This window comes from Scleropages formosus, chromosome 4 (genome assembly GCF_900964775.1).
Source record: "Scleropages formosus chromosome 4, fSclFor1.1, whole genome shotgun sequence".
NCBI classification, from domain to species: domain Eukaryota; kingdom Metazoa; phylum Chordata; class Actinopteri; order Osteoglossiformes; family Osteoglossidae; genus Scleropages; species Scleropages formosus.
In genome coordinates, this window is record NC_041809.1 from 26,612,517 (window position 1) to 26,663,553 (window position 51,037).

The 51,037-nt window shown below is 45.5% G+C and overlaps 4 protein-coding genes across 4 annotated transcripts; 2 read left to right on the top strand and 2 right to left on the bottom strand.

Annotated features, from left to right (window-relative positions):
• Positions 1-728: 728 nt before the first annotated feature.
• Positions 729-8,750, top strand: smyd4 (SET and MYND domain containing 4). The gene is made up of 10 exons (XM_018730565.2): positions 729-938; positions 2,219-2,363; positions 3,237-3,326; positions 4,427-5,498; positions 6,655-6,894; positions 7,140-7,312; positions 7,459-7,594; positions 7,811-7,927; positions 8,294-8,417; positions 8,533-8,750. Exons 1-10 carry the CDS (start codon positions 805-807, stop codon positions 8,660-8,662), a joined length of 2,361 nt encoding a protein of 786 aa, XP_018586081.2. The 5' UTR covers positions 729-804; the 3' UTR covers positions 8,663-8,750.
• A 296-nt stretch (positions 8,751-9,046) lies between these two features.
• Positions 9,047-15,754, bottom strand: serpinf1 (serpin peptidase inhibitor, clade F (alpha-2 antiplasmin, pigment epithelium derived factor), member 1). The gene is made up of 8 exons (XM_018730508.2): positions 15,656-15,754; positions 13,102-13,172; positions 12,756-12,948; positions 12,308-12,463; positions 11,703-11,906; positions 11,336-11,475; positions 10,929-11,139; positions 9,047-10,612 (listed from the first exon to the last, which is right to left on the bottom strand). Exons 2-8 carry the CDS (start codon positions 13,162-13,164, stop codon positions 10,356-10,358), a joined length of 1,224 nt encoding a protein of 407 aa, XP_018586024.1. The 5' UTR covers positions 13,165-13,172; positions 15,656-15,754; the 3' UTR covers positions 9,047-10,355.
• Positions 15,755-17,818: 2,064 nt separating this feature from the next.
• LOC108921232 (alpha-2-antiplasmin-like) lies at positions 17,819-26,977 on the bottom strand. The gene is made up of 8 exons (XM_018730583.2): positions 26,892-26,977; positions 25,060-25,131; positions 24,657-24,906; positions 24,075-24,218; positions 20,244-20,432; positions 19,370-19,512; positions 18,998-19,202; positions 17,819-18,781 (listed from the first exon to the last, which is right to left on the bottom strand). Exons 2-8 carry the CDS (start codon positions 25,114-25,116, stop codon positions 18,438-18,440), a joined length of 1,332 nt encoding a protein of 443 aa, XP_018586099.1. The 5' UTR covers positions 25,117-25,131; positions 26,892-26,977; the 3' UTR covers positions 17,819-18,437.
• An 8,852-nt stretch (positions 26,978-35,829) lies between these two features.
• Positions 35,830-50,585, top strand: LOC108921307 (solute carrier family 13 member 5-like). The gene is made up of 12 exons (XM_018730742.1): positions 35,830-36,046; positions 40,849-40,977; positions 41,254-41,390; positions 41,786-41,985; positions 42,280-42,457; positions 43,861-43,983; positions 44,621-44,833; positions 45,330-45,436; positions 47,448-47,569; positions 47,678-47,839; positions 48,825-48,962; positions 49,578-50,585. Exons 1-12 carry the CDS (start codon positions 35,945-35,947, stop codon positions 49,701-49,703), a joined length of 1,737 nt encoding a protein of 578 aa, XP_018586258.1. The 5' UTR covers positions 35,830-35,944; the 3' UTR covers positions 49,704-50,585.
• Positions 50,586-51,037: the final 452 nt, after the last annotated feature.

Here is a 51,037-nt window from a genome sequence, read left to right on the forward strand (position 1 = left end):
GTAAAGGTGTCAACTCGCTTTGGCAGCTCCTTCGGAAATGACGTGATAAGCGAGGCAGCTGGTAACATCACGGTTACCGCTGCTACCTTTGCCTATATAAAGGTTGTTGGCTCGAACCTCAAATACTGCTGTACTACCCTTAAGCTATGTATTTATTCTAAAATTACCCAGCTGCATAAAATCATATATAGCTATAGGCCCATGTCATGTCCGTCAGGGAGAACTGCTTTTTACATTATTGTCAGGTATAGCAGTAAACACTAAAGGTGACACTGCGCACTGAGTGATGAAGAACTGATTGTGAACGTTCGTAGTGTGGAAATCATTTTCATTTAAAAAACGGTAACGCACAAAAATATAGCTCGACGCCGACACTTAAACCAAGTACGCAGCAAAAAAAAATCTACATAAATCATCCAATCTACAGTATGACGATATGCCTGGAAGAGTTTGCTTTAGGTTTAGGTTTTATTCATACTGTCGGCAGTTAGTACTATCCCTCCCTCTCCTCAGCGCTTAGATACAGCGTTTTCATCACCTTCCACAGTTCGCGCGAGTGGTCACGTAACTCTGACGTCAGAGCGTTCGTCTGCACGTGTCCAATCCGGAAACAGCGAACGCGGTCAAGAAGCTGTTTGGACACGGTGCGCCATTTTGGCTCAAGGGCTGTCGACTTTACTGTGTTTTCATGAGCCAAAATGGCCAACTCAAGGTCGCAGTTACACACCTAGCTGAAGCACAGTGTAGCTGAGCTTTGAACACTTCTAATTTGTATGGTGTCCGCAATACTTTAGTAAATCACAAATGGATCTGCCCTGTTTGATATGGCAGAGACGCGTGGAAGAGAAATGGAATCAACTTCCACCTTCAGCGAAGACGAGTTTTTCCTCCCTGACAGAGGTGGATGATATTTTCACTTCAGTTCAGTCCAGGATTGAGTGAGTACAGAATAATACAATTACACCACGTGCCACGGAACTCCTCCCGTTTCGCGTTCGGCCACCGGTGTGGTGGCGTCTCCCGAATCGCCTTAGTTACACAGCGCGCCGTAATAGCGAATCCACATCGCCGGGCCCGAAAATGGGGGTCTTGCAGAAGTAATTTCATTGGCAGGGTTTTGTGGGCGGTGCGGACGCACAGCGAGTAGTGCTGCTGTCTCCCAGCGCCTGGGTGGTACGAGAGGACATGGGTTCGATCCCTCAGTGTATGTGGAGTTTGCATGTTCTCTCCCATGTCTCTGCGTGGGTTTCCTCCAGCTGCTCCGGTTTCCTCCCACACTCCAAGACATGCTGTTCAGGTTCCCCCACAGTGTGTGTGTGACACAAAGAGAGTGTGTTCCACTGATGTATGGATGAGTGACCCAGTGTAAGTAGTGTATCTAGCAGTGTAAGTCACCACGGTGAATATGGTGTGTGGGCTGGTAACACTACGTAGTATCCATTGGAAGTCGCTTTGGAGAAAAGCATCTGCTAAATTAAATGTAAAAATGTAAAATACACACACACACACACTTTCAGAAGCGCTTGTCCCATACAGGGTCGCGGGGAACCGGAGCCTACCCGGCAACACAGGGCGTAAGGCCGGAGGGGGAGGGGACACACCCAGGACGGGACGCCAGTCCATCACAAGGCACCCCAAGCAGGACTTGAACCCCAGACCCACTGGAGAGCAGGACTGTGGTCCAACCCACTGCGCCACCGCACCCCCTCAAAATGTAAAATAAATAAATAATAAAAAATGTAAACCCACCTGGACCAGGTCCTGCTCTGTGGTGGGTCTGGGGTTCGAGTCCCGCTTGGGGTGCCTTGCAACGGACTGGCGTCCCATCCTGGGTGTGTTCCCTCCCCCTCCAGCCCTTCGCCCTGTGTTGCTGGGTTAGGCTCTGGTTCGCCGCAACCCCACTTGGGACAAGCGGCTTCAACCAATGTGTGTGTGTGTGTGTGTGTGTGTGTGTGTGTGTGTGTGTGTGTGTGTGTGTGTGTGTGTGTAAACCCACCGGACTATGAGGAAGGCAAGTAAATGTCTATCATACAAGTCCTTGGGGGGTGATCATGAGCAGAGGGAATAAACACCACCCCTTCTAATAAACAAGGTGCACAAAACGGAGACATCCTGAAAAGCACCGTTTTTACATGGCCCGGGGCATAAATCATCCATCTGTGTGAGCTACTTAAGAGCCTTCATTTCATGTATGTCTCTGTGTGTGACATCCCCACAGCTGCGATGATGTGGCCTTCTTGCCAAGTGTGTCCAAGGACTGCGAGCTGCGGAAGGACTCGGTACGGGCAGGTAGACTTCGAGAGCAGGGCAACGCCAGCTTCAGGGCGCGGGACTTCAGCACAGCCGCTCTGTATTACTCCCAGGTGCCTGCCTCTCTCCTCACCCTGCACGGTCACCCGGCCGTTGAAAGTTCTAGTAGGAAACTCAACGAGTGCGGTGGGCATGGTGTGTTTTCTCCACCGGAGCACTTAAGGGCTCTGTGCCTCCGATGAAGGTTTACTACGTTCAGTTACTCTGTGTGGGCTGGGAGCTTAGAACCCTCTGGACACTACAGTGGGCTGTCCGTGCTTCCAGCGATGGCACGGAGCTGCTGTGCGCAGCAGACTCAACGAATGCCACTCGCTGCTCGATTAGTTTGAATTTCCTCCGGAGTACGTTGGGGGTCTGTGTGTCCATGGGGTGGGTGGGCAGCAGTTGACCACAACGCCGAATATGTGTATTTCAACATCACGGGCAAACAAGCAGCTCCAGCTGGATGAAATTCGGAAATGTCACGCAGTGATATTGGACTTTCTGCTCCATTGCTGCCGAGCAGCCTTTATGTGCCATATTTCCATATTTATATTTAAGTGCAGCCTGTGAGGGACTTTATCGTGTGGAAAATCGAATGTAGCATCCGTACTTACTGACGGTGAACAGTCGCTAGGAGAAGAGTAGCGACAGCAACAGGTAAACCAATGGGGGCATCATGGTGAAAACGTAACTCCGGAGGTTACAAGTTCAGCTCCATGCTCACTTGTTCAGCGTAGCTGTGAAAACAGGAGGGCTAGCGCCGGCGGTCGAGTGTTTCCGTTTGGTCCCTTTTTATGCCACGTGCGGATACTGAGATGTGAGCGCAGCGTATCATGGTATAAGTTGATCGCCTAAGCGAACGGATACAGAAGGATTCTAATTTGAGCTGTTTTTGCAGTTTTGATGGCCTCGGTCCGACTCGCACCCCGTCTCTGTTTTTATAGGCTCTTTGCGGTGCGGCTCTCGGCTCTGATCAAATTGCCCTGTGTTACGCCAACCGCTCGGCAGCCTTGTTCCACCTTCACCTTCATCAGGTAGGCTCGTATATCTGTACTCGTAAAAAGAGCAATGCCAGATTGGGTACGTGGTCAGTATGAGAGGATCAGCAGTGTTACTGGTCATTTAACCTTTAATATTGGACTTCGCATATTTTTATCTTACTTATTTATTTTATTTTATTTATTCTGTCCTATTTTCATCATGATATATTCCTCATATTTCTGTAGTATGTTTCTAATTTCTGCTTTATTTGTATTGCTTTATTTATCTGTACTACGGACAGTCGGAAAAGCATTTCGCTGCACGTCGTGCTAAGTGTGGTTGTGTACGTGACAAATAAAACTTGTATTTGGTTTAAATGCCACAACAAGCGGCAGGAAATAACTTTCTCAGCCATCGCTGTGATAGGTGTAAAATGAAGTAATTTAACGGTGAACCATATTTGATTGTTCCCTTTTACCAAGCCGAAGCATGCGGCAAGGTAGTTCCGTACACAGTGGTTTTATACTTTTGTGTGTCACTTGTATCATTTACAGTAGCCGTATGTCACTGAGGCGCTTAATGTAGTGTAGTGGTAGCCTAGTGGTTAGAGCTGCTGCCTTTACACCCAAAGGTTGCAGGTTTGGATCAAACCTCTAGGTGTTGGAGCCATGAGCAAGGCACCTACCCCCCCCCCAAAAAAAAAAAAAAAAAAAAAATGCTTTAGTAAAGTTGCCCAGCTGTATGAATGGTTAAATAATTGTAGGTCGGTTAACATTTGAAGTTCCTTTGGAAAAAGGTGTCAGTGGGGGTAGCTGGTAGTGTAGTGGTTAGAACAACTGCCTTTGGACCAAAAGGTTGCAGGTTTGAGTCTCACTTCTGGCTGTAGTACCCTTGAGCATGGTACTTATCCTGAATTGCTCCTGTAAAAAATTACTGAGCTGTCTGAATGGGTAAATAATTGTAATCTTAACATTGTAAGTTGCCTTGGAGAAAAGTGTCAGCTAAATGAATAAATGTAAGAAATAAACAAATTAATGGCATAATTGTGAAGCCGTGCATTCTGTCTATTTTTAAGTTTCTTTGTAAGTATGCTCGTCTTCCAGGTTATGCACTTGGTCAGAATTCATTCTCCGTGACCTTTTTCATTCTGCAGGAATGCCTCGAGGATATCCGTAGGGCTCTGGATCACAACTACCCTACCCACCTCCAGCAGAAATTATTGGAGCGGAGGCAACAGTGTCTCATCCGTCTGCGTCAGCTGGCTACAGAGAAGGGAGGCAGTAAAGACAGTAAAGAAAATAGGGCTGGCACCACACTGGAGGATGAATGGACAGGAGCGCTCCCTCGCCTGTCACCCAGAGTCCTTTTTCGTTTTAGCCCTGAAAAGGGGCGACATCTGGTGGCTAGGGAGCGTATATCAGCCGGCGAGGTGGTCCTGGAGGAAAGGGCGTTTGGCAGCGTCCTGATCCCGGGAACAGCTTTCGGACCCGGAGCTGGGAAATGCGCAGGAACAGAGTTGCAGGAGAGGGCGTTTGGCACAGAGGATTTGCACTGCCACCACTGTCTGTACCAGACTAGGAACCCTGTGCCCTGTCCAGGCTGCAGCTATGCCCGCTACTGTGGGGAGGCATGCCAGCAGGAAGCATGGGAAGGCCACCACCGCTGGGAGTGCTCGGTGGCAGCAGAGCTACAGGCTATGGGCATATTGGCTCATCTGGCAGTAAGAATGGCGTTCAGGGCAGGATTTGAGGCAGCGCAGCAGGTAAGGGGTCATCTGGTAGGGCCAGCTACGAGTGGCTTAGAAATGCCCAACAAGACTGGGGGCTGTGTTACCATGGAGGGCAGTGATGGAAGGGAACAGATTAGCAGTCAGGGCTCTGCAGCCAGGAATGAAAATCCAGTCCATTGCTGCAGTACCATTTTGGACCCACCCCTGGATGGTTCTTACCTCTGTGTCCACCACCTTCTGCCTCATGTGTCAGGTCAGGCACCTAGCCTGCGTTTTCTGTGTGCTGTCACTGCAGCAGTGCTCTGCCAAAGGCTCAGACGAACAGGGTCGCTGCCTTTGTCGTGGAGGCGAGAGGCCCACGCAAGCGATGGACACAGCAGCCGAGACGAGAACGAGGACTGGTCGCCGGAGCTGAGCATGTTGGGAGCTGTGATTTTGAGGCATATTTTGCAGCTGCGGTGCAACACACAAGCAGTTACCATCCTAAGAGATTCTGGTAAGAGATAGAGGATTATAACTTTAAAGAAGATGAGGAACTAACACTGTATTTTTGCAGTTCTCTCTTGTCCAAATTCTTTGTTTACATTTATCTGACCCTATACTCCGAAACAACTTGCAGTGATTTGTCCATTTATAAAGTTGGGTAACTTTTTTTTTGCGCTACAGCAATTTTGGGGTAAGTACCTTGCTCATGGGTATTTACAGAATGTGGAGGGATTCAAACCTGTGACCTGTAAGTCCGGAAGCAGTAGCTCTAAACACCATAATACCTGCAGCATTATCTGTACAGACTTGTGTTCTTTAGCCACTATGCACACCTGTGGTCACACCTTCAGGGAATTTTTTTCCAAATTTTGTTTAATTATCATGTCCCACCCTTTCTGGATCAGGGCCTTGGCGTGGTGGAAGGGCTTGCGTGATCTAGGGATCTCCAGAGCTATATCGTCGGGAGCAGTATGCTTCTGGTAGGGTCTCCCAAGGTGAACAGGTCTAGAGCGAAGATCCAGACTAACACGATTCAAAAACCCCCATGGAAAAAGTAGACAGGAGAACGTTTACCCTGCCCGGAATAGGGTCACAGGGACCTACCCTTGGAACCAGGCCCGGGGGTAGTGTTCCTAGGCGAGTGCCTGGTGGCCAGGCAGCCCACGTAACCCAACCAGGCTCAGCCCAAAAAGGCAACATTGGGGGAGCCATGTGAGCCCACCACACGCAAGGTCCAACATGGGGGTTGGGTGCGATGCTTTTCAGGCGGCAGGAAGGGGCAGGGTGGAGTGTGGCATCGTGACCCCTCACGGCAGAAACTAGTTCTTGGCTCTGGGTGCCTCCCTTTGGAGGTATACCAGGAACGGCCAACTGGGACAAGGCCCTGAGGTCGGGCCAGGACCTGCTGGATGGATTATTTCTCCCAGTTGTCCTGGGAACGGCTGGGTATCCCCCAGATTTAGCTGGAGGAAGTTGCAGGGGACAGGGGCAGCTGGCCTCTCTGCTCTGGATGGATGGTTGGTTGGATGGATGGTTGATTGGTTGGATGGTTGGATGGATGGATGGATGTATGGGCAGGCGGGGATGTCCCAGATATGCACTTGGGCCTTAACATACCCTCAATGGGGAAAAAACCTAATTGTTCCCTCCCGCCCACACTCCTCCAGGTGTGACCAAATCTGCGGTGTCTTCAGTCCATGAGGTGCGAATTGCCACGGCTGTTTTCCCCACACTCAGCCTGCTGAACCACTCCTGCACCCCCAACACCAGCCTTGCTTTTGGCAAAGGAGTTCGTCATGACCGTGCTGCCACTGGCACTCGGCCCAACTCCGTTCCTGGTGTCGTCACCGTCACCGTTCGTGCGACACAGACAGCTGGGCCTGGCCAGGAGCTTCTGCACTGTTATGGTGAGCATATCTCCACACTCCTGTCTCCTCCTCTCTCTGCTAAGGAAGAGTCTTTACTGTCTTTTCTCCTTCATTATGAATAATATCAGAAGTGTTCAAATACAGACACATGTATATATTCATTTTCATTTCTTATTCCCTCCTGTTTCCTGTTTTCTCTCATTTGAGATGATATCAATATCACTGATCAGTAAAATGGATTTGAAATAGATGTACACCATATTGGCCCCCCATCCCAAATGTAGGCCCTCATTGCAGCCGAATGCCTGTGAAAGAGCGGCAGAAGCTCCTGCTGGACCAGTACTTCTTTCTGTGCCAATGTGAGGCCTGCAGCCAAGATCTGGCATCAAAGGGCGAAGGTCAAAGAACAGCTACTGCTTCAGGGCTGCAATGCACACGCTGCCAATCTCCCTTGCAGGTCAGCAGTTATTTATGAGGCTAGAAAAAATATGATTTTACTGCTAAGTGTAGATTACTGAGTATGGAACTGTCTTGATTTCTTCTGTGCTGTATGATACCCAGATGTTAAGATTGTCACCTGTGGTTGTGTGTGCTCGTGCGTAGTGCAGTGAGCAGGGATACCTGTGTTCGGGGCCAAATTGTGGCCACCCCATGTCCCACGCAGAACTGAACCACAGATTGCAGGAGCTACAGGAGCTGCTGGACAAGGCAACAAAGCTCATTCAGAATGACTGTCCAGGTGAAGATGCTTCTAGGGTTGGGTGTGTGATTGCACCTCCATTTATATATGTGTGTAAACTGTGTATCTGAAGTACAGCGTACTGTATGTGTGTGGTGTGGTGTAGACACAGCGTGCTCTATGTTTCTGTCTGACCCAAAAGTAAAATTACAATTAATGATGCCAGCAATGCTGACCTGCTTTTATCACTTCTTGCCCTTGACCTCCCCAACCAAGACAAAGCAGCGATACATCTTCAAGCAGCCTTTGACAGGGCTGAGCACTTCCTGTTGGAGACACACCCGTTGCTGGGACAGCTGGCTGACATGGCAGCCAGAGCGCAGGCTGCCATGGGTGAGAATGCAGCAGTCTACTCAGCACAGCTTTTTACCAGCAAATGCAAAACCAAAGCTAGCGTACTGTGTTCACCTCCGGGTCACACCCAGTGGAATAAAGTTCCGTTTCCTGCTCCACAATGTTGACATTTATCATTTGTAGACATACTTTAGAATGCCTTGTTAAAATAATTTGATAATATTTGAGAAAATTTGTTTCTCTATATTGCTGTGTGTATTTGCACATAGTACACTTTGTGTGTGTGTATACATGTATACACACGTGCACACACACACAAATAAATGTGTCTGCATGTGTACCTTCATCTATACATGTGTATACTGATGAATGTGTGTGTGGCTGGACTCTGTACGACCTATACAGGTGACTGGCGACAAGCTGCTGTCCACCTGAGCCGGAGCGTGGACGCCATACGGTGTCAGTATGGAGAAGACAGTGCAGAACTGGGACAACAGCTCTTCAAACTGGTCCAGCTGCACTTTAATGGGTGAGTGACTTGTCTGGGATAAATTTCCTTTGTTTTTTCTGAATGCTGATACCATAGTGTATACCACTGCTCCTTTATACCGTGTCTCCGTCTCTCCTCCTGTCACCTCCTTCAGTGGGGAGGCCCGGAAGGCGCTCCCTCTGATCCCAAAAGCCATGCATCTCCTCTCACTGCACTTTGGCCCTTGCTGTGAGGAGATGGAGGAGCTTCGTGCTATGGAGGATTGCCTGCAGAGGGCACTATGATGTTGTACAAGAAAACATGCACACACCCACACACTTTTCATCCTCAAGAAGCCCAGCATACAGGATGCCAGGAACTTTTTCTAATTCAGGGGATGACCATTATGGTGTTACAGTTAAAGAGGTGTTACTAGCTAAAGGCAGCACTTAACCCAGATGAGTAAATATCAGTTTTATGGATGTATCCATAAAACACTGCCTCTGTAATTCTACATAATGTGTAATTCTGAAAAGTAGTTTCCTGTAATAAATACCTACATTGTGATAAATCTCTTTGGTATTTTGCTTCAATACTTTCAGTTCACAACATTCAAATTTTTGCAGGACACTTAATTAACCAGAAACATACTGAACCTTTTTTTTATTGAAATTTAATTTATTGCAAATGCCTTTTTTATTTTTTTGTCCAAGGTAACATGCCACCATTTTTACAATGATTTACCCATTTAGTCAGGGTAAGAGGTTTCATCAGGGGTCCTACTGTAGAAATGAGTTTTAAACCTGGGATCTTCCAACTGCAATGCAACCTCTCTAACCACTCTGCAACCCATTGCCCACTACAGACTGCAAGCTTAAATGTGAATATGCAAAGTTGTAAAAGTGAATAGGCTTCACTGGCTGACTTGTTTCTAAAGGTAAGGAGTTCAGGTCTAAGTGTTAGACAAGCCGGTACAGAAAGGCTGTGTGCTGACAAGCAGGAGACGGGGGAAGAAAGAGGCTGCCAGTGATCTCCGTTGCTTCCATCCAGCCTGTAATGGGCTGTCTAGTTGATTTTGGGACGAGTTCCCAGCCTAGCTATAACGAATTCCAGTAAACGAGAAACCGAGTTGTCTGGAAGTGCACAGGCGGAGCATCTGTTTATTTATATGGCACTGTAAGACAATACATTAATGGCAAAGTAGCCTTAAAGTTGACACGCACACAGAACACACGTCAGCAGCGGGTGTCATCCTTGCTGGCAGGCTGGATGTTCCAGCTCACACACTTTTTTTCCAGCCTGCTCTCTGCCACAGCCAATGACACACAATTATTTGCAACATCAAAAAAGTTCAGGCAAAAGCTACATTAAAAGCCAGCATATATCTGATAGTATAGCGGATAGGGATCACATTTTAACCATTATACCAAGATTAAAGGCTTAGTTCACTGGGGGTGAATTGCTGTTGTACTCGTTAGCTTGGCTTTTGTTTGTTTGGCAGAACATCAGTATGTTTCAGGTATAGGCTTTAAACATATACAAATATGTTCTCATTTCAACCTCAGGCATGAAATTATAATTTGAAAAAACTGAGAAAATAATAGATTTAAATATACAAAAGGAATCAGCACAGGCTAAAGAATACAATAATGGTCAGGATTTCTTCACAAGGTTAGTGTCTGATCTCAAAATATGTACATAATATGACAGACAGTATGATGTAAGTTATGTTTTGACTTGGAATAGTTTAGGTTTTAAAGCTCTGGGTATGTGGCTAATGATTCAAAATTTGTTTTCCTTTGAGATAAAAGTGGAAAAACTGCATAGTTTAGGATGTTGTGCGCTGCTCTAACGTATGTGGCTGTTGGGTCAAAACCTGTGTTGTGATGGAAAGGGAAGCGAAAAGGGCTTTTGTGTCACACACGTTTGTGTGGTCTGTCGTATGTAGCAGGAGAAGCAGGCCATGAGTTGGGAGGCTCGTTTCCCTCATTCCCTTGCTCATGCCAGATCGCGTGGGTTTAGCACCTTTCCGATAAGCAGCAGCGCTCCAGAGGGCTCATCCCGCACCAAGAAAAGGAAGGGCCGGTCCACACGAAAGGGCAAGGCTAACTGCTGACCAGACACAGGGGCAGTGCCTGGGTACTGGGTCCCCTCTGGAACAGTCTCCATGACCACCTTGTGGTGAACAGTGCTCACCTTGACCGCTTGGTTGCTGATCTTTACCAGGTTGGTCTGGGCCAGCCAGTCAGACAGGCCTGTGGAGGAGGAGCAGGGCAAGCAGTTGGCACAAATGTTAGCCATGCACACAATGTGATTAAGTATTCATTAGAAAATACATTTGAATATACACTAAAAGTGACAGTAAAAATATAAATGAATGCTTTTTTCTGTATAGAAGTTTTAGATTACCTTGCAGTTAAATGTTTAACTACTCAAAAACCACACAATGGAAGTTTACGAAAATATTAATAAATCATGAAACATAAGCTGATCATTTTGGTAATGCCGAAACAGTTCTTATATTCACATGCACAGATGACATTGAGCTGGCTAGAGGTTTCCTGAACTCACCCATGTCAGACAGCTGGGGGAGCAGGTTAACAGAGTAGCTAAGCTTGAGCACTGGGAGTATGAGGTCAGCCTGGACGGGATGGAGTGTCATGGAGAGGTCCTGCACAAACTCAGCTGTCAGGGCCTCCTCAATCAGCGTCATGTTCTGAGTCACCTCATCTGGCAGGAAGAAGATCATGCTAATGCCGCCATCCATCTGTACCTGAGCAATCTGCAGAGGGAGAACAATGAGCTGTAGCAAGATTTTAATTCAATTCATAAAAAAATGTCATGTGCTCGTCCTCAAAGCATCACAGGACCCACAGGAACACCAAGCATTATCAGAAATTGAGGGAGAATTTGGCCAAATCTTTATTCAACAAGGGAAAAAACATTTACATCTCTTTCTCTGAAGGTACTGAACTCACCGTACAACTAAGGTCAGGGTCATTACCCAGTTTTATTGGGTACCGTTCCTGCTGCATCATGGCTATCTTGACTGGTTCTGCTCCATCCACCTGGAAGTCCTGCATGGTCCCACTCTCGCTGAACCGGGTGACCCACTGACCTGCACACAAGTGACACACAACCCATAGTAATCATAGAAGCCATGCTTAGAGTGCAGTGGAATGAGGGTCCTGCATACATCACTGTCAAGGTCTGAAACCTGAAATACCTGAGGTTCTCAAGATATGTGCAACTAAATGAAAAACAAATCTCACTACTAGTCTTATGAAAGTGTAAATACAACTGCTGAGTCTGGATAAAATGCACCAGTCACAAATTCTGCATTACCTTTGAAGTATGCCACACCCAGAGGTACAACACCAGCTCCACGGGGAAGGGCTGCTGTCAAGAAGCGGTCCACTTTTCCCCCAGTCTGTTGTTTGATCCATTCGTTGATTTCTTTCAGGTCCCTGGCCCCACCCATCAGGGCCTTGGGGCGCACCCCATACTGTTTCTCCACCGCGTTCAGGTATTCTAGTTTCAGCCGTAGCCCTGTTCACAGGTGCATCATGGTTGCAGTTGTGGTTCCATCATGGTCACCAGGTGAGATGTGGAAAGACATATGCTCATATAACACAGCATAAGCAGTAAAGAAAAAACATGAGTTCTACCCCATGACTAACTCGGTTTGTTCCCACAGTAAACACTTATATTTCTTCCACCCAAAGACATTTTCAATGTTATTTCTGAAAACGATTCTCAGTGTTATTTCTGCTCATATCTGGTCTGCAACCACTAAAATGGATTCCCTGGTGCCCAACTGGGACCTGTCTTGTCCGTATGTTTTTCTTTTCTGGGCGTTCTCAGTTTGCCACGCTACACTGACTCCAATGCTCCTCACGGGGTCAGTCCTTCCAGGTACCATGTTGGCTCATAGTGCACATTAGACTCACTGCGCTCCAGGTAGATGCGGGCGGCGAAGCTCAGGCCTTTGCTGGATGTGCGCAGGGAGGCCAGCAGGTCACGCAGTGTGTCATGTAGCTGAGGGTCCTGAAGAGTATGGTAGCGCAGCACCCGGTGCAGCTGTTTTTCTGACTCAGGGGATGCCCCTGAGGATGGAGAAGGAGGTGTGAACAAGGAGAGAATGACAAGCCTTAAAGCAGTTGAGGAGGGGTAGCAGTGTTTTACTCAAAACAAAAGCATTAAAACTCCACAAACACAGCTTCCATAAATAAGAAATTACACATCATTTGTCATTTAAAAATGTTTGCATCATTAAACTGTATTAGAAACTTTGCAATCTCAATTTTGACTTTACGTCTTATGCTGTCCTCAGCAGCATATGTACATTCCAGGATTTGGAAAGACTGCTTAAGTCACTATTCTGGGGGTCAGGCTCACCCATGGAGAGCTGTGTAAGTGCTGCAGAAATGCTAATGGGTGACAGCAGGACGCTAGCCTTGGGGTCATGAGCAGCCAGCTGACGGAACAGGTTGTAGCCAAAGTCAGAGGTGGAGGCAGCCATTTTGGTGGTGGGTGTGGTGAACAGATCCACTGGTGCTTCCTCCTCTGCATTGCCCTCTTCCAGATCCGGCTGAAACGTGTGACAGAAGAGAAAAAAACTGATGAGATTATGAGGCAGAAACAAAAAAAAAAAAAAAAATGAGTAATGAAAGGACAGCAAGATGACACAGAAAGAAAGATGTGAGTTGACTCGGAGAAAGAATTAAAGGGGGCATGATCTCACCAGCTGAGCAAGGGAGCAGGAGAAGAGTACTCCAACACACAGCAGGAGGGTCAGCCTCTGCATCCTGGCTTCTGCAGAGTGCAAAACAAGCATGCTCACAGATATGAAGGGTAAACACTCAGGGAACACATAAAACAAAACTAGTTAGACAGATATACACACACACACACACACACACACACACACACACACACAGCCAGCAAAACATGTAGTGATAACATGGGGGTCCATAAAACCTAAAAATTCACACCAGGACATACATTCCTTGATATACACATCCACACTTTTTAAACACATTCTGCTCTTTCGCTCTCTCTCTTTCTTTCTCTCACACACACATAAACAGTAGACAATAGTAACCACAGCAGAATGCATTGTGACTCACTTTACACCACATAATAAACCTGCTGGCTTTATTAAATCTGTAGGTTTTCTAGCCCAAGGAAAATATCTTGCTGTTTCCCTATTATCACATGGAAAACTACAACAAAAGCCCTTTGTTGAAGAACACAACTCAGGGCAAGAATTGGATGGTCTTCAAAAACAGCCTAGCAGGCAAAGACAGATCCGTGCAGTACAGAATAAAGGAGTGTGCTCATTTTGTAATGTATTTGTATAAAATGTATAAGCCCATGCATGATTCCCTGCAGCCTAGTGGAAAATGCTGACAGAGATGTTTGGTCTTGCCACGGAAAGTCTATACGTGTGCGTGTGATGTCAATGTTGTCAAAAAGTGAAGCCACAGAAACCAAACTGAAAGGAAGCAGCATTGATGCTTCTGGACTAAGGAGCTCCCAAAGCTCCGGCCTGTGATTTATGGCACGGGGAGCTCTCCTGCTCCGCCTTCTCACCGCGCCACGTCTGCAGGCCTGAGCAAAAACACAGCCCTGTATCTTGCCCATGTGCCTTTTGCAATTTGCACATGAAAAAAAAACCATCAGCAAAAAGTTTCAGACAGACTTTTTGGTAAGTTTCCAGGAGTGGGGACTTGAGGGGCAGTACAGTGGTTGCAAAGCCATTCAGGTGAGACATACTGTGAAAATTCCGACAATACACTGAAGGCTAAAACTGATGTCCTAACGGGTGTGTTCTTTACTGAACGGAGGACTCAGAACGTGTGCCTTCTATTCATCATTACACCACATCCCTGATGGACCCCATTTGCCCCCCTGACCCCTTCCTCCCACTGTCCAGTTTGCAGAAACTAAGCCGGAGACTAGCAGAGTGTGAGGAGTGCTCAGACAAGGCAATACTATAGTGGAAGTTACTGAATTTCCCCAGTTGTGATTCTTTCCCCTCCGCTTAGAACATCTGGATGTCATCTAGCTCCTCCTGGGTTTTCCTTCTGAAAGAGGGCTGATCCTTGAGCCAAGTTCTCCCTCCTTTCCCCTCCAAATCCCCACCCCAGCCCTCCCCTGGGTCCTGCCTGCCTGCCTGCCCACCCCCTGCTCCCACTCCACGGTCGATGGTTAAGTTGCACGCTGGAGCCTCAGATAAACACTGCGGCCTGAGGCCGGTCCAGCAGAAGGCGTCGCGCGCATTCCTTGGCCGCGCGCAAAAAGAGCGAGCGCGAGCGCGCCGCCCCGCGGCTCTCACGCTGCACGAGCTCTAATTACAGGCAATTCGGCCTCTGAACTTTTCAACCCTCCCAGGCATTTAACGCGACGCGCTACCCCACCGTTCTCTTAGAGCAAAGGAGCTGTTTCACTGAGTCACTGGGTGACTGATCCGCGAGTATTTATTATAATAACGGTGTATCATTCCGAACTGGCTCGTGCACGCACTTGTATGGAATTAATTACAAGGCTAAAACTCAAAGGTTGCAAAGACGAAACACATTTTCTGACTGGAAACACTGGTTTCTCCTCCTGGTTTCCATTATTGGTTAGTGTGCACGCTAGGAGAAATATGCACGTACACCTCCAGTTTAACACAGTTTATTTAAAATTCAAATGCTAGCACAGAGTGACAGAGCCGTCTGAACACAAACTAACCATGCATGCGGTTTACCGTTAAAACTGAAGTAAAAAGGAGACTAAAAAAAAAAAAAAAAAACAAACTTAGGATGTAAACTGCTAATGAATAATCTGAATAGACCGTGTAGAGGAAACGAAAAAACTGAAAGGCCAAGGAATCGGGAACAAAATAAACCTGTCTGCGGGGTCCAGGTTACTAGTAGTAGTAGGTACCAGTCTCCGCTCCAGACCAGTGCGTGACAGTCACAGTGGGCCAGCAACATTAATAAACGACATAAAAGTAAACACGCAGGTGGACAGAGAGAGGGAAAGCGCTGTTTTTGTCACACTTCTCTTAAATTTTGTCAGGAATAGAAGAATAATTAAAATAAACAGCTGCTCGGTCATACTAGTACCGTCACGTCAGCATGCTCGTCATGGTAGGCGGTCACATTCTCTGATTCTCGCTATCTCAAGCGGTGCGCCGCGTAATTTGTGGCGAAAAATATTATAAACATCCGTGGGAGCTTTCTTTTAGAACAAAGCTTTATTAAAGAGTAAGAGAAACAGCTCCGCGTGAAAGTACGAAGCGCACTGACCTGCAAGCAGGGGTCTACCCGGGGGTCTCCGACGCAACGCCTTCCGAGTCTCTCCTCTAACTTTACTGCCTGCGTGTGACCGCGGACCGCTTTATGGGCCGCTCGAGGCGGGCTGGGCATGACGTCGACTGACGCTGGCCGTCTCGAGCCAGGGAGCGCGCCACGTGCAGATAACATCGCGCGAAGCCGTCTGTCCCATTTTAAGATGCTCATGTGGACATGACAAACATTGGGAAGATTATTGTGTTCCCCCGTACTCTGCACCTACAGCCTGTATTTATTTAACCAGATAATCTCTTCACCAAGATCTTGTTCAGACTGTTTTTATCAACACAGGTTTGATCTTATTCAAACTTTACCCATTTGTACTTCGTCTAAGACTATTGTATTGTATTGCGACTTCTACTGCGCTCTTACAAGCGGTGTTGTCTCAGTGTAACTTAGTCGGTCTTGGGCAAATGACAAACACATGATTTATTAATGGAAATTTTAATTAGTCGCCAGCGTTATTTGAGTTCCAACCAAAATTATAATTTCTTTGCAATTAAATATAACGGAATGTCCCCTGGGAGAAAATGCCTGCGTTTATAAATAAAGTCAGCAGTTCGTGTTTTAAATTAAATGCACGCGTTCCTGGTGGTTAACTGTAATTAATCGGCTGGAGGTGTGTGTGTGGGACTGGAGCGATTCGCGCGCCCCACGTGGAGCGGTTATATAACGGTCGGGAAATGGTTACAGTATCTCTTTTCGGTGTTTGTTAGTGTGCGAATGCCACCGTGTGCTGTCATTTGTTTGCAGCACGGAGCAGGCAGGTCTCGTGTCTGAGCTTTTAAGAGGAATCGCACCTTCAATTTGGAAACTCCTCCGTCGGACAGGTCGTCAGCGCACTTAATCATTAATGGCTAAAAACACCGCACACAGTGCGACTGTTTCTCCTTTGGGAAAGAAAGAGTCGGCCAATGTGACATAATTACACTACTGAGAAACCTGTTTAGTCTCTCTTCTTTTTGCTGGGACACCGTCCATTGTAACTTTTGAAGGTGCTTGGGATGGATGAAGAGAGGGAATATTAAATTAGATCACCCTATAATGCGTGTTATCGAGTCATTACTGTATTTATGCTGCATAGAGAGTGCACAGCCAAAGATATGTACCTCTAACACTCACTAGATTCACTATTTCTGAAAAGTGAATCTGTGTATTTTAAGGTATTTTACCTATTTTTTTCATTAGATTTGCTGTATTTGATGTACTGTCACTTTAAGAGATCTCTGGGTGGGAATGAATTATCATCTGATATTTGGTAAATTGCTCCCATGTTTTCTTCATAAAACATTCTGTAATCCCAAAAGTCAACCATTATTAAATCAAAATGTGAAAATACTTTTTGTAACTTTCAGTTTTCAGTTTCACAATACTTCCCTCTGTGAATCTAGCTATGTGTATCTGATAGGTTATAGTGTCTTTCAGGGAGACATGGTGACAATTAAGGATGGACGTATCTAAAAAACAGCGTATAGCTGGGTGCCATACAGCAGTGGTCATCTGTATTCATTATATCTCACCTCTTCCCAAGACAACTAACAAAATGTGTGTTCCACTAAAACTGCACAGCATACGTAAGAGTGACTGTGGTTGAGAAGGGGGTTATTTTAATCACTGTTGTTCTGCCAAAACTACTTGTTTCCTCTCATTTACAAAAATTAGGAGGTATACTCATGGGCAAGAAACCTTGCATTAGATCTACCTGTAAGTCCATTTGATAGCGTGTTTACCAACTGTGGCTTAGTGATTATCGTTATCATCCGAAATCCTCCCCACACACTCCTGGAAACAGTTTAAGGCCCTTGAAGATAAAGTGGCTGTGCTAATGTTGTGTTCACGGATGAGCGGTCATTGTGACCAGGAGGAGGCATGCTGTCTCTTTGGTCGTCTTGATCATCATGGGTCCGATGCCATATGTCAGTATATCTAGGAGGGACAGTGTGTGCCAGCATTGTAATTTCTTTGTGCTCTTTACTGACTATGTGTCCATACAGTCTCTGTTAAACTGCACTTTCCATGTCATGTCTTTTGAAAATGACATTTAAATAAGCATTGCTATGGTTTTGAAATTGCAAAGGAAATGAACTTGTTTTTATTTGCGACAAAAATAAACAAAACACAGAGACACTTTATGACACTTTTCTGGAAAATAAACTCAGAACATAAAACCACCAGCCTTTTACTGGAGAGAAGTGTGTGTGTGTGCATGTGTGTGTGTGTGTGTAAGGTATCATGTCTATATTGTAGTCTGTGTGTAAAAGACTGTGTTTTTTTTCACATTTTTGGTAAATTGGGTGTGGAAGTCAAAGTCTCACTGGTGCAATTTTGATGATGAGTAACTTTTGTACTCGTGTTTCCACAGCATCACTGCTTCAGTTCAGCATTAAATTAAGCTGATTTTTTCCATTCTCAAGCAGTTTAACAAATTTAAATGTTAGTCCTGTAGCCACTGTCTTGGTTTAATCCAATGAGAATATAGACGGTAAAATGGTTTATTTAAAAGAAAAATAATTAACATTTGCTCTAATTGTGCTTGTATTATTTGAACAGGGTGGTCACCAGAGAAACTAAATAACAGATCTCCCACTATAATCCACTTTGGAGATTATACTTTTGTTTGAGATTTGCTAGTCCAGATGTGTTTGTCTGCTACCCCCCCTGGTGGCCAACAGTTGGTAGGACATCTTCAGCTTGATCGCGCCTTGTTAGAACCACTTAACAGTCAGTGTGGCTCCTCCTACTTGGGTGGATCGAACAAGAATTCACTGGATTCCTTGTCAGATGGGAAGGTGATATTATTGGGATGGTCACTCTGTGTGGCAGGGCTGGCTCCAGGATTTGGGTTGGTGATCACGCCGAGGAAGAGGGGCACGCGGGTGGCATCATCCATGATGGCGAAAAAGAATGGCTGATTGACAGTGAATGTGGGGTTGGAGCGGGAAACGATCACGACGGTGCTGGCTGCTGCCTCCGCTCCTTCTTCGTGCAGCTCCATGCTGGACTTGTGCTGCACACTGGACACCTTCAGGAAGCCATCTGCGATGCCTGACAAGTCTGGTGCTGAGAACAACTGGCCAAGTCCTGATAGGTGGGAGAGGGAGGGCCAAAGGAGAAGTGCACATAAGTTGGGTGGACAGGGTGGGCAGATGAATTATATGACAGGAAGGAAGCGATACTGAAAATGCTTTATTGCCATGGCGAGCACACTGTTCATACTAGTGTAAGTCATGTATGACCAGAAGCAAATCAGCAATCTGAACCCAGAGCCTTCTAGTCATAATCACATGGCAGCCTTACCCATGCAAGTGAGAGAGTCCTTGAGTTCCTGGCTGTACTCCAGCTTGAACTTCGGCAACTTGACCTGCATGTTGGTTTCTCGGGGCAGGTGATTGTAGAGGTCAGACGGGTCGAGTCGAGGCACTATGGTGGAAACATTGACCTCATCCGCAATGGGCATCACCACTAAGAGACTCATTTCTTCCTTGAAGGCAAAACGGGCCACCTGTGGAAGAAGGCAGTGATTATTAGGTTATGGCTCAGTAGGAAGAAGATACACAGATGGGGGTAGAGCTGCTGGGGAGGGCGGGGGTGGTGGAATTAGAAGCGAAGCTGTACTGTGAGGTTCCCAAAAAGGAATACAGAAAGGGGCAGAGCAGGTGGGAAAAATACCTGGACACCCATTTCTTTGTCCACCATCACTCTCAGAGGGTATTTAGGTCCCTGCATCATATCTACATGGACTGTGTTCTTGCTGTCAATGTAGAAGAGGTCCCTGGAGGTGAATTTTGGATCAAAGCGAGCCTGCCACTCTCCTGAGTGAGAAGGGTAAGAAGTCATCAGGATGCAAGCGCTCGACAGAACTGTGCACCGCACACTCCCGATTCATCCATCCCATCTGTCAAACATGCACATGCAGCACTGTTGGCTTTAACATTTGGCACACTTGTCCGCTGCTAACTTTCACTGCAGGGTAAATGTTTAGAGCCACCTTTCCAGAAGTCCCTCCTTGCCAAAACATTTCTGAGGATTGCCGCCCTCTTTCGTGAGCACCAGCGATCCCTCTAAATCCTTGGTAAATAATTTGGATGGACCCTCAGGCACTAAGTAAAATGTAACGCTGTCACTGAAATAAAGGAGAACTATTAAGGTAACGTGACTGATTGTTCATTTATCGGAATCTCCTGGAGATTCAGAAAGGAGTGGCATATACTGAGGGAGTCTCCACACCTTTACCCTGCAGTGTGTAGCACACGGGATCACTGTCCAACACACTTTTCAGGTTACTAAAATTGATACCACACACACACACACACACACACACATTGCAAGTGCTAAAAACTGCATGCCAGATGACTGTTATTGTGCACAAAATATGAGGAACAATGTCTCTGGATGTACAATACAACAATGCTGGGCGTTGCAGACTGAGTTAGTGGCCTGTACTGCCCATTCAGAGCATTTCCAACCTCCCAGCTAAAACAGGAAAAGGGAAAATGGCCAAGTGAGGCTTGAAGACAACAAGTTTTACTGGAACAAGATTCACCTTTGAAATGGACGGCGTTAACCAGCATAAGCACCACGTCAAGCGGTAGACTGGACAGGAATTTAGTAATCTGGCCATGGGTGGCATTTTCCACCCACTGGTTGATTTCCTCCAGTCCAACCAAAGGCGCTGGCTCGGAGGAGTAAATGCGGCGGGACTCTTCCACGAAGGCCTGCTTCAGTTCGAAGCCTGCAAATGGAGCACGGGACATTTAGCACAACAGACTGGTCCAATGTCTTGAGCAGACGTAAGGCCGCATTCAAGGACAAACGCTGTTTCTGGTCCATTTTGAATTTAGTTAGCCTGGCTCTTTACACATATCACTGAGATTTCCCGAAGCAGTTACGTTTCCTTTGTTCCTCCTGTTTAAGTGAATTTTTGGAGAACTCGTACTTTTCTCAGTTGTTTCTCATATTAATAATTTCTACTTTCACTTGAGGGGTGTGGCACGGTGGTGCAGCGGGCTTGGCCTGTGCCTGCTCTCTGGCGGGTCTGAGGTTTGAGTCCCGCTTGGGGTGCCTTGTGATGGACTGGCGTCCCGTCCTGGGTGTGTCCCCTCCCCTTCCAGCCTTACGCCCTGTGTTGCCAGGTTAGGCTCCGGTTCACCATGACCCCGCTCGAGATAAGAGGTTTTAGTCAATGTGTGTGTGTACTTTTGCTTGAGTACATCTAAGAAGAAAAAGTGTAATTTATATTTCTGCACCCCAGTTTTTAACTGTATTTATGAAGAGTACAGCGTCACAGCAGCATACTGGCAGAGACCATACCCTGAGAAATTGGGCATTCTTTCACCCGTCTTTACATTTGATATTTTAACTTTCTCTCTTTAAAACTTAAGTCAGTATTACTCTGAACCATGACATTACCTGTCGATTTCAATAGCTATTGTTGGCTGGCAGTCACAGCCACTTTTAACAATTATGTGTGACATTAAACCATTAAAAATGTCACTTCACTGTCAGATGACATCTTTTGTTGATTTATCTGGCTAAGTTCACTTGCAGTGAAAGCAGTCAGAGTTGAATGTTTAGCAATCAGAGTTAAGAGTTGAGCTTCAACTTGCTTATAATGAAAACCTAGTGCATTCCCTTCCAAGGAAGTGAACACAGGAAGAAAAATGAGAGTTTAAATATGCTTAATATGTTTTTTTCTGTATTGTGAAAAGTGAATGTGTATGACATGAACAGGCTTCATTATTGTTCCATGAGGTATTGCCTGGGGGGCGCAGTGGTGCAGCGACAGAGCGGGTTTGGCCAGGTCCCTCTCTGTGGGGCTGGGGTTCAAGTCCTGCTTGGGTGCCTTGAGATGGACTGGTGTCCTGCCCTGTCCTGGGTGTGTCCCCTCCCCCTCTAGCCTTACGCCTTGTGTTGCTGGGTTGGGCTTTGGTTGGGCTCTGGTTCGCCACGTGCCCGCTTAGGACAAGCGGTCGCAGAGTGTGTGTGAGCGTGATGAGGCATTGCAATTACTTAAAGTGTATGAACAAGCTCTTTTTTGCATTCATAATGGGAAAAAAATTAACAGTAAGTTAAATCTTTGTAAACAATCATCAAAATTACTGTATTCCAGTTTAAAAAAAATAACAATTTTATTAATAAATTATATTATCACTAATAATCACTGACTACATTTCATTAAAGGGGGGGGGGGCATCGTGGTGCAGTGGTGTAGTGGGTTGGACTGGGTCCTGCTCTCGTTTGGGTCTGGGGTTCGAGTCCTGCTGGGGGTGCCTTGCGATGGGCTAGTGTCGTGTCCCGGGTGTCTCCCCTCCCCCTCTGGCCTTATCCCCTGTGTTGCTGGGTTATGCTCTGTGACCCTGTATGGGTCAAGCGGTTCAGACAATGTATGTGTACGTACATTTCATAAAGCCCTTATTTTGTCAGGGCTGTGGTGGTTCCGAACCTATCCTGGAATCACTAAGCAATGAGGCACTGCAGAGGAGTACCCAGTAGAGCTTGTAGCGTAGCATTTGGTGCGGCTACCTTTGGGAGCAAAGGTCATAGTTTCAGATCCTTTCTCCAACTGTAGTACCCTTGAGCAAGGTACTTGCCCTAAAATTGCTCCACTAAAATTACTCAGCTCTCTAAGTGGCTATGTAACTTAATGCTGTAAGTCATTTTGGAGAAAGTGCCAGCTAAACGAGTAGTTCCTTTGCCTTGATGCTTTTGCAATACTTCAAAAATGATCTTTTGAACAGTAAATTTACTTGAGTACACTGGGTCTCCGACCTACAAACTTTTGAGTAATAAACTTTTAGCTGTTAATCTTTTTTGAGAAATCCTTAGTATTTTTTGAGAAATGCTTAGTATTTCTTGAAAACACTGGAGGACAGCTGGTAGCATACTGGTTAGCGCTATTGCCTTTGCTTCCAAAGGTTATGGGTTTAAGTCTCATCTCTGGCTGTAGTGCCCTTGAGCAATGTACTTACTCTCAATTGCTTCAGTCAAATCACTGTTGGTAACATGAGTTTATAGTGTGATCCAATTAATATTTCCTCTCTATAAATGGATGAATAATTATAACCTAAACACTATAAGAGGGGTGCGGTGGCGCAGTGGGTTGAACCACAGTCCTGCTCTCCGGTGGGTCTGGGGTTCGAGTCCCGCTTGGGGTGCCTTGCGAGGGACTGGCGTCCCGTCCTGGGTGTGTCCCCTCCCCCTCTGGCCTTACGCCCTGTGTTGCCGGGTTGGGCTCTGGTTCCCCGTGACCCCGTATGGGACAAGCGGTTCTGAAAGTGTGTGTGTGTGTAAACACTATAAGCTGCTTTGGAGAAAGCATCAGCTAAATGAATAAATGTCTTCCTTTTTTTTTCCATAAAGCGAGGTAGCGTATCAGTTTAATCACGCACCGCAAATTCACCCGGTCTGCTGACAGAAACGGTGAAAAGTAAGTGTTGACTTGTGTTTTTCAAAAGCGTACAGAAGCAGACAGCTAGTGAACAAACTGTAGATGATCTTTTGGCTTCTCCATCTACCAGTTTCGAGCCATCAGCAAAGCACTGCCTCTCTCACCTCTACGTAGAACCTCTGGTTCCAAGCTGATTTACGGTAATTGTCTGCACTTCAAAGCAAATAACTACGCGCTTACGTTTATTTTTAATTGCCTATAATTTTGCTTTCATTTCTTATCATTGTGCTTTTACTGGGTATTTATGCGTAAATATGTATACGTAAGTGTGAATTTCATGTGTTGTATGAGGTGAAAATGCCATCCTGGAACCGCAGATGAGCACAGACACTCTGGTCCAGCTCTGGTCGCAGTTCTTTGTTGGACTTTCTTATTGGCACCGTGTCATAAATACTCCTGCCAGGGGACTCAAAACGCCCACGTGTGCGCACGAACCACCCCGACTGGGAGAGAGGAACAGTCTGCAGCGCTGCTTTGTTCCCAGCTGAAAATCTGTTGTTTCCGTCCCCCAGAGGAGCTATCCCAGTTGCCGACATTCACAATACATTTATTCGTTTAGCAGATGCTTTTCTCCCAAGTGAGGTCCAACTCAGAGTAAACAAAAGTGCGCCTCTCCAACACACACAGATGAGGATAGACACATGTCAGTTTTGGAGTACTGTCACTTAGTCCGATGACACCATTTTTGGCAGTAAATATTATACTGGCAGCTGCATGTAGACCTGATGACAAGTCCTTCCTCCGCTCTATGTCACATCCAACTTACAAACTTTTCAAGTAACAAACCAACTTATCTCAAACACGTTTGCAAGTAGAGGACCTCCTTCACTGTTTTTTTTTTCCTATTCTCCCCAACACCAGCTGACTCTGAAGAACCCTTGCCATGACCGTTACCGGTATGCTTAGTCGTGCCCCAGAGCTGCTCACCCGGCTTCAGGTACATTCGTGAGGCCACCTTCAAGGCTTGCACACCCAAATGCTGGACAGTTTTGCGCAGGATCCAGTGGTAACAGGGCAGGTCCTGGGCATGAAGCGCAGCTAGGAGTAACGTCTCTGTCTCATTCTTGGCACCTACGAGGTGGACAGAGAGTGGAATTAACAAAGAAGATTCCTCATGGCGGGTTGGACCGGGTCCTGCTCTCTGGTGGGTCTGGGGTTCGAGTCCCACTTGGGGTGCCTTGCAATGGACTGGCGTCCCGTCCTGGTTATGTCCCCTCCCCCTCCAGCCTTACGCCCTGTGTTGCCGGGTTAGGCTCCGGCTCCCTGCGACCTCAAATGGGACAAGTAGTTCAGACAACATGTGTGTGTGTGATTCCTCATTGCCACGCCTACTGTGCAAGGGACATGCAAGTTTTTGGCAGAAGTTGAGTTTTCCTGCACCGGATGCTAACTGAAAGGTAACACCGAAGGCTGCAGGACTGAAGACCCCCATTCCAACCATATTGTTGGTCATAAAAATACACATTAAAAGGGTTTTTAATCCCCTTGTTTCCCACCACCCTTGCTTACCCAGAGCCAGCTGGGACAAGGCCAGGGAGATGCTGAGCGGGGATGTGATGACATTGGGCTGTTCTGGACTGGTCTTCAAGTTCTCCAGGAGTTGCAGGCCCAGCTTCATGATAGCTACCCCAACGGCCCGCTTGGCCTCCTGGCTGAACTGCCGGGTTTCGCAGTCACCCTCCTGCTCTGCCTCCTGGACATTACTGGTGTTATCAGGGACTGAAGACAATGTTGCCAGAGGCTCTGTGGTCTCCAGAACCTGGGTGAGGGAGAGGAGGAGAAAGGTAAGCTGCCTCTCCACAACATTTTGGAGAGAATTAATTCAGAATATTCGTTTAACCTTCATGTACATATATGATTACTGGTAAAGAATTTTATTCAGAACCACAGTGATTTGTGGAATGCTGCTTACAGTCAGGGCTTGCCCAGTAAGGCAGAGCAGCAGGAGTGCCAACAGGGAGATGTCCATGTCCTCGCAATCAGCCTGAAACCGGAACACAAAGCAAAATAGTGAAGACCCATAGGAGCGATTGCACAGATTTCCATTAAATTAAAATGGTTCCATCTTCATCATCAAACTGGGTAAGGACCTACAATCTAGATGAAAGAGAGTCACAGAGGGTGTTGGGTTGGAGCTGAGAGTGATCACACTTCTTTCTCCCTGTGACAGTTCCCAGTAAGAGCCACATTTCATCGAAGGTGGCACCTTCCTTACACCACTCCAGAGAATGGATTTCTACCCATCCAGAATAGGCCAGTATGAGCCATAGGACAAGGACAGAGCGTCCGATTGAGCATTACAAGTAAATGGGCTGACTGGTTTCGGAGAATTAATCTCTCTTTTTTTACCACCTCTAGCCATTTGCTTCCACCAAAGTGCTTTTTTGAAAACAAAAAGGAAAAAATCATCAGTCTGCTTTACATGTTTAAGTTCTTTCCACTTTTTAATGTCAGAAGCATTTACTTCAGCACACCCATTGCAAGAGAAAGACTTTACTAGCAGCGTGAAAAGACATTTTATCCCTAGGTCAGATTTTACAAATAAATACATTCCTGTTAATATAATTATACTTCACTATTTCTTGTTTTCTCTTCCCATTTCTAAACATTTCTATATTTACTGCTCTGCTTGTAAAGCTGGACTTACTTTCTTATTTATGGTTGCTACAGCAGTGCTCTTCAGTATGTATGTGAACCCACTAACCTCGGACCGAAAGCCTACGATCCACTACGGTACGCTGTCATACACTTAACACACAAATACAGTATGTACTTTGCTGCTTTGACACATTCCATGCATCAACCCATGCATGTTTCTTCTGCAGTTTCTCCTATATATTTAATGCAAAAACATAGCTTAACCATGCTGGAAGGGTTAAAAATGGCAAGTAAAAGATCTTCTGATCAGCTTTGTCGCAAGCCAGTAAAAATGCTCAAATTGAAGATGTTCTACAACATGGCATAAGATCTTCTGGCACTGCAATAGTACATGTGCAGTTTGAGGCCTACAGGTGGCTTTGCTCTTTGCAGGCCTGCATTCCAATTCCTGTCCCTGAAGGCTGGAGAGACGTGGGTTTTAATGGGACTTTTTACTCTCACCAGAAATCCAGCTTTGCTTAGCTCCCAGATCACAGCCTAAGCATTGCTGGTCACAGACTTTGATCATTGATATCTAATGCGACTCTAAGGAAAATACACCTTCCACAATGTTTCCCAAATTCACGCAGGACACAGAAAAATCCTCAGTGAAAAATAAAACACATGCTTTCATAGTTGATCTGGTTTGTAAATATGTGGATGTGCTTTGCTGGCTCAGATTCACATGAACTCGTTTCATACACCACCAGCAAACCAGTTCCTTTCTGTACTTCTCACTTCTGCAAAGTTGCGTAGTGTAAATTAGTTCTCGCTCCAAGTCACATAGACCTTGTTACAAGATCATTTCTGTATGCACCGTACAACATGGGCTCCCTATCGCCAGCATTCTGGAAAAAAAAAAAAAAAAACTTACCCCAGGGTTTTGCACTGGGAGAAGTGGTGGAAAAGTTAGGTCATAGGTGTACAGGCTAAAGCCGCGCTGACCCTGCGAGCGTACCCTTAAGATGAGTACCTAATCTAAACAGCCTCAGCAACAGATCACCATACACGCTGCTCTAGTTTTCTTTTGACTTGGTTTTCCAAGCAAACAGATGAAGTGAAATACCATAAAGGAGGGCAAAAAAAAGCTGAAAAGGTCGCACATACCTTGCCAAGACGTTATGGGAAGACCCTGACATCCAACGCAAAACTGTGCTGGTGAGAAATGCGGACGCGCATAGGGGCAGGTTTTCAGATGGTGGTTAATGTGCAACTGCCATTGATCTGTGCCTCACTACCTGCTTAAATGTCAATATTGGGACATGGGATCCATAGGTCAGATGCTGGACCAAGAAAGGATCTTCAGTGTGGGTTAAAATAGACCAATAATGGAGCAACTGTGGATTATTCATGAAGCGGCACCACAGCACATCTTTCCTGCCTGTGAATAAAGCACATTGTTTGGTTTTGTTGTATCTGGGGAGCTGCGTGGCCAATACCTTGCATCGCCTTCGATTTACCGCTTTCATTGCGCCAATTTAAGGACTGCTTCATTCATGCTGGTTTTTACGTGCTAGTTTTCATCATTCGTGCTGGTTTTCAAACCAAATGCTGCTAAATCCTGGTAAGAACAAAGATTCCAACTTGTGCCGAAAACTGTATTCTTCCTTTTTGATTTTCGCTAAGTCATTTTTGTTGTCCAGGCTCCTACACAGAACATCCAAAGCAAAGTCAAATTTGATGAGGAGCTCAAGCAGATATATACAGCTCATGTTTGTCAGGCAGAAACCAGAACTGTTTATCTCCATCACCTTGCTGTGGGGGTAGCTGGCAATGCGTGGGTGGACAGGGGCGTTCCAAACCTCACCAACCCACGCATAACCTTGATGGCAAGCCAACTTGTGGGACAGAATGCATCGGAAAAAGACATGCCGGGTGGCAGCGCTTGGGGGAGAGTCCGAGGATGAGGAATAGCGGGTGTCAGAAAGCCTGGGGGTGAGGTACCACACTGTTGTGCACACCATTGTTCTTCATGATCAACATGACCTAACAGGTTAGCGTGGGTACCGTAGACAGAGCTGGGCTTGGCTAACCCTTTAGAGGAACAGAATGAAAAGTCTACTCATTTTGTGACAATGTAGAACGGACGGAGGGGGAACGGAGAGGGTGAGTGAGTGAGTGAGAGAGAGAGAGAGAGAGAGAGAGAGAGAGAGAGAGAGAGAGAGAGAGAGGGAGAGCAACCACCAAAACACACACTGTCACTAACACACAGAATGCAAGAATGAGAATATTTCCAATCACAGCACAGACCTCTAAAACACCCATCGAACGTGCATCGCGACATGAGCTGGATAAAGATCGGAAGGTCTCGTAGACATGCCAGACCGATATAGTGCACAGCTGTCTTCGTCGCACCCAACTTATTCGGCACAGGACGATGCAGAAACGGGGTCTCTGTAAAGGGATGGGGGGCTCACAGAGACGCTCTATGTTGAGTAACCCTTGTCCATATTTACCTGAACTTGCACCTCCAGTGCTAGAAGGACAGTCCTTGACCCTGCCAATCAGGGTTAGATAAAGTTTGTTCTGCTCAGAGTTTTGTTTACTGCTTCTGAGCAAACCACAGCTTTCAACCTTCAGCCTCTCCTCATTTCATATGCAGTTTTGTCTCTGGGACTGAACGCTGAAAGAAGGATCAGCTGGCTGGAGTAAATGCTTTTGCTTATTGTCAGTCCCCAGATTCACACAGATTCCAAAACAAGGACTGTTTGTGCCCTATTACAATGCTAGTGTGCACGGAGGAGGGGCCAGAACAGCTCTCCTGCAGGGACCATAAGGTCCGAAGCAGAATTACATGGCATGGAAGGTCAGCGTAATGGAGCAATAAAGAGACTCAGGCAGCGTTCACCACTTTCAGCAAAATCGACTTTGGATGAAGAGGCTACCACTTCCACCCACGTAAAAATGTCCCCGTGAGGCTATCGCTGCAGTGGAAAAATACCAAAGTTTGTTGTTGTTTTTTTTTTCACTCTAGCTACAGTTTGTTTCGCTGCACACGTCCAGGTGGATGTCTTACTTGCCCTATCTTCCCGAAATGTCCCAGAAGTGCAGTCAGGCTCCCTTGTTGGCGGGCAGCCAGGAAGGTCTTTTCAGGGAATGCACTAAATGGGCCTGGGAAGGGTTTCAACAGAGACAGACACACACCCTGGGGGCCGTCTTCATGCTCAGATGCTGTTCCTCAGGAATACACTTGGACTTGTGATCCCGCAGTACTGGAGAATCTGGCCGACATCCACAGCATATTAACATTAACATTCATTCATTTAGCTGATGCTTTTCTTGAAAGCGACTTAAAATGTTGAGCTAATTGAAATGATCTACCCATTTATACAGCTGGGTAATTTTACTGGAGCAATTTAGGGTAAGTACCTTGGTCAAGGGCATTACAGCCAGAGGTGAGATTTGAACCTGCGACCTTTGGCTCCAAAGAGAGCGCAAGAGCAAAGCACATGTGATGTCATCCCTAAATAATAATCATTCGTAATGCAGCCATGTTATGAATTGTTTATTGTCATTGCGCTGCCCATGATGTGCCTGGCATTCCTAGAAAGCTAGCGCAACCAGACAGGCTGGGGAGAGCCACACTGAGTCTCCTGCCACTTTACCCAGGACCACCTGCTCTTTGCTCTTTGTCGCCCCCTTGTGTGGTGAGCCGGTACTGGACGTGTCAGGCCGCACTGCGGCGTCCGTACTCCTTTCTTAAGTAACTGTACATTTACATTTACATTCATTCATTTAGCAGATGCTTTTGTCCAAAGTGACGTACATCTCAGCAAAAGTGCAATTTATTCATTAGGTTAAGAGAAAGAGACAAAGCTGCAGACATGTGACTCAAGCAAACCTAGTTTGTTACCTACCACTTGCTGCACCGAGGTTACGCTTAACGCTTACGTTTATTCGTTTAGCAGACGCTGTCCTCCAAAGCAACTTCCACTGAATAGTAGTATAATATCAACCTACACCATACACCCCCACAAATACACAAACAAAACATTCCTTGTTCTCAGAGCCCACTCAGTGTAGTAAAAGTGTGAGATGTAACACACCGCAGAACTTAACTCAGTTAAGTAAATTGACATTAATAACATAGAGGCTGTTATGCAAATTAATGTACTACTGCTAAACTACTAGTTAATTTGCATCATTTATATTTGAAAATCACACACACACACACACACACACATTTTCAGAACCGCTTGTCCCTTACGGGGTCACGGGGAACCGGAGCCTACCCGGCAACACAGGGTGTAAGGCCAGAGGGGGAAGGGGACACACCCAGGACGGGACGCCAGTCCGCCGCAAGGCACCCGAAGCGGGACTTGAACCCCAGACCCACCGGAGAGCAGGACTGCGGTCCAACCCACTGCGCCACCGCACCCCCACCATTTGAAAATCAATTAATTATTAATATACAGTAATAATCATGTTAATCTTTATCAAAGGATTTTTTCTGCTCCTTTAAGTTTCTCAGATGACCTCAGATGATATACACATGTCTTGACAGCTGGTAGTGTAGTAGTTAGAGTTGCTACCTTTGGACTCAAAGGTCCCAAGTGCAATTCCCACCTCCAGCTGCAGTACTCTTGAGCAAGCTACTTAACTCAAAAATTGTTCCAGTAAAACTGCCTAGCTGTGTAAATGGGTAAATAATTGTAGGTTGCTTTGGAGAAAAGCATCAGAAAAACGCTCCGAGCTTTCGACATTCCAGGTATTTTCTTTTGTAAAACTGCTGGAAATTTCTGGAAAATAAGTCTAGAGGTGAAGTGAACCGAGCAAACTTTTTAGTCAGTACTTCAGTAACATGTATGACGATATAAATCTCTGCAAGAAAGATGAAACTCCGCTGACACGGAACTACTACGACCAGTGAGCCTCTTTGGACGTGCAGATTACAAACCGTGCATCATGACCCCCTTAGATCTTAGGGTTTGTGACCCACCACAATGACAAAGTTTGTGCACAATCACAAGTGCTTCAGTGACTGCTCCTCCTTCTGGCCAAATGCTGCCAAGATGCAGCGGAAAAGGGTCCTTCTTCAAGGCTGTCAAAATCTACTCATGTTCCATCACTTCAGACCCTAGCTCACACCTCCATGGCATCTCCCGACTCGTTAATCTTAAAAAATGTATCCACTGCCCACCTAATACATATCCCTTAAGAGGACAAAGCTGTCACTCATAGCCTATTCACTGAGAAGCAATTTTTATCTTTTCCTAAAAGTGGTGTCAGTGATCTACGTCTTGTTGTATTATGAAAACTTAAGGCTATTAGGGATCATACCCAATTTATCAGCTAAACAAACCGTAAAATCACGGAGCAGTCCATTTCTTAAATCCCAGAACAATTCAGATAGACTGACAGAGGTAATTTGCATAAATTTGCACACGTTTATACAGGGAATAGGCTCTGATTTCATAGGAACCCTATTTGAGCACTCATATAAAGTCATTAGAGCAGCTGGACTTGCCATAGTGAATTTCAGAGTATTTGTTATAAATTAAGCCTCTTTTGGGGCTTAAAAAAATTATCTTTTCGAACCTGAAAAATTTATCTTAATTTTATTATGTAAATCTGCAGTACATTTTTGCAGATAACGAGTTACACTTTTATTATGAGTAACGATGAGAATTTTACTGAAACAGTTCTGAACATCTCAATCATCTGGTTTAACAGAGGTCACCCTGGTGGGGTGTGAATCTGCATCTTCCAGGCTTTTGGACAAGTTGGTTGACTAACTCACCTACTAGAAATGTAGATTTTTTTAGGCATTTTCCCTAGTACGGAAAAGGACATGTAGCACTCATAATGTGTAAAGGGGTGGACAAAATAATAGAAATACCCCATGAAAAATGGAGCTGAACTTTGAAGGACCTACATCACAATTGAAAATACAGCTGCAAAGGAGATTCAAATTAGGTTGATTACCAGTTAGCAGCATGTGTTGGATATAAAACAGGTCTGAGAATATGTTAGTTTTCAGAGCAAAATGAGGCAACCAATAGAGTTCCTCAAACACATTGTCTGAAACCGCTTGTCCCAAGAGGGGTCGCGGCAAACCGGAGCCTAACCCAGCAACACAGGGTGTAGGGCTGGAGGAGGAGGGGACGCACCCAGGACGGGACACCAGTCCATCACAAGGCACCCCAAGTGGGACTCGAACCCCAGACCCACTAGAAAGCAGGACCCGGCCAAAGCTGTTGAACCACCACACCCCCTTAAACAGAGTCCCAAAGAGGCAAAATATTCAGTGCTTGAAGTGCAGGTGCATCGGTCACAAAACCTGCGAAATTATTTAACGTGTCAAAGAGGATTAGCCCTGAAAATAATGGTAGCATATCTAAAACATGGGCCAACTGCATCTGCAGAGTAACAATGGTCACAGGCTGAAGCATACCGACAGGGATAGTCAGACACTTAGAGACAGGAAGACGTATAAGATGGTTGCTAATTGTGACAAAAGAACAGCCTCAAAATTTACAAGAGAACTCAGTCAAGATCACTGCGATCTTCATCTCTACAAAAACTGTACGTCATTGACCTTCACACAGCTGGAATTTACGGCAGGGCTGCCATTTGGAAACTGCTTGCATGCAAGGCAAACACACAAAGACATATAACCTGGTTTAAGGAGCACAGAACTAAACAATGAAAAAAGTAATATGGTGTAACAAGTGATCTTTCGCCCTGTTTCCTACTTCTGGACGGGTTTATGTTTGGAAAAAGTCAAAGGATGTCTTCAACCCACAATGCCTGTTGCCAGCTACTCAGCGTTGTGGGGGGCCCACATTGATACGGGCAACCGACTGGGGATTTAACTCTTCTGGATTCGACCGCGTCGTGTAGGACACTGCTTCCAACGTTTCGCTTAAAGTAGACGATGCGGTTGAATCCAGAAGAGTTAAATCTCCAGGCAGTTGACACCAGCCGCGGAAGCCTACTGGTTTTCATATGCGCAACCATCTCGTATGAGTCATTAGGTCCAATAATTTCTTTGCGCGGTTGTATAACAGCCATATCAGGTCCCTGATACTAATATATTGGTAGTTGTTTGCCTTATTTTGTCCAGCATCTGCAGGGCTTCCAGAGCAAGGATGTAATGGTAACACTGTCCACAAGGTGACACTCTGAGCATCACAAGTTGCTCCAAAAGGATCCTGGTTTATATTTGCCCTTTACTAAGACCTTCGCTGGTTGGCATTCCATCTGTTGTGCCCTGAAACGGTTTGTCTTTGCACTGGGTCACTGATACACCTCTAGAGTTGAATGGGCTCTAAGGGAACCGAGGGGGAGCGCCTAGCTCAGGCTGCCTCTGCATTTTCACCTGAAACCCACAGGTCGTAAGGTCAGCTCCCGGCCCCCGCTCAACACTGGTGCCTTTGTTCGCCTGTTGGTTCTGCTCCAAAGCCCTGTCTCCAGGTGGCTCCTGTTTCTGCTCCAGCTACAGCAGCAGATCCCAGCAGCACTGACAGAAGGATAACTGAGTTCAGGAGTCAGTCTGCTGTTGGGGCAATTACAGGTCTCTAAAAAAGAGCGTGTCTCTACACAGACATGTACATAAACACCCCTGTTCCAAGAGTTGATTTCATGTGGTGGAAACACAGAGCTCTTCCTAAGATTTATCCTGCGCCAGAGGCACAAACTTAACAGCGCAGTGAGCTGTAGGGTTGATGCCCCCATCCCGGTCAACCGGCTTCAAAGTTTAATGCGTTTGAGAGCTGGAAGGTGTTTGACACTCTATGTAGAGTCAGAGCGTTAAAATGCAGGCCTTTGTGGCCCATATGGATTTCCTGTGAGTGAGAGCATTGTGGGTGCGGTGGCGCAGTGGGTTGGACCGCAGTCCTGCTCTCCAGTGGGTCTGGGGTTCTTGGGGTGCCTTGCGGCGGACTGGCGTCCCGTCCTGGGTGTGTCCCCTTCCCCCTCCGGCCTTACGCCCTGTGTTGCCGGGTAGGCTCCGGTTCCCCGTGACCCCGTAAGGGACAAGCAGTTCTGAAAATGTGTGTGTGTGTGTGTGAGAGCATTGTGTGGAAGTACAAACGCAGCGCAGCAGGTGAAGCAGCACGACTCGCTGCCCCAGATCATCTTTCTCCTCACAGAAAAGGCAGTGTTTGTCTCAGATGGTATTCGGTGTCAGAAGACATCCTGCCAGCTCTCTTTTTATTAATCCATCTTATTTTCTCTTTTTTATCTCAGTGCTTGGAGCTGTTGCCAGTTCTGTGACAGCCTTGGCTGTCCAGCCCATCCTCCACCATACCCCCCGTGCTCATCTGATTCACTCTGTGCAAAGCAGATAGCAGTTCACATGGCACCGTGCAGGACCCGCACACCTCACACTGCTGGCCATGAACTGAAGCATACACTTCTATGTGCTCATGCAGAGACCCAGACACACACACTCGTATACACACTCCTATATGCACGCACATGTTTAGAGTTTGTCCCCATTATGGTGAATGTGACTTTATTGTGTTGGACTCTGCACACGGGTTGGGGAGAGGTGGACCTTCGGGGTGCGGCCTATAAAAAGATTAAAGCTTTTATAAGAAATCCTAGGGCTCCCTTTGTCTCTTGGCAATTGGCAGTTTACATGACCTCCGGCGTAAAAAGAAAAAGGGAATCCGTGTTACAATGTTAAAATTACAATCTACAATGTTTAATTATAGAGCAGTGAGGCTAAGCAGAATGTCATAAAGTGAAATCCTTGAGTAAGCACAAAGTTGGTTTTCACTTGCTGATCTCATGCAAAGGCATGAATTTCATGCGTTTTGGAAGAAGAAACCAAGGAACAAGGCAGGAATTTGGAAAACCTCCAAGACTGGGTCATGTCCAGACCTTTAGTGGTTACCAGTTGTGGGCATTCAAATTAAAGATGCCAACTCATCACCAAGGGCGATTGGGTGGGTTTGGCATTTACCCTGCTCAACAGCCCCTGAAACCTGTACAGAAAGGCATGTGCTTTCACAGGACGTGCTCTCCATCCATGTGAGTTTCATAAGATTTTGTAGCTAGGAGACTGCAAAAGTTCACAGAGCAGGGGGACCGGTTGTCATGGCGAAAGTAATGCCAGCGACATAAATCTGCCATTTGTGTCCATGATAGTAAATCTTAGGATAAGGCTGTATTTGGGAATTACGGTTTTGCACCACATTAATACACACACACATTTTCGGAACCACTTGTCCCATACGAGGTCGCGGGGAACCGGAGCCTACCCGGTAACACAGGGCGTAAGGCCGGAGGGGGAGGGGACACACCCAGGATGGGACGCCAGTCCGCCACAAGGCACCCCAAGCGGGACTCGAACCCCAGACCCACCGGAGAGCAGGACCAGGACCAGGTCCAACCCACTGCGCCACCGCACCCCCGCATTAATACAGTAGTAGAGTATTACAATTAAAATGTCCATCAGCCTATCCATTATCAATAAACACTTCTGTGCAATGCAGGGTCGCAGTGGTCTGGAGCCTAATCTGTAAGGCCAGGACATGAAGCAGGGTACAGCCTGGATGGGATGCGAGTCCACTAGGGCAGTTTCACTCTCTCTCTCTCTCTCTCTCTCTCTCTGTCTCACACACACACACATACAGAGAGAGAGAGAGAGAGGACATCGCATTTTGGGAGAAAAGCCACGCGAGAAAATCAACAAAATTCCACACAGACTGGACCGGAGCCGAACCCTCGTCCGAACCGACAGCCGTGGGGCTCGAGGCACCCGCGCTACACTACAGTCCTTCTTTTATAAGTCTCTGTATTTCAGCAGAAATAAATCATTCCTGGGCCCCCCACCCTCTCCAGTCCGTCCCTGTCCCCGTCCCGCTCCATATTCTATATACTATAGTATCTACTAGAGTAAGTGCCACCTACAGAAAGTGACTTTACACTGTCCTGGGACGGAGCCAGCTGAGCAGCTCGTCCCGAGGCGGTTCCAGCCCGGTTTCTCTGTAGCCTCCAGCTGCACGGGGCGGGTCCCGCTCCGGGCAATAAACGGTTAAGGTGCGGAGCTCGTGCCACGGGACAGGTTGGCCGCGGGCATATATTTGGCGCGTGGCATCGCTCCGCAGCAGCACTGAGGGACAACTGCCCCCCGCGCGCCTCATCATCCTCCTCTCCTTCGCTTCGTCTCTCTCTTCCTTCGTCCTCCTCTCACTCATCTCGCCCCGAAGATGTTGCCGTCGGTCCGAGCGCTGTGGAACCTGAAGGATGGGCTCGTAGTGCTGCTCACCCCGCTCGTCTTCCTGCCTCTGCCGCTCGTCATCGGCACCACGGTGAGTCCGGCTCTGCGCTCCTCGCGCTCCAAGTTCCGGGCTACAGCATCACACTGATGGGTCACCACATCGTGTCATACTATATCGGATCATATCATCGTCATTTACTCGATCACGACACCATAACCTGCTGGATAGCTACCATCATACACTAGGTCACAACCTCACATTGTACTGGATCATATCGTCATTTACTCGATCACAACACCATAACCTACTGGATCGTTATCGTCACCTTTCACTGCATCACAAACTCGCATGCATTCATTGTATTATGATCCGGTAGATAATGACTATTTCATCCATTGGATCATAATATCATAACCTACTACTGCATCATTACCATCACACTGCACTGGATCACAACCTCACATTGTACTGGATCATATCGTAATTCACTCGATCACAATATCATAACCTACTGGATCATCACCATCACCCTGCCTGCGCTGGATCACAAACTCGCATTGTACTGGGTCATATAATCATAATTTGCTGGGTCACAATGTCATAGTGTGCCGAGTCACATCATCATCGCACCGTGGCTGTGCGGATCGGTGCTACAATCCTTTGCGAAGCGGTGCAGCAGAGTAAATTGCATTTCCCTCCCCGAAAAGCTCGAAACTGAGGATGGAGCACAGTATCATGAGTATCATGAGTATCCTCGCTCGTTCCCGCGAGTCCCGAGCCTCTTTCTGTGTTTTATCCCGCCGTTACATCGCTAACAGGTCCGCATAATTCATTCATTTTCCCGCCCGGTTATTCATTTACGCCCAGTGCGAATTTCACCGCGTTCCGCGCTCATCTGCTGCAGTTAAAGTCATGGTAATAGTCCCGCAACTACCATGCCATGGCATGGACGCGAAAGTAATTGTTTTATACTTAAATGATACTTGTGCTTATTACTGTCAAATACATATTAGAATCCGGTGTCTTAAAGTGAGCTGTCGAGGATTTCGTTTTAAACTCAACAAGTGTTTAATTTACCGCAGTTTAACATGATGATGTGCATGATTGGCAGGCTTGTCATAACTCTGCCTTGTTGTTATTCTCCGGTTAAAATGTAACAGAAGCCTGAGGTGGTACAGCCATTGTCATTGTGTCCTTTCTCCCCACTTTTGGCGAAACTAGCACACGCAGAGCCGTGGGAATCCGCACCAGACCCCCAGCAGCGCTCGCCGCCTTTCTTCTGGTCACTCGCCCAGGCAGTCATTGAAAGGCTCCTTGTTCCCCCCAAAAACTCCACTTGTAGGAAGACCTCGGCGTTAAACTCCCCTCCAGCGAATGCCATTATCGCTTCCTTTCATGAGCAATTTCTTCCAATTCCTGTGTATCTCCTCTAAGGACTATATTGCTATAATCTGTGGAACTGCAGGACCATACAAGTTGTTATGCCCCTCTTATTATATAGATACTTAACTGGTTCTCCATCCATATGTCATTAGACAGCTCTATTTTGTGTGTGTGTGTGTGTGTGTGTGTGTGTGTGTGCGTATGTGTGTGAGCCCAGGGCACAGATCACAGTCCCTGAACCTGTCCCTTGATCCAAATGGAAAAGACTGAGCAAAGCAGTCCTAACACTTTCACCACTGGGCTTTAAACGTGGACGGAACTTTACATACTGAGTTACTGGGACACGTTGAACGCTGGCACAGAAACATCACCTCTCAGATATCGCGTACGCATTGAGTGATAGGTCACTAAAAATAATTTACGCTGCAGATGACCGAAATGTCTCTATATAGACCAAAAGTGGCCCAAAATGATAGATTCTGCAGTACTACAGTCCTAAGGCTGTGAATGGAATCCCGTGCCCCTTGGTTTTGTGTCTTATTTTTGGCTCTCAAAAGTTTCTGTAAGCTGCATAGGTGGCATGAAATTTAATGGACCAGATGTGATTTTTTATTCCGCTATACATGGCAATTAGTTGTGCTGTATAATGTCTTAAATAGTTTTCTGCAGTTTTTTTGAACGGAAGTTAATCAAAGGTTATGTGATGAATAAACCTTTTCAAGAAGCCGGTATAACCAGAGGCATGTCATCTGTAAAGCTGTGCATATGTATTTCCATCTTTCCAATATTTCAAGAAAATGTTGTAATTTTGCATAAATTCAACCTAAAATATTTAATTTTTTGCCAGATTTAATTTATATACAGTATATATAATTGAACTAGGTTCGCTTGAGACTTCCATGTCTGCAGCTATGTCTTATTCTCTCAATGTAATGCATACATTGTACTTTTGCTGTACGTCACTTTGGACAAAAGCATCTGCTAAATGAATAAATGTAAATGTAAATGTAATTATACAAGATTATAATGCAGCCCACTCGCTTTTTATCAAGTTGCGACAGATACTGGGTGACTATATATCTCACCTTTTTCCATTTTTTCCACTGCCTCTGTATTTTGGAAAAGTGCTGATAGCTTCGGCCGGGTTCACCCAGTGAACCCGGCCAAAGCAGAGTCCGTTTTCATTGACAAAACTTTGAGAAATGTTTGCGTTCTGCGTCATTCGTGCTGTTCTCTGCCACGGAAGCTGGGTTCACTGAATGAAGTGTCATTGTGTACTGTATCTTCTTAGGTCTTACAGAGACCAAACTTTTTGGTTATGTGCACCTCCTCTAAAACTGCTGATGATCAAGTTAAACATGCGGTTAACAAAGTAGCATTCGAATTCCCAGCCCTGCCACAAATGCGGCATCAATGTACATATAGGGCAGCGCTCAGGGCACAAATAGTATAAAATGAACAAGCAGAATTAATCAAAGTGCATCCTCTGAGTTTTTGTTACGTGGAATATTTTAGATGTTGTACAGCAAACTGAGAATGGCTTAGATAAAATACAATTTTAAAATAATAAACCACAGCAGTACTTCAACCAGTCAGCACATACATCGAGCTATGTGCGAAGTTTTCTCAAATAATTGCTATTTTATTTGTGCTTAAAGTGAACATAAATCAGCTGCCCTTCGGTGGTAACTGGATAACTACGTGGACTTTTGCCCCGTCTCAAGTTTTGCTATAAAAAGTCAAACTGCACAGCTGTGATTATTTGGAAATTGTTTGTGAAGTGCTACAACTGAGAAAAAAAGTCGCTTGCTTTCTAAATGAGGTGTTCGCCTGCCGCAGGTCAGGAGAGTGAAATATTCACATGTTATTTTGGTGATGTGGCAGTCATCTCATGGCAGTCATCTCTTGTTTTGCTGCACGAAATAATTTGTCATCCATAGCACTGGACAAGGACAACTCAACGTGGATTAAATTATTTTTAATTATTGTGCACAGAAGTCAATTTTGCTTGTAATTTTACACATTTCCATTACATTTGCCAGTTTAACTGACAGTTTACTCAAAAGGAATATAAGAACATTGAACTACTGACAATAATTCCTCCATTTATGCAGCAGTGTGTTTTTTTACCAGAACATTTAACCACTTCTCCTCCTGCTTCCCCACTACATATGAAGGCTTGCAGCAAAATGTACTGAATCTGTTGAGGTCACATAGGCTACAAAAGGGTTTCATGGAATCGTGCGCTGGGATTCTTCGTAAATATGAAAACTGTCCAAATGATGCGCGTTAGTTCCGGATTATCTGCGCACGCTGATGGTGGCATTGTTTAACCACCCTGCAAGTTATAATGTCACCCTTTCAGTTTTCTCAGAGATTGAGTGCCACCTCTCAGTTTTGTTTTAAAAGGTGTCCCCACGAGCAAAACAAGTGAGACGACCTGTTAGTGACTGCTACTGTCAGTCAGCACAAGTCCCTCCCACAGGACCTTTTTGGATCCAGCCCGTACTCCGTTTGTGTTTCAGGTTGGGCTGGAGGCAGCAAACGAGAAAGTACGTGTTGACACAAATGACTGTTATTCAAAATTGTACATGCACACACATATTACATTTATTCACTTAGCAGACGCTTTTCTCCAAAGCGACTTCCAATGGATACTATGTACTATGAGTGTGGGAGGAAACCAGAGCACCCAAAGACTTACACTGCTAGATACACTACTTACACTGGGTCGCTCATCCATAAATCAGTGGAACACACTCTCTCTGCCACTCACACACTACGGGGGAACCTGAACAGCATGTCTTTGGAGTGTGGGAGGAAACATGCAGACTCCATACAGACTGAATGGGGATCAAACCCACATTCTCTCACACCACCCAGGCGCTGTGAGACAGCAGCACTACTCGCTGTGCCGCCATGCTGCCTGTATCAACACACACACACACACACACACACACACACACACACACACACACACACACACACACACACACACACACACACACACACACACACACACACACACTACCCTGAGCAGGGTAGCAGAGAGCCAGAGCCTAACGTGGCAACACAGGGCGTGGGGCTGGAGGGGGAGGGGGCACACCCCGGACAGGACACCAGTCCATCACAAGGCACCCCAATCAGGACTCGAACCCCAGACCCCCCAGAAAGCAGGACTTGGCCAAACCCGCTGCACCACCATGCCGCCGTGCCCCCCTCTAACAAACGTACAATACCGGTGAAAAGAGGGACATACACAACAGAGGGACAAAGCAAACGAATCCAAAAGCAGCCTGCATCAGTGAAACCGCAGCAGAAAAGACTGGAAGACAAGCTGTGTGATTTTAACAAGACGCCTTGTAAAGAAAGTAATTTCCAGCAAATGTACTCAGCCTTTCGACTGGTACCGCCCACATGTGGTAACACTATGAATATGGCTCCTGACGGCTCACAGGCTGCTCGCACTGCTGAAGATGTGGCCTGACAGTTCTGTCGCTGTCCTACAGGAGGCGGGCTGCGCTTATGTCATTGCGGTGATGGCCGTGTTCTGGTGCCTGGAGACTTTGCCGCTGGCCGTCACCGCGCTGCTGCCTGCGGTACTTTTCCCCATGCTCAGCATCATGGAGTCCAAAGAGGTAGGACTCTCCGACTCCACCTTTGACTTTTCCCCACGTTCACTGCATCATCCACAGCGGCACCTCTGGCACTGGAAATTCATCGACGCATTTTCTATCCAAAAAATAGCCAAAACCTTGAGCTTCAAGTGATCAGCAGTTCCTGTAATCAACCATTAATTGATTAGTTTAATGTAGGGGTTTAACCAGTTCAACCCATTAGATCATTATGCTGTAATACATTTTAGGTTGCGAAAAATGTGTTTGCGTCTGTGATTGTGTGTGTCCGTCTCACAGGTGTGTGTGCAATACATGAACGACACCAACATGCTGTTTGTGGGGGGGCTGATGATGGCTGTGGCGGTGGAACACTGGAACTTACACACGCGGATCGCCCTACGGTTTCTACTTCTCGTGGGGGTGCGGCCGGCACTGTGAGTAACCAATTGCCAAATCGGGGGGCCCTGCCCGCCCCGACTCTGCCTGCTTCTGGGTGCCACAGAGCAATAAGACTGGACAATATCACACAACATACGGCAATCTGCAAAGAGTTTTCTTGCTGAGCTCTAACTGGGTCCTGTAGGGCGAGTCAGAGGCAAATTCTATGGGCTAAGCTGTGGTTCAGGTCATAGAGACAGGTCATGGTGCAGATCTAATGGGCCAAATCCCGGCGCGCATCCTTAAAGTATGAACATGGTTCAGAACCAGGTAAGGTAGCTGGGAGGTTTTTTTGTGTAGCAGCATGTTAATTGTCTGGCTTAACATCAGATTTCCATCGCGGTCACTGATCTCCCGTTTCTCCCCCACCCCACCGCACCCCTCTTCACAGACTGATGCTGGGCTTCATGAGTGTGACAGCCTTCCTGTCTATGTGGATCAGCAATACCGCCACTACAGCCATGATGGTGCCCATTGTGCAGGCAGTTTTGAACCAGCTCAGCAATACCCAAGTGCAGCAGAGCCACATTCATAGCAACGAGGACCAGACCTGGCCCTCTGAAAGTGAGGATAAGCAGTCCGACAGGCATGGTGAGTGGGCCGTCAGCTTACTAGTCGAATGCTAGATACCGAGATACCGATATCTTCCTGGGGATATTCTGGAGATGCCTCTACCGGGCCGCATGCTGTGATGGAGACGTACGTAGAGGATTAGGAGGGTCAGAACAGCTATAGTGGTAGCGTGTGAAGTGAGTCGACAAAGTACACATTGTCAGAAACCCAGACAGAGATCCTGCAAAAGAAATTATACGTAAGTCTAAATGCCTGTTTCTCCTTTTCCGGCTCTCCCGTTTTCCCCTCTTTGTCGCTCCTTGTTGATGACAGTGGTGGTGAGAACCCTCACTATGGCCGAAGAGGAGGCGGCGCAACGTAAAGAGGCGGAGGAGCGGATGAAGATGTGCAAAGGCCTGACGTTGTCCATCTGTTACGCAGCCAGCATTGGAGGCACCGCCACCCTCACCGGCACCGGGCCCAATCTGGTGCTGAAAGGCCAGATGAACCAGTGAGCACAACCGTCCGCTTCGACGGGGCTGCAGATTGGGACCATAAGCTGGTGCTTGCTTTGCAGCGCTGGAATAAGATCATTGTAATCTGATAAATGTTCATATCCTTGTGGGCTCATATAGTCAGAAGCATTTCACTTTTAAGTTTTGAGTTCCTTCTAGATAGGGGGGTGGCGCAGCAGGTTGGACCGGGTCCTGCTCTCCGGTGGGTCTGGGGTTCGAGTCCTGCTTGGGGTGCCTTGCGACAGACTGGTGTCCTGTGCTGGGTGTGACCCCTCCAGCTTTGTGCCCTGAGTTGCTGGGTTAGGCTCTGGTTCCCTGTGACCCTGTATGGGACAAGCGGTTCAGGAAGCGTGTGGGTGTGTTCCTTCCGGAGTCCAGCGATGGGGTTAGTTTCAGACAATACCCAGGTGTTCGTTGACAAAAACTTCTGAGAGAAATAAGAGAACACCCAATGTCAAGGCCTGAAGCTGTTTGCGTGGCTTCATAAAGATTTCCAGATGTTTTAGGACCACTGTGATTTGTAAATCTTTGTAATTGAGAGCGGAGGTAATTAATTTGACTGGTTAAATGACAAAAGACACCATATTAAAAGCAGATATGCTGCCGTTTTGTAGGAATTTGAGAAGTACGCACCTCTGTCTTTTATCAAGGTACTTTTTCGGCGTGAATATTTCTCTGCCCGTGAATTTGAATTTTTAACCCTTCCTAACTCAGTTACTACATCTAGATGTTTTTTTTTTTTTTTTGCATTTTTTTCCATCCCCATCTACGAGTTTCAGCTTTGTTTATTCACTGTTTAATCGGTGACTGATTTACATGTTTTACTCTGTCAGATGAATTATTATAAAATTGAGGGCTTCAGTAATAAAATGAAAACCAGATGACTTTGTGGTCCTTGATGACCAGAATTTTGAAGATCACCTCTGATGACCGTCACGTTTTTTTTACGACAACAGCATGTGCTGTTGCCTTTCTCATTCGGTATAAAAGACACGTGCAAACTCTGACAAATTTCCAAGATTTTGCAAGAGGGCATTTGGCAGCTCTGTACTAGAAAATTGTTTTTTCCTGTGGATTTACTAGCAATTTGTTTGAGCTTGGGTAATAGCAGACCTTCCCTTATTTCAAACATGTGCAGTACCTCAAATGTTTGCACAGCCAGCTGTCGGCCAACTGCAAGCCAGCTTTAGTGTTTCAGAAATTTTTAAGCTTTCGTGTTTTTGAGCATATATACATATATTTTTCTGCGTTCGTTTGAAAATCTATAAACTTGTTTCTACCACTTTGGATAACTTATTTTTTAGGGCAATTTTTCTTTTTTTTTTTTTCCAGGCCAGAAAAAAAACTACAATAACTTAAAACTAACCTTTGTCATAACCCTGTCTGTCCTTCTCTCCAGGCTCTTCCCCCAGAATGGCGATGTCATCAACTTTGCATCGTGGTTCGGCTTTGCCTTTCCCAACATGATATTGATGCTGATGTTAGCGTGGCTCTGGCTCCAGTTGGTGTTTATGGGGACCAAGTGAGTGTCAGCTTCTAGGGTATCTTGTTGTCATGACATCCATGTTGGTGTGAGGTTCTAGGGCATAAGGATGAACTGTTCCCGAGCCGAAATGTTCCTGTTGTTGTAAATGTCTGCCTCTGTCCTGTGTTTCGACAGCACTGACAACAGAAACATTTTGTGGAACAGAAACTACCTTAATCGATGGCGATTTTCCGAGTACAAGGAAAAAATAAGCATTATTTGACAAACAGTATTATCAAAGTCACAACACAAGGACTGGGATTATTACAATTTCACAGGGTTATTTCCTATCCACAAAGTCTTTGATTGCCAAGTTACTGATCCTTATTGTTGTAAAAAAATAACATTTATACGTTTATACTTTTTTAGCTTTGCAAGCTTTTAAAGTAAATTTTTTAATTTTTGTTCAGCTGCTGTGGAAGAGATGGTATAAATCTCATTCAAGAACGAACTGGAGAGACTTCAAAATACTTCATAATTCTGACTAAAAGCAGTGAAATTTGATAAATGTTGAACATAATCCATTTCCTCTGGGGTAATCTGAGAAAAATCTCTGCGCGTAAACCTGATTCCATAACAGATGTGACACTTCACCTTTTGCTCATGCAATAACACGAAACATGGGTTCCTGCAGCTTCAGGAAGACGTGGGGCTGTGGAACGGGGAAGTCAGAGAAGGAGATTGCAGCCTTCAACGTGATTCGTGACGCACACAAAGTGCTGGGCTCCATGTGCTTCGGGGAGATGAGCGTGCTGGCCCTCTTCACTCTGCAGGTGCTGTTGTGGTTCACCCGAGACCCGGGCTTTATGGCCGGCTGGGCAGCGTACCTCTTCAACTCCAGTGCAGAGTACGTGTCATATACAAGCACACTCATGCACACGCACACGGGTCACAGTGCGCCCAGTCATACGGCTTTACTGGCATTTCATGAATAAACAGGTGACTGGATAGTGAACTTTCTCAGCCGCACCATGCCAACGCGAGAGCTCAAGTGTAAACAACCAAGAGCCGAAGCATTGCGTGCGACGGCCAACAACCTCATCACAAGTGTACACGTGGCTGGGAATGAAACAAAAGCAAAAAAAGCACATTCTGTGTGCTGACCCTGTGCACTGAACACATGCCCTTATATGCACCCACTCCTGCCGCTAGTTGTGAACCGCCGTACCTCTAGAACAAACATCCGTACAAAACTGAATGGGTGGAAAGCTGTCATTAGCTGGGATCTCGCAAAGCTGCTCGAAGATCTCCCGTTTGTAATTTACAGTTGCAACATGTAACTGAACGGAAACTTTTTTCTATGTGAAACTAACAAGAGCGATGGCGATATGTGACTCTTTCAGATATGTGACCGATGCAACGGTAGCAATCTTTGTTGCCTTGCTGCTCTTCATCTTCCCTTCCAAAGTTCCCCACTTCCGCTTCTGGAGGTTAGAGAGCACAAATACAGGTACGTCATAAATGGAAATTTCGAACTTCTTGAGGCAAAGTGAGCAGAGGTGGGTAGAGTAGTGAAAATACTCAAGAAAAAGTGCTGTTGCTAAAAAAATACTCAAGTATAAATCCAAAAATCTGCGTGAGTAAAATTTGAAAAAAACCTACTCAACTACCAAGTTACTTTGATTCAGTGATATAGGCTTTTTAATCTTTCAAATCATTTGCGATGTTAACAGTTAGTTTTAACTCATGGAAAAATATATAATACTTTATATTTTCAGATTTTTCAAATAAATGCAAATCAAACACTATAAAATCAATCTTCTGTATATTATGAGTAGGAAGCTTATGTCTTTATTGAAGGCAGCTAACAATATCAGGTTTGTACATTAAGATGCTAAAAATTCTTTACTCGTTTCAACAGCTGGCTTGTTTTTGTTGGAGGAATTTAGAAGGACCATGATCAAGGGTACTACAGAAGGAAAGGGGATCTGAATGCCTGTCCTTTGCAAGGCAACAGCCCTAACTACTATTCTACCCACTGACACCTTTGTTCAGTGCAATTTTTCACATTTTTATCCAAAAGCAACTCTTCCTATTTTTACAGCAGGGTACGCATTTGAGCGGTTCGGGCTAAACTTGGTGCTCAGACAATACAGCACTGGGAGGTGTTGGATTCGGAAAGAAAAAAAAAACAAACTACCAACTTCACACTATTCACAGTTCCACAATAACAAAACACAAGCAAAAAGTAAACTTCTCAAAATAACTAACAAATAAAAAACGTCAGTCAGTGTAGTTGCTCAAAATCCAAAGAAAGGTAAAAAAAATACAGTGTTAGGCTCCTCTAGAAACTTTCTTTACTCAGTCAGCCTCACTGATTTGATCTAGGCAATGGTTCATTTCAGACATCAAAATTAGACGGTGAAAAGCACTGCATAGCTAGTGTACTGCAAAGCGATAAATGGCACCTAAGAAATTAAAGGCATTATTTTACTGGTGGAATTTAACTTTTGGTTTGCAAGCAAACAGAGCTTTTTAATTAGTGAATAGTTTGCAATTTTCCTGCACAGCCAGAGAGGAGTAACAAATGAATGTCATGTTTTTTAGAGTGGATGTAGAGTTCATGTACACTGATACTGACATCCTTTGCCAGACAGAGATGATAAGACATTTGAAATATACAGTAGGTGGATATATAGCCAGGACGTCCTATAATGTTTGAATGGATGTGTAGTCAATATGACCTTTACGGTTAGGATGGACGTGTCGTTATTATATATTTTAAGTGTAGCGGGTACCGCAGTAGTTGTTGCCTTGCACTTGAAGAACCCAGTTTTGAATCCCACCTTCTGCTGTAGTAACTCTGAACTAGGTAGTTGCCTTGAACTCCTTTGATTAAAATATCCGGTTGGATAAATGGGTAAAATCATTGTAAGTAGGTTGAAATTGTAAGTTGCTTTAAAGAAAGAATCACTTAAGAGAGTAAATAGTTCATTTTCAGGTGGGATAACCCTCATATAACTACACATAGCCATCTTCAGTACCAAACTAGGGAAAAGTGTTCGCAGTATTCAAAAGTTTAATTCAACATTGAATAAGTTAAATATAGTAATAAGTTAACAATTAGCTCAGAATATAATATTTGTTATAATAATATTAAGAGTTCAGAAGGAAGGTGACATTAATGTCACAGAGTAAGGTGCATTTTTTCTTTCCTAATGAATCTGAGTGAAAGACTCTGAAATGGACAGTTTCTCCAGAAATGTACTTAAGTAGAAGTAACAGAAAAAAATAACACGTTACTACCCATCTCTGACAGCAAGTGAGTTGTGATGAATTTAGACATGTAGCAACACATTAGAACATTATGTAGAATTTAAGATTGCTTAAAACTGGTAAAGAGTGTGCTGATTTTGGACACTTGGCAGTGAGTTCATGAATTTTGTTCAGTTCAGTAAAAGATCAGAGATGAGCCAAGCAAGTGAGTTCATGGCGAGTCTAACGTGCATGTTTCTCCACAGATTCTCAGAGCTCCAAGGGTCCTTCCCCAGCATTACTCACATGGAAGGTGGCCCAAAAGAAGATGCCCTGGAACATTGTGCTGCTGCTGGGTGGCGGGTTTGCCCTGGCCAAGGGCAGTGAGGTGAGCTGGGCCAGATAGGTTGGGAGATCGGGGTTGTCTGGCCTCAAGAGAGCACCTGTGTGTAGCAGAGCTTTATGTGTTCACCTTTGAGTGTTCCTTTGCTACTAGGAGTCAGGCCTGTCCAAGTGGCTAGGGAACCAGATGACCCCCCTACATGCCATCCCACCATGGGCCATCGCCATCGTGCTGTGTATGCTCATTGGAATCTTCACCGAGTGCACCAGTAACGTGGCCACCGCCACACTTTTCCTACCCATCCTGGCTTCCATGGTGAGAATGGCTCGGGTGCCACATCTACATGTTCCATAATTAAGATATGAATTGCTATCTTTCATGCTCCCTGCTGCACCGCAGATGAATATAGCCATAAATCATCAACATCAAACTCCTTCCCCTTTCCTCATTACATAATGAGTTCCAGTATGAGAGGTGTTCAGACATGAAATAATGCTTACGCATGCTAATCCAGCATCTTGGAAAGAGATCTGACATCTCTGCAACACTTTACTTATTAATAAAATGCTACCCATCCAGGCAAAGTCAAACGTACTTGGAACTCTGTTATATTCCCTCGAGTTAGATTTTGCCTTGCCGGCAAATTTTTTGAAGGTAGCTGATCGCAGCGTCATAAAAGCAGATTTCTAATCTAGTTTTAGTTATCCAGAGTACTAGTTTTGGCTCCAAATTACAGGATCACTTGCACTGTCGTTATGGGACAGCAATTGCAGTGACATTTCTTCAGCCATCAATTCAACTAAATGCGTGTGCAGCGCATTGTAATTTTCATTGTCAGAACTGTTACTCAGAGATGTTCAGCTTCTAAAATGTCCTAAAATGTTTTCATGTGGAGGGCAGACTGAAGGCAAGTCGTGACTTCAGAGCAGTCTTTCCGAGTTTAAGATTCTCCGAATATAGACGTAAAGGCTTTCTTCTACACTCCCAGTCAATAGGAATGATCTTACCATTTCAGTCTGTAGCAGGATGATGTGCTCCCATTTCTTAGGACTGAATCCTGTTTTATCCTGCTTTATAGTACTGGATCTAGTTGATGTGTTTCAGTCAGATTCTAAGAACCCGGATTCTTCAGTTTCTTGCTACCCCCCTTTATAGTATTGGACAGTGTTTTTTGTATGTAGGCTGATCTCATGGTACTGACTTCTGTTCATATGACGAAGACAGTCAAGAGAAATGAATTCTGATTGGTACGGCGATACAGCTGGTTTTTGCAAGGCTGAAGCCTCTTTTTACGTTTCAGGCTCAGTCTATTGGAGTGAACCCGCTGTACGTCATGATCCCCTGCACATTAAGCGCTTCCTTTGCCTTCATGCTTCCGGTGGCTACCCCCCCAAATGCCATTGTCTTCTCTTACGGCTACTTGAAGGTGTCTGATATGGTGAGTGGAACCTCAGACAAGTACTTTCTCGGTTAGATTTAATCAAAAAGCATAGTGAGGTGTGTTATTAACTTTGGGTAAGAAATTTAAACTGGCACGGCTTTCTCTGTTTTATATTTAACTGACATGACACAGTAAAATGTGTAACTAAACAACTAACTCTGAAATTTATATTGCGGTCTTAAAAACGTACCGTGATATGATTTAATTGTCATGGTTATAAACTCAAATTGATGTAATAAAAGTGAAAGGGAAATATTATTATATGCAATAAAAGTCTCCTTTTGTTGTGAAACTTTCCACATTGATTGATATATTATCCAGATTAGGGAGGTGTTTATGGTTGTTTTGTTAACAATAATTTTAGACATTTAGCACAAATCATATTAAAATTTTACAGTGAGTGAGATTGACCTTAGAAAAACGAAGATCAAAATATCTGAATATGTCTTTCACATCCGAAATGTCGAATCACGAACTATATAACTGTGTTATAGATGTAACCATTCATCACACTGACATAAGAAAATGTGTATTTTCTGTGAGTTCTGCATTTTGTCTGTGCTGCTTGTGTAATTAACTTTGTTTCGTGGCCTGTGACCTCTGTTTTCAAAGGCCAAGATGGGCGTGGTCATGAACATCATCGGCATCCTGTGTATCACCTTGGCCATCAATACATGGGGCAAGGCCATGTTCCATCTGGACTCGTTCCCCTCCTGGGCCAACAATACAGGGGTGTGACGAAGGACGGGACTGTTCCCACTAATTACACAGTCCCTGACTGAGAGAGCGAGAGACAGCGGCCAAATTAGAATTCTTTTTACAATTCCTACTGCTTCTAGAATGTTTCAAACTTCTCAGGTTTGGTAATGATGCCTGGTACAGCCAGCACTGCCAGGTGACCCTGGAGCGCCGGGCCAACAGCTGTATGCCGTAAACACTGTGACACTTCTTGTGGGCAGGGACAGAAGAGCAGAAGAGAGGGCTATTGATCACTAAGTACTGTCAAGGGTAGTGACCGGCGGTGCGACGGCAGGCTGATGCTTTGCACAAGACGTATTTCCCCTCCCGGGCTGTGGAAGCTGTTCGGCTTTCTTATGGCTGAGCTCGGACTTGGTTGCTGTACTTTACGGTGTTGAGATATTCAGCAAAGGTTCCCACGAGAACCCTCGAAAATTAATTTCCATTTTACAGAAAAACTTAAACACTGGTCCCAAGGATATTAGTATGCTTATAAATGTAAAAAGGACTACTCGAAAAACCCGATTGACACGTTATGTCAAAATGATCACGTCTCCCTTTAAGAGCACATTAGGAGGTATTGTAAAATAGAGTCACCAACTTTAATGCCTTGTAGTCAATTATTAAAAGCAATAAGCTGCAGTGCAGGCAGAGATGTGTGAGGAGCACAACTCTGCGGTAGTCAGGGAGGCCCCACCAAGTCGCGACAGCCACGTATCGATTCAGAACCGCAAAAAAAAAGCATTGTTTTGCATCCCACATATCATTTTGATTGTTAAAAATATATTTCATTGTATTATTTCTTTGTATGAAGTTATTGTAAATCATGTTTTGTATATTCCACAGAATATGAATGCAATATATTTACATTAAAGTGTAATATTTTCGTACCAATTGACAAAAAAAGACCTTTTAATTCTGATGTTTGTCATGTACAGATCTTAAAGGCTGTTAAACAGCTTGAAGTTTTGTTCTATCACGTCCAATTTTAATATTGGAAGAATGCAGTCGATTTTAGGCATTGGTCATCAGACTTTTTTCTGTTTTTGTTGTTTAACGTTATTCGACGTTTCATCTATTCTGTATTATATTTGTTTTCAAAGCTTTTCTTTCATTGTGCCCTCGTATTTTTCGAGTCCGTGTGCATCGCTGCATTTTGTTCACTTCCGCACCATTTTGAGCCATAGAATGAAAGTGCTTGTGTCACATAATAGAGCAACAGAGGATCCTCTGTTGGAAGCACGAGAAAGGATCAACAATCCCGATCCTCTCGGTCAAGGAAGGTTGATGGAAATCGCTGGCCTGATAAAAATTTCAGTCGCACAACGTGCGGG

Coding starts and splice junctions, on each gene's coding strand:
- smyd4 (XM_018730565.2), top strand. CDS start 805: ATGGATCTGCCCTGTTTGATATGGCAGAGACGCGTGGAAGAGAAATGG. Junction 2,364..3,236: donor CCGCTCTGTATTACTCCCAG/GTGCCTGCCTCT, acceptor CTGTTTTTATAG/GCTCTTTGCGGTGCGGCTCT. Junction 7,928..8,293: donor CAGAGCGCAGGCTGCCATGG/GTGAGAATGCAG, acceptor CGACCTATACAG/GTGACTGGCGACAAGCTGCT.
- serpinf1 (XM_018730508.2), bottom strand. CDS start 13,164: ATGCAGAGGCTGACCCTCCTGCTGTGTGTTGGAGTACTCTTCTCCTGC. Junction 12,464..12,755: donor ACTTACACAGCTCTCCATGG/GTGAGCCTGACC, acceptor CTCCATCCTCAG/GGGCATCCCCTGAGTCAGAA. Junction 11,907..12,307: donor CCGCATCTACCTGGAGCGCA/GTGAGTCTAATG, acceptor ACCTGTGAACAG/GGCTACGGCTGAAACTAGAA.
- LOC108921232 (XM_018730583.2), bottom strand. CDS start 25,116: ATGGACATCTCCCTGTTGGCACTCCTGCTGCTCTGCCTTACTGGGCAA. Junction 24,907..25,059: donor TTACTGGGCAAGCCCTGACT/GTAAGCAGCATT, acceptor TCCCTCACCCAG/GTTCTGGAGACCACAGAGCC. Junction 20,433..24,074: donor ACGAATGTACCTGAAGCCGG/GTGAGCAGCTCT, acceptor CTCCATTTGCAG/GCTTCGAACTGAAGCAGGCC.
- LOC108921307 (XM_018730742.1), top strand. CDS start 35,945: ATGTTGCCGTCGGTCCGAGCGCTGTGGAACCTGAAGGATGGGCTCGTA. Junction 41,986..42,279: donor TAAGCAGTCCGACAGGCATG/GTGAGTGGGCCG, acceptor TGTTGATGACAG/TGGTGGTGAGAACCCTCACT. Junction 48,963..49,577: donor ACTTGAAGGTGTCTGATATG/GTGAGTGGAACC, acceptor CTGTTTTCAAAG/GCCAAGATGGGCGTGGTCAT.